The sequence below is a fragment of the Urocitellus parryii genome, chromosome 3 (genome assembly GCF_045843805.1).
Source record: "Urocitellus parryii isolate mUroPar1 chromosome 3, mUroPar1.hap1, whole genome shotgun sequence".
Classification (NCBI taxonomy): Eukaryota; Metazoa; Chordata; class Mammalia; order Rodentia; family Sciuridae; genus Urocitellus; species Urocitellus parryii.
In genome coordinates, this window is record NC_135533.1 from 120,031,638 (window position 1) to 120,103,726 (window position 72,089).

At 37.5% G+C, this 72,089-nt stretch overlaps 2 protein-coding genes across 2 annotated transcripts; both read right to left on the bottom strand.

Annotated features, from left to right (window-relative positions):
* Window positions 1-17,011: 17,011 nt before the first annotated feature.
* On the bottom strand, window positions 17,012-39,766 carry Znf280b (zinc finger protein 280B). The gene is made up of 6 exons (XM_077796040.1): window positions 39,620-39,766; window positions 38,792-38,849; window positions 37,579-37,648; window positions 33,213-33,245; window positions 31,114-31,192; window positions 17,012-21,807 (listed from the first exon to the last, which is right to left on the bottom strand). Exon 6 carries the CDS (start codon window positions 21,741-21,743, stop codon window positions 20,112-20,114), a length of 1,632 nt encoding a protein of 543 aa, XP_077652166.1. The 5' UTR covers window positions 21,744-21,807; window positions 31,114-31,192; window positions 33,213-33,245; window positions 37,579-37,648; window positions 38,792-38,849; window positions 39,620-39,766; the 3' UTR covers window positions 17,012-20,111.
* A 4,718-nt stretch (window positions 39,767-44,484) lies between these two features.
* LOC113177167 (zinc finger protein 280A-like) lies at window positions 44,485-46,153 on the bottom strand. Its single transcript, XM_026381698.2, is given in 2 exon segments — window positions 44,485-44,635; window positions 44,637-46,153. Coding segments are annotated over 2 exon segments (1,668 nt in total).
* Window positions 46,154-72,089: the final 25,936 nt, after the last annotated feature.

Consider the following 72,089-nt stretch of genomic DNA (forward strand, 5'->3'; position numbering starts at 1 on the left):
CACTACTTGTTATCAACTTTTGGACTAGTACTGAGGAGTGACACAGCACTAAGAGAGTTTGACTAGTTGACCCCAAAGGTGTGTCCCAACTCTAACAATCTATGAAATGACTTAAAAGCATCAGGGCTTCAAAATGCTTTCCACATGACTATGATAAAGTCTATGATACAGTATACTTGCCCTGGAGTATGTGACCTCTGACACTGCCTTATAATGTGGGGTCATGTAGAAGATTTCTACAGGTGAGGATAATTTCAGACACACAGATGACATATGTCCCTTGTATAGTGACTAGTGATCCCAAGACAGGTCTCAGGGTATCTAAGTGAATCCTGGGATTCTATGTGTTTGGGATTTATTTAATTTGAGAATTTATCAAGCACTAAATTAAAAAGTACATATTTTCCCGCATTTCAACTGCTAAATGGTATTGGTATTCATCTATACAATATTTAAAAAATTTTAAACTATGGGATTTGGTTTATATTTATTAATTATTAAATGTTACATCCAAAAGGATATTAAACTTCAGTGGTTACTACATTACATAATAGTATATTTGGGAATAGATACCAGAGGACAGTCTGGCTATGTTCCTGAGGACTCTTGGGATTATCAGCCCTGGGGTCAGTTGCCTAATGCTGCCTGGTATCCTGTACCTCAGGCTCACAGGTAACAAATATTATACTTATAATATAAACAAATTATAAGTCAATGAAGGCACCATCCTGACAAAAAGTACATGATACAAGTATGTGGAAATCTATAAGCTTAGGAATATAAAGTAGACTTCATAAAATAAAGATGTCTACAATACCATTATTCTTTTACAAATCATCTAATCAATATCAAAATTCTAAAAGTATTTTGAAATACTTCCTGAATTAATTTCTTTGGAACAGAATAACAAGCAAATTCCTGAAAATTTACTGTTCCATGAAATTCTTACAAACATCCCCTTTACACCCTTTGAACCTACTGAATTGTCTCCTTGTGACTGTGGACCTAATGGTATATGTGGGTCATTAGTTTTTTTTAGAATGTACTATGAAGGTTCTGACATGTTTGTACTGCCCATAGACCAGGATTCTTTGTGGCACTAAGAAGCTACATAATTAACATACACAACATCATAGAATCCCAGAATGTGAGAATTGGATCATTCATGCACTAATAGAGACAGTGACTTGGTCAGTGGCAGAAAACAGCTGGACTCTGAGGTCTCTGGACCATGGGAGCTGTGTACCATTCTTCCAAGAGGGGACCTGTAGGACTGCCTGGTGGTACCTGCACAAGATGCTCAGTAAGAAAAATTCAAAGAAGTTCAGGCCTGGAGGCTAGGCCCTTTGCTCACTGATGGGAACTAATTAGCTCTGTTCCTTCTGGCCTGAGCTGGGACCATTTTCTGGTCTTAGAAGGTGATTTTTTTCAGGGTTCCTTCAAGGAATAAAGCAAACCTTAATCTCAGTCTAGTGTGAGCTGAGCTCCAGCACCAAGACTCAGAGGGTAGGAAATAAAAGGGAAGTCAGAAGCAGCCCAGCCCCACTGTGTCCACCATAGCCTGGATGGACCCTTCTCCTCTTCCTTTCTCACTATACAGGTAAGAAAAAGCCTCAAAAAATGGAGTAGCCTGCTGCCCGATTCTGTCTTTTCTGGTTCAGAATCATAAGAAATTTCATTCTGGTTCATACTCACTTACCTCTGGTGTCTTTGTCTGCAGGTTCCTTCTCCCACTGAAGCCAGATTTAAGATAGGCAGTCAGCGTAGATAGATAAATTAGGACAAATTAAAGAAATCAGTTTGGGGTCTGGAAGGTTGAAGACTGAGCTATGGGAGACTGAAATGATAATGTTCCCAGAGCCAGCCTACACTGACCCTCCTAAAGAATTTTAATAAAACAACTCCTGAGCAGAGAGGGAACTGCTAATTAATTTGCCCTAGGCCCCCTTTCCTCCCCATCACTCCACTCTGGCCCCTCCAGCCCACCTGTTTCCCATTCCCCCACCCCCTGACGCCACTCCCAATCACATATACAAAATGAGGGTAAATTAACAAAGAAGAAAAATGCAAAAGAACAAAGAGAACCTAGATGTATAAAAGTGATGTGACTTTCTCATCCCACAGACTCCACCTTTTGGGTTCTACTTACTATTCTTTAAATAAAGCTTACTTTCTACTCCATGTTTGCCTCAGTGAGCTTCTGTGGTATTTTACTTCAACATTCAGGGAAACAGGACTCCATCAAGGTAACCATCAACCAGTGTTATCACCATCTGATCCTGACTCAGCTGCCTTTCCTCTTTCTATCTCCCAGAACATCTGGCAGACTCACTTGCACCCTGAGCAGTGAACTCATGGTTGGTTACTTCATGACAAGCTGGTGCCAGCAGAAGTGAAATAGCCCTCCTCATTATCTCCTGAACTGCAAACTCAAGTAAGCAACAGAGCTCCAGGATCCCAAGCTGTTCCTCTGGACTGAAGGATGCACTGGCCAATACAGGACTTTTGCTCATCTCTGGGTTCCAACATGGGGAAGAGGCTAATTATCACTGTGTAATCTGGTCCAATAGTGCTCCTCATAGTACCAGAGATTGGACAAAACCCTTATCCTGACTGTTCAGGATCCTAGAGTATGATTTTTCAAATTTTAAATTAACTTTCATATACACTACCTATATATAGTAGAAGTTTCTGGGTCACAAAGAATGCCCTCCCAATTTTCCAACGATTCCAATGTTCTTCAAGGTTTCTAAAGTCTCACACAAACTAAAAGCAAACAAAGAAAACTCATGCCAAAGAAACTGCCTGGGGATCCATATTAAGCAGTGAGATGCTTTTATAATCCGAGGCTAAAGAGCTGGTTGTCTTTCTGGAAGAAAACAACTTTTTTCTTTTGGTCACTTTCCACTTCCCCATCTGACCCATCTCTTCCTTGTTTTTGCCCATGACCAGCATGTGCTCAGGCTTTGGCTTCTGCTATCATTTGTGCTCCTACAAGTTCTGATTCTCTTAACTGGGTCAACCTTTATGGGGTTGGTGAAAATAAAACCATTTCAATGCAAACAGAACACTAGGCTGCAGAAACTGTAATAACAGCTAGAGACTGAGAGAAGACAGGAGAGGAGAGGTTCAACATGTGTGACACAGGAGACTCAGGTTCTCTCTGCCCAGCTGCCTCAATGTTCCCTACATCTGGCCCAGGCTTTGTGGATCATTCCTTGAGCTCTTAAACCTTAGGGAAACTGAGTTCTCTTAGAAAACACCCACCCAACACCAGTCAAACACTGATAATCCCCCAAATTCCACTCCTCTCTAAGGGTTTCAGCTGTGATCTTTCATTCCCTGCAAGGTAGAAGCAGGCGTAGTTCAAATTGCCCAGCTGGGATAGTGACACTGGGTTCAGTGACAAGCTGAGTCTCCATCCCCACCCAGTGTCAACAAGACTAAGCAAGCATAAACAATATGTGCCAGAGGAGAGAAACCAGTATTCCTAGTCCCCCTTTTCCAGGTTTTTGGCAGGAGCCAGGGGGAGTTTAACTTCAATCCCCACCCTTAACAATGGGGGTTGAATGATACAAGGCAGAAATAGTTAAATTAAAATAATTTACCCTGAGGAGGCATCAATACTGAGCCCTTATATGATGAAATACAACCCACCTTAGTGTAAAAATGACTAAAAGCTTAACTTCAGAGTACAGATACTCCTCACCTTATGATGGGTTTATGTCCCAGTAAACCCATCATAAGTAGAAAATACTTTTTAAGTCAAAAATGCATTTAATAGCCAGGTATGATGGTGGACACCTGTAATACCAGTGGCTTCAGAAGCAGAGACTGGAGGATCATGAGTTTAAAGCCAGCCTTAGCAACTTAGCAAGGCCCTAAGCAACTCAGTGAGACCCTCTCTCTAAATAAAATATAAAAAGGGGTGGGGGACATGGCTCAGGGGAGATCCTTGGACCTCTTTATTATCTCCTAAACTCACTGGTGACTGTAGGGCCTTGGTTCCCACTTGGTATTAACAGTACTAGATAGGGACTGAGAAGCAAGATAGTTGGTAGTTGTCCCTCCTCCCCACGATGATGTCAAGGCAGTCCAATTAAGTTCAGGGAGGAGCTGTGCTACTGTCATAAAGAAACAAAGTAGTTCCATTCAGCTCTAGAATGCCCTCTCCTTACTGTCAGTTGGATCCATCAGAAAGCTTATCTTATACCTAAGCCAACAAATCATGTGAAACACTATATACAGCTTTCCCCAAGATGTCAGTAGCACCAAAGCAGTGAGTCAGGACACCATTCTGCCGGAACCAATGGGAAGCTGAACCCCATGTCCTATGATACACCTAATAGTAGGGTCCCTTGATAAAAAGAAGATTAAATAGGAGCCATACTCTCATAATATATACAATATTAAGATATAATAAAAAAGGTAAATTATAGAATTGAAAAATACAATAAATAAATTTATCAAAGTCTCCAGAAGGACTCAAGAAATGGTAACACTGAAACTGAAACCCAGGCAATTAAGAGAAGATATTTAACACCTGAAACTGACTCCCATGGTTCATATTTAATGCCTTTCTCATTGGTCTGAGTTAGAAGTTACAGAAGGTACTTCTTCCCACGGGGCAAACTCAAAGATCCTAACACCCCAGCCCCCCTAATGATGGAGCTGTTCCTTGGGTTAAGGACCTATTTATTATATGATGGTGCTGGTGTTTAACATCTCATATTCATATAGTACCAAATAACCATATACCCTTTACCCAGAGAGATAAGGAAGACATAAAAGGACCAGCCCAGAATCCAGCAGCTATGCCTGGAAATTTCTGGAAAGTCCATACCATGGCCTCAATCTCTCTACTACTCTCCCTCCTCACTTTCTGCCCAGGTTCATGAAGATTTTAGTTATCAGCCTTGGGAACAACCCTTCTGCTAATCTTATTCATAACATGTGGTTTGGTTTGGTTTTAGGATTCAGTTCTCTAGCTTTGGTGACTCAGAATCCCTCAATGTCCATATCCTCAGGAAGAGCAGTCATTTTCACCTGTGATTCTAGAACTGAAATGGTCATCAATGATTCAATGAAAGTTTGGTCAAGCCACCAGGACAATAATTGATAATACAAACAACAATCTAATGTATGAAATATGATATGTCAAGAGCTTTGTAATGTTGTGAACAACCAATTAAAAAAAAAAACAAAAAAACATTTCTGAATGCCTGCCCAGTTCCCAGGCTACCTCCTTGCTGCAAAGCTGCCAAGACCCTCTTGAAGGCCCAGCCTTCATGATTACATGATATAGCATGTAATAATATTCAAGGTTGAATATTATTACATGCTATATCACAGAGGCACCGAGCACAGTGAGAGACAAAGATGAAGAATCAATGATATAAATATGCATCTGACTAAGCTTGACTACAAACATAATCTTGTGATATGGGGATCACATGACCAAGACACTGTGTTCTCAGGCAGCCACATGTCTATTATCCATAGAGAGAAAGGTGAAGGGAAGGATCTGAATTGGCTCTACTTTGAATCCTGAAGTGGAGGTCATCTGTGTATGACCTGGGAACAAATGGTAGACAAAAAGCAGAATTCAATTATTTTATGTTCCAAAAAGAATAGTAACAGTTGGGTCATATTTAAGAACTGATGTCAAACACATTTCGTTCAGAAAAAACAAAAACAAAAAAAGCATCTCCAATGATTGCTGTCACATAAAAGCAAGGGAAGAAACATTCCTTTTATTTTTTTTTAAAATAATACTAGAGCTTATTTTCTTAGGTCTTATTTTAAAGTAATGTAAACATATAACAGCATTTTAAAAATTATAGAATATTTGGGAATGAATCTTCTCTAATGCCTTGTGTTTAAAAGTGTCCCTGAAAGAAAGTATGTATATTGAAGTTTAATCTTCAGTACCTCAGAATGTGACCGTACTTAAAAACAGTGACATTGCAAATGTAATTAGTAGAGGTGAGGCCATACTGGGGTAGGCTGACTTCCTGATCCCATATGCCCTGTGTTCTTGTAAGAAGGTAGATGCTATGGTTTGAATCTGAAATGTCAACCCCTCCCCCAAAGCTCATGAAAGCATGGTACCCAGTGCAGCAAGGTTCAGAGATAGAGATTTTAGGAAATAAATAGATCATGGCAACTGTAATCCCATCAGTGGATTAATTCCTTTGTTGAATGGATGAATCCATTCATAATTTGAATGGACTACTGAGTGGTAACTATTGGCAGGTAGGGCACGGCTGGAGGAAGTAGATCACTGGGGATGTGCCCATGGGGACCTGCTTTTCTCTGGCTCCTTATCTGCTCAGGCACACACATTCTCCCGCACCCTACCTCCAAGATGCCATGCGATGACCAGCCACCATGCCCTTTCAATATAATGTTCTGCATCACCTCAGGCCCAGAGCAATGGAGCCCCAGTATCTCTAAAACAGCCCTAAATTATCTTTTCCTCCTTTAAAGTTGTTCTTGCAGGTACTTTGGTCAGAGCAACACAAAGCTAATTAACATGACAGCCATGAGAAGACAGACACAAAAGGAATGTCACATGAAAATGGAGACATTTGGGCTGGGGATGTGGCTCAAGCGGTAGCGCGCTCGCCTGGCATGCGTGCAGCCCGGGTTCGATCCTCAGCACCACATACCAACAAAGATGTTGTGTCTGCCGAAAACTAAAAGATAAATATTAAAAATTCTCTCTCTCTCTCTCTCTCCTCTCTCACTCTCTCTTTAAAAAAAAAAAAAGAAAATGGAGACATTTAAGAGATTGGACTTCTGCAGCTGCAGGCCAATTAGCACAAAAAATTGTCCACAACCAGAATTGTCAGGAAGAGAGGCAAGAAAGGATTTCCTGATAGGTTTCAGAGAAAACATAGCAGAAGAGGAGGAGGAGGAGGGTATGCCTCAAGTGACCCACCTCTTCCAACTAGGCTTCATCTTCAAAAGTTTCCATAACCTCCCAATTGTGCCACTAGCTGGGGACCAAGCATTAAACACATGAGCCTTAGAAGGACATCCCACATCTAAACTATAACATGCTACCTCTGGCTCTCAAAGGCTTATGTCCATCTCTCAATCCAAACTGTATTCAGTCCCCATAGTTCTTTTAACAGATCTGGCAATTTGCAAAAGTCTAATTCAAAAGTCTCCTCTGAGACTCAAGGCAAACTCTTAGCTGTGAGCCCTTGTAAAAATTAAAAAATGAATATAAACTTCCAACCTTCAGTAGAACAAGGAAAATATTCCTATTCTAAAGAAGAAGAATGGGGAAAATAACAAGGAAGAATCAGACCAAAGCAAGACCCAGCAGTGCAAACATAAATCCTATAGGTTCTATCTGATTTCCAGCAGTGTGATGTGAGCTCTAAAGGGCATAGACAGCCCTAACCACACAGCTCTGCTTGTTGTAGCCCACATGGCCACTCTTTTGAACTGGCTCTGCTCACTGCCAGTAGCTTCCTCAAAAGATGAGTTAAGCCACTGTCCTGGCTTCTCTAACTTCCCAGGGTCACCATTGCAGCTTCAGCTTCACTTTCACTACTTCAAGTATCTCCCTCAGGGTCTGATGGGATCTTGAACCTTTCACACATTGCCTGGCCTCCAATGCCTTCCTTTGAAACCTAGTTAGAAGCCTCAGTGACTCTATAACTCTTGCTTTTTTCCTGCCTGTAAAACCAGTACCATGTGTGACACCAAGGTCTGCTGCCAGAGGGAGCAATATCCAGGCCCACTGGGACCCAAAGCTGTACCAACCTCCAAGTGCTTGAATGAAGAAACATGATGAAACAAATCCTGGGGAAGCAACTTCCTAGGCTGCCCTGGGTAAACAGGGTAACCCAGCACTCTTCCCTATAAGTCTTTCAAATAAATTCATACTTTCACACCCTCGAGCCTGTGATGGGATGTCTGGCCAATTCCTGAGGCATCTTCAAAGCATCTTTCCTACTGTCCTGATACAAAATCCTTGGCTTCTTTTTTCACAATTATGATCATATTTGAGTTCATATTTCTACCTTTCATAAATGTTATTATCACTTAAGAGAAATATAAGGCATTTTAAGGGGCTAATCTTTTCAGCAACCACACCTCCGATGGCCCCAACTTTATACGGGCTTCTCTTCTGGCCAGACTGCAAATTTTTCCAATCTCTTCTTTCTGTTTACAGTTCTCATTGTAAATCTAGGTAAGAGCTGACAGTAATACCCATGCCACTGCCTGAATGCTGAACTGCCTTGATACTTCCTCCACCAGATTTATTAGTCCATCACTGTTAAATTCATCCTCACAAAGTCTCATGGCATAGACAAAATGTAGACAAGAATGTAACATAAATGGCTTCTAGTCTAATTCCCTAGAGTCCTCATTTCCCCCTGAAACTTCAGGAACATAGCTTTTACTCTTAGCATTCCTAATAGCATTATGGTATTCTAAGCTCCCACAAGAATTGACAATTGTGTTCTGTTAACAACATTCTAAGCTTTCTCTATCCTGATACTCCAATTTTTTCCAAACTCTTCCAATAAACCAATTCCAAAGATTTTTGAACCACAATGTCAGATATAGTCACAGTAACAATTCCACTCTTGGTACCAATTTTGTATTTAAGCTTTTCTTCACTGTGAGAAAATACCTGGGAAATTCAACTTAGAAGACAAAAAATTTATTTTGGTTTACCATTTCAGAGATTTTAGTCTATGGTCACTTGGCTCCATTGTTTCAGGATATCATTGGTGTGGCAGAATATGATTTTGCAAAGCTCAAAGTAGAGCAAAGAAGCTCACCTCATGGTAACCAAGAAGCATAAAGAAAAAGAAGGTTCAAGGACAAGATATGCCCTTAAAAGGTATGCCCCCAGTGACCCACCTCTTCCAACTAATCCCACCTTCTAAAGTTTCCATTACTTCCCAACTGTGCCACCAGTGGGGTACAAAACCTTCAAAACATGAGACTTTGGGGAACATATAGCAAAGCTCTAGGAAACTAATACACCAAAAAAATCAACACAATTATATTTCTGATTTTGTGTGCATTTTTTTCAGTTTGGCCCTCAATTCTCCACAATTATAATCATATTTGTGTCCATATTTCAGCCTTTTATAAACTGCTATTGTCACTTAAAATTAACAGAAGGTATTACTGATTCAAAACTATATAAATATAGATTCAAAACTATATAAATATATAAATATATAATCTTAACATATTGGCTAAGATTATAAGTAGTAATACAAAATTCTAGCTTTCAGCTAACTATGGTTGTTCACTGGTACTAAGCTATAAAGATGTGATCATATGAAGATCATCTTGTTATCAATAAAACACTTCTGGACACTTTTGTAGATTTTGTCAGTTTTGAAGGAGATACATGGAAATTTCAATGGAAAATGTGAGTACATTAGGCCTGGTAGTTAATTCACAAAATGAAGAATAGGAAGTAGTTTGCTAAACATGTTTGCAGAGAGCAGAATAAATTGAGGTATGAGAAATAATTCATAACCAAACCCACACCAGTGTATCAAGTCTGTGTTAGAAGAGCGTTTCTCCAAATTTTATGTGCACATGGATCTTCTGGGGATCTTGTAAAATGTAGATTCTGAATCAGAGTCTGGAGTGGGGCCTGAAATTCTCTGTTTCTAAAAGGTGTCCTCACATTTTAAAAAAAAAAATTCAATGTATATGCTTTATCATCATGAAATTCTTAAGAATGATGTAAAATATGAGGTAAGTCATTTGTACATAGTAACCAAAAAGAAATCACACTTAGAATTAAAAATTTTTGAGTATAGAATCTACCAGCCCATACAGGGACACTCTCAGAGATGACAGCTGAGTCTGATAGTGGGACAGATGATAATGGGAGAAAATCCACTTTAAGAAACAAAAGAAGGGGATCCAAGATGATGGCCACAGAGAGGCAGCATTCTGTGTTGCTCTGTGACCAGGGAGTCAAGTAGTAAGAATACTGCTTCTCTGAAAGTGATATTCCTGCTCCCGAACAGGAATCACGGTCACCAGGGCTCCAGGCCTTAGTGTTAGAATAGGTATCCCAACTACTCGCCCACAGGACTACCGAATACCCATGCAGGTCCAACGGGTATCTGTGCAGGACCAGCGGCATCAGCACCCATGTAAAGAACTCTCAGCCACCCATCCAAGCAGAAATCATGGACGCCACTCCCACACAAGACACCTAGCAGTCTCACATACAGGAACTCCAGCTGCCACTGCCATGTGGACCCCCATCTACCAATGTGGGACTCCCCCAGTGGCTGCCATCTTGGGACCTTGCAGTAGCGGATATAGTCCCCTATGCACAGCAGCATGTCTCCACCTGAGAACTTTATACAAGCCAATAGCCATACACTGCACGCCACAGAGCTCATCTCTGAAATCATCATCCTGCCATTGCCCAGGTACCCAACCTGACACCCCATTGCTGAAAGCAGGCATTTCCTTCTTGGGTCACATTCATCAACCATCTTCAGTGAGGGCAACTCCCAGGTCAGAACTCTGGCTGACCAGGTACCCAGTTTCTAACTACCCCTCTCCCCAGCAGCCGCTAGCCTGGCACAGTGACACCCTGATTACCTTCACCATCCTGAGGGCAGATACCAGCTAACAACAGATGACCTCACCTATTGGATGATAAGGGAAGCGGGAAAGATACTCATCTCTAACCAAAACAATCCCTTTTTCTTCCTTCAATATATATATTTTTCCTTTCGCTCTATATTCTCCTTCCTTACATTCCCAACATATGTGAAACCAAACATTTTGCATGAATTAGGTCTTTGAGGACTGGGACATCTGAAAAGTATACTACAGTTGTGTTGTATATTCTTTTTGTTTGTTTGTTTTCCCTTTCCCCCCAGTTTCTAGTTTTTAACCTTTATTTTTCTTAATATATATGTGTGTTTGTTTTATGTACTCTGTCTTCCTACTTACTTGTCTACCCAAAATTACTTCCTCTCTCTTCTCTTGCTACTAAATCTTCCTTCTTTAGATTTCTCTTTCACACTTTCTAAGATAAAATCACTCTATATACTCACCTCCTACCTCCTCAGCATATCATCCTACTTGTCATCCCAGTTCTTTGTCCACCATCACAAACTGTAAACACTTTTACAAACCTACTGAGTATATTGTAGATAATAATTGCATTCACCATTTCTGTACATTGTGACCAAACTGTCTTAATAGCAAACATTTGTTTTTAGGGAGTATATTATTTATATTGGGATCTGTTAACATTGTCCTTCACCTCAAAATAGAGGTATTGGATTCCTACTGGGACAATATAAGCCTATAGGTAAAAACAGTAAATGCCTCAGATCCACAGTGCTAGAAGGGAAGACACTCAAGCAACATAAAAAGACAAGAAAATAAAGTACCCCAAACAAATCAGGATTCCACATTATTAGACTCCATTGCCAGTACAACAGAAGAAATGACAGAGAAGGAGTTCAGGATGTTCGTAATTGAAATATTCTGCAAACTAAAGGATGATGTAAGAGAGCAAATACAGGCAGCAAAAGATCATTTTGACAAGGAGCTACATAAACGAATACAGGAAGCAATATATATACAGGAAGCAAAAGATTACTTCAATAGGGAGATAGAGGTTCTTAAAAAAAAAAAGAAATCCTTAAAATGAAAGAAATAATAAACCAAATTAAAAGTTCAATTGAAAGCATCACAAACAGATTAGGTCACTTGGAAGACAGGATCTCAGAAAATGAAGACAAAATATATAATCTTGAAAAGAAAGTAGACCACACAATGAAAATGATAAGAAACCATGAGCAGAACATTCAAGAAATATGGGATAGCATAAAAAGACCAAACTTAAGGATTATTGGAATACAACAGGAAGGCATAGAGTTCTAAACCAAAGGAATGAACAATCTATTCAATTAAATAATATCAGAAAATTTTCGAAATGTGAAGAATTGGAAAACCAAAGTCAAAAGGCTTACAGGATGCCAAATGTACAAAATCACAACAGAGCCACACCAAGGCACATTATAATGAAAATGCCTAATATACAAAATAAGGAGAGAATATTAAAAGTCATGAGAGAAAGAAGTCAGATTACATATAGGGGGAAACCAATTAGATTATGTGCAGATTTTTCAACCGAGACCTGGAAGAAAGCTAGAAGATTCTGGAGCAACATATACCAAGCTCTGAAAGAAAATGGGTGCCAACCAATAATCTTATATCCAGCAAAACTAACCTTTAGATTTGATGATGAAATAAAAACTTTCCATGATAAACAAAAGTTAAAAGAATTTACAACTCGAAAGCCTGCACTACAGAACATCCTTGGCAAAATATTCCATGAACGGGAATTGAAAAACAACAATGAGAATCAGCAAAGAGAGGTATTACACTAAAGAAAAGGCTAATCAAAGGAGAAACCAAGTCAAGTTAAATAACAAAAATAAACAAAAATGGCTGGGAATACAAATCATGTCTCAATAATAACCCTGAATGATAGTGGCCTAAACTCACCAATCAAAAGTCATAGACTAGCAGACTGGATTAAGAAAAGACCCAACAATATGCTGGCTCCAAGAGACTCATCTCAGGAAAAGACATGCACATACTGAAGATGAAAGATTGAGAAAAATCATACCACTCACATGGACTGCAGAAGCAAGGAGGGGTTCCCATCCTCATATCAAATAAAGTAGGCTTCAAGCCAAAGTTAATGAAAAGGGATAAAGATGGACATTATATACTGCTCAAGGGAACCATACAATAACAAGACATAACAATCATAAATATATATGCCCCAAACAATGGAGCATCTAGGTTCATAAAAAAATTCTTCTCAGATAGATCACAACATAATAATTCTGGGTGACTTTAACACACCTCTTTCACCACTGAATATATCTTCCAAACAAAATCTAAACGAAGACACTATAGAACTCAATAATACAATCAATAAATTAGACATAACTGACATATATAGAATATTTCATCCTTCAATGAAGGAATACACATTCTTCTCAGCAGCATATGGATCCTTTTCTAAAATAGATTATATATTATGCCACAAAGCATCTTTTAGCAAATATAAAAAAGTAGAGCTATTACCCTGCATTCTATGAGATCTTTTACCCTGCATAATCAGAAATTTCTGATAGAACAAAATTAGAAATCAATAATAAAATGAAAAATAAAAGCTGTTCCAACATCTGGAAACTAAAAAATATGCTACTGAATGAACAATGGGTTGTAAAAGACATCAAGGAAGAGATTAAAAAAAAGTTTAGAGGCAAATGAGAAAAGATCACTGAGCTGTTTTCTCCTCCAGGTACCAGGTACAAATGTATTAGTGTGATATCTACTTCTCTCCTTCAAGACCAAGCCTTTCCTCCTTCCACCTTCCAGGAGTGTTAGCTGCTGGTGGCTCATAGCAGACTGTCTCTTTCTCTCTTTCTCCAGGAATTCCCCCAGAATGAAATGAAATGAACTGCCCCAAAGTAGACCCTTTACATGAAAAATATGCTTACTGCAAGAGTACAAGACACCTTGCCACAACTTGCAATAAGTCTAAAGAACCCTTCCACCCCAGCTCCACATGGGGCCAGCTGAGATTGCCACCCTGATGCCATTGTCAATCACTTTCTCCCTCTTTGTAATCTTCTTCCTTCCTGTCCTTATAGAGCATTCCAAATAAAACTCCTTCAGGGAAATCTCCAACTCAGACACTATTTTCTGAGGAGTCCAACATAGGAGAGTTATACAGTACATAGCTATTGATCTGGTGAATTGATACTTCTCCTAGGTATAGCCACATCCTGAGACTAAAAACATCAAACAACCTCTGACTCAGACCTAGAGGGAAAATATTATGCACACATCATGATATACTCAACTAACTTAGCAGCTATCACAGTAGGGTTGTTTGAGGGGTTTTGCTGTTTTGTTTTTAGTTCTGAGGTTTGAACACAGTGGCTCACACATGCTAGGAAAAGCTCTACAACAGATCTACATCCTCAGCCCTATCCATGTATTTTAATTGCCTATTTTCCTATTAAGACATGACTATATATCCTGAGTATGGCATAGCATAATAACTGGTTCTCTAGATTGAATTATCAGCTCCAAACATAACTACCTGTATCCATATAACTTTGTAGTTCCTCCTATAGGAATACATTCACCATCCCACTTTACTTTGTGCTTGACCATGTTTGGATAATGGGATATTAAGAGGGCCTGAAGCTGAAGCCTGAAACATTCTGGCACCCTTTGGTTTGCCCTCTTTTTGAGGATCGATTGAAGTGCCTCACACATGCTAGGTGAGCCACAACCCCAGCTCTAGTGATTCACTTTTAATGAATAGAATACTCTAGAAGTGACAGAGTTGTTGCTGAAGCTAGGTCATAAAAAAACTTTGTAGCCTCTTTGCTCCCTCTCTTAAATGTGCAACTGTGTTCCTGCTACACTTGCTCTCTCTCACATGTCCCTAAGACATTTTGTCATTTTCTGGACATCAGTCTCTTTCCACTGCTTTGGACTACTTATCACTATATATATAATTGATATAATCAAAAAATTATAGCCCTATCACACTGATACCAAAAGCCCTTCTTATTTACTAGCCTGCTTGCAGGAATAAAGAATAAATTTTAACTCATAATCTAGAGCAGAGGTCAACAAACTTCTCCCTGTAAAACAGCAAGTAGTACTTATTTTAGGCTTTGCAGGGTACATATGGTTTCTCTGGCGATCTCATTTTCCACCCAGTGTCTCTAACAATGCTTTAAAAATCTATATTCTAAAGGTCATACTTTGCTAATACTTACCCTAAGAGTCTCTGTGTCTTGGTAGCAATCTTATCAATACTGGCAAATGTTCATTTCAATCCTATAACCAGAAAGAAAAGAGTCTAACAGGGCTACCCACCGAAATAAAATCCACTCTAATTAAATGTTTTTTGTTTTTTTTTTTAAAGCAAAAGAACTAAATTATATAACATCTGGAAGACCAAAGAAATAATCACTATCATATTAAATAACTCATAAATGTTATTTAATATGACAGTCATATTAAATAACTCAATTACATTTAGTATTTATCATCCTTTTTCAGAGATATTATACGAGTACAACAGACACTTTGCCATTCTAAAATATACACACATAAATTCTAAAATATACACATAAATTTAATTATAAAATATACACATAAATTTATAACGTTGCTTTCTCATTCTGCATTAGTAAAAATTTTGTGTTGCCACAACTCCTACTGCCATTACTTTTGATAACTGAGTAATACTATTTATGGTGAGTATATATTTAACTTACTTTGATCTTTGGCTTGGTTTTTAAGTTCTATAACTTGGATTTAGTCTCAAATGAATATTTTCATATTTTTACCTATTATACGCATTCATTTTGGGAAAAAGGCATTCCTTTTTCTTTTTCCACATTTTTAAAATTGGTGCATTATAGTTGTACATATTAATGGGATTTGTTGTTATATATTCATATATGTACACAATATAACAATAAAATTTAGCAATATCACTTGGGGGAAAAAGTTTCTATAATAAAACTAATTTTACCAAAGAAATAAAAAATATTTAATAATCTATGTAATTTGAAAACAATGGTAATAAGTATACATGCCAGTGTGTACACATAAACACACACATATCCCAACACTCCAAGAAAAATTGAATTATTGGTAAAAATAAAAATTAAACCACTTATGTAGCTCTGTGGTAGAGTGCTTATTCAGCAAGCACAGGCCCTACGTCATTCCTAGCACCACAAAAATTAAAATAAAAAATTTTTAATTAACTTACCCACCAAATATATTAAGAATGAAAATCTCTAAATATGCATCAAAATATTTGAGATTTAGGAAAAACTATAAACAGAGAAAGAAGTCTTAAATTCTTTCCTTATTTAAGTAAAAATAAAAGTTTTAAAATAATGTCATAGAAAACAACAATCCAGGGGCTAGAGATGTGTCTCAAGTGGTAGCGCACTCGCCTAGCATGCATGAGGCACTGGGTTCAATTCTCAGCACCACATAAAAATAAAATATTGTGTCCACCTAAAACTAAAAAATAAATATTAAAAAAAAGAACAATCCAAAAGTAAGCAGAAAGGATATAAATAATAAGGGCAAAACTGGAGAACAACAAAAATAAAACTAGTTGGGATAGTAAGGCAAATTGAAGGTTGCTTCTTGGGAAAAAGTAAATAAGAAACACTGATAAAACTACAAGCTGGGCATAGTGGTGGCACACCTGTAACCTCAGCTTCTTGGGAGTCTGAAAAATAAGGATCATAAATTTAAAGCCAGCCTTAGCAACTTAGCAAGGTTCTGAGCAACCTAGTGAGACCCTGTCTCAAAATAAAAATGGCTGGATATGGCTCAGAGGTTAAGAGCCCCTGCGTTCAATCACTAGTACCAGGAAAAAAACAAAAACAAAAAACTGTGACAATCTGAGAGGAAGAGGAAATGTACTTAATTTAATATAAATGAAAATAGAAATAGGGCTGTAAGTAATAGAAATAATATTCTACCAAGTAGGCTACTTCTGCTTTAAAAAAAAAAAAAGTTTTCTATAAGAGAAGTTGAGAAAGTAAATGACCATCTTGATAGATGTTGAAAACTACCCAATAAAACAAGTCTTTAAAGAGTCTAAAAATGAAAACAAGATTTTAAAATATACTCATTACTTTTAATAGTATAAAAGTAATGAGTATATTTTAAAATATTAAAATTTTTCATTAAAACCAAGATCAAGAAACCCATTAACTCCATCATACACATTATTTAGAAGTGCTGACTCAAGAAATATGACAACACCACAACTGGCAAGAGGTACCAAATAAAAATCAAACAAAGCTAAAAACATGTTATTGGTGAAAAGACAATATAGCAAAAACATTCTTTCACAAATCATTTTATTATTATAATTGCTATTTTACTTACAATTTTTGGCAACATTAATAAAATAATAAATTCCATCTGCAAGAACAAGCAAGCAAAATAGACAAGGAAATTCATACAAGAATAATAATAAAATAGTAATCTGGACACATATTAAATATATTTGTAAACAAAACAAAGTGACATTGCCTTAAAAAATACAAAGCTATCAATAGAAAACCAAAGAAAGCTCCCTTTGACTCAATTCACTATATTAACTTTCTTTTGGTTGCAGGCACAGAAATTGACTCAAGCTAGCTCAACTCTAAAAGAGAAGCAAAGCCCTTAATGATTCCTTCCCAGCTTTTTTTGTGAAAATCTAGGAAATTTAACTATATTAGAGAGGGAAGAAAGAAGTGGGGGGAGGGAGGTAAAGTGCCTTTAAGGAGAAAGAATAAGGTTATAAAAAATGTGGGGGAGATTTCTAGTTGTTCTAAGAACCAAAGGAAGTGTTGAACAGTTCAGTGAGGTAGCAAGCCATGCAGGCCTAGGGGAAAGCGTTCTAAGAGAATAGCATGTGCAGCCTGTAAATCAGGAAAAAATATGATTTGCTTAAGGAATAACAAGGCCATTATATCAAAACAGCATATCAATTAGGGAAATGGTAGAGCTGTATCACAGAATGAAAGAGGGAAGAGGTAGGCAGGGGCCACACCACTGGAACCTGTAGTTGGCAATAACTGACAATTTGTACTCCTTAGGAGCATGCTTTAGTGAAACAGCAAACAGTTCACAGTACCACTAACAGTAAGCAATCACTAAAATTTACAACTAGAACATTTCTTACTTTTACCATAGAAACACAATACACAAAAGTCTGCAGATTTTTAAACAGTAAGAATTTCCACCAGAACAAGTGGGACAGTCATACACATACACATACATTTTCTTATATCTAAAGAAAGGGTTCAGGGTAATATTTTCGTAACATGCCTTGGCCCAAGCAAACTAACTGAAAAGACCTAGCAAACCGTTCAAGGTGTGAATGAATTAATCAAATAAGCAAGCATGGAGCAATTAAACACAACAAAATCTACTAACAACCTCTTTTAATTATTTTTAGTCCTTCTTCCCCAAATTCTAATATTATGACCTGAAGATTACCTCTTCCCAGCTTTTTGTGAAAGTTAGAAAATTTAATTAGATTGAGGAGAGAATAAAGGAGCAGGGGAAGAATGAAAAAGACTTTTCCAGACCTATGTCTACAGCCAGGATGCTAGTAGATTCCTTGATTGATGAACAGAGGCTGCTGGGTACCTGCGATGAGGGTAATGAATAAGAGATGACTCTAGAACAAGCCCTGGGAGATAGACAACCCTGGGAACTCACAGCAGCTCAGGCTGCTGATGTTTAGGAACCAATGCTCAGAAAGTACTTCACAGTTCAATGAAACAGCCTTTGGGGAGGGCAAATGGAAAAAGTTCCTCCCTAGTATAGTTAGAGATTAAATAGGAGGATCTATCAGATAAGGACAGACAATACATTTGGGCCATTTTAACTAACTAGAACAAATTTTAAAATTATAAAAAAGAGATTCATTAGTGTAATCAGTTAGGAAATTATAAATACTATTAAAAAAAAAAACCCTACTAACCGTAATATACTCACTTCCAAGACACAAAACTGCAAGCTTCATATACTCAATTATGGTAAGTTACACATGTGCTGAAAAATATAAGGTCCCATATGGGTTTAATTTTAATCAGTCACCCTGGGCTATTTTGGTGCACTGTACCTAGTGTTCTTGGACAAGCCCCCATTCCAGCTTATCAGTGGAAGAACTAAATTTAGCTCAGCCCATTAACTGGACAGTCATCATTTGTATGGCCCCTTTCAGCAGACACTCTGGGTCCAGTACAGTTCAAACTTCAGATACCAGTGCTTCTTTTCCTCGGGAATTATAACATGCTTTATTGCTGTGGCTTATTAGGACAAGGAGAATTCATTCTTCACTAACCTCTAGCCAGAATAAAAAATTCTCCTTTGGATCACTCAACAGGAAATTAATTGGGGCCAGTTCCCATTCTAATTACTGTTGTGGCTTCATATGAAGCTAAAGATACTGAGCAGGGGCTGGGGATGTGGCTCAAGCAGTAGCGCACTCGCCTGGCATGCATGCGGCCCGGGTTCGATCCTCAGCACCACATACAAACAAAGATGTTGTGTCCGCCGAGAACTAAAAAATAAATATTAAAAAATTCTCTCTGTCTGTCTCTCACTCTCTCTTTAAAAAAAAAAAATAAAAATACAGATGCTGAGCAGCTGTTTAATATATGCAGGAGTCCTTCACCAAATGCAGACATTTTTCAAGAATGATTTTGCTTCCTTGGGATGTTCTTCTATTAGGCAAAGACATTCTTAGGCTGTGTTCCTTCTGCCTTGGCTCCACGACTAGAATGTGCCTATCCCTCAACTGGGATAAGGGGTCAAATACTTTTTGCCTAACTTATACATAAGTCTTCACCTCCATCCATGCCACAGCTTCTCCTTCAACATCACACTAAGGCTTTCAAAACCAGGTTATTTTACACTCACACTGCACAGGCACTTCTAAGAGTTCATGAATAAAGGGATCAAGCCATAACAAAGTCATTCCAGTCTGATTAGAGTTAACAGTGAAATGTGTAATATACAGAAAAAGTTTAAAAATAAAATTAAATACTTCAAAACCTCTACAAATTCTGTATATAGAAGAAAGATCTCTCCAGCTTAGGAGTAACATAAAATACTGACAAAATAAATAGGCTTCCACTTTTTTTTTTCCCCCCACTCAAACATCATATACAAGCACCTTTCATATGTTGAACCAGATAGTTAACATAAAAACCAGGTAATATATTATATAAAAGCTCAAAATTCAGGGAGTGGGAATGTGGTGCATGGCTCAATGGTAGAGCAATTGCTCAGCACATACTAGGTCCTGGTTCATCCCCATCACCACAAAAAAGAACGAAAGAAAAAAATTTAAAAACCCTATGCATGAACTTAAATCTCAATTCATTAGTTTCACTATTTTTGGTGCTACTGAATAATGTATGGTTTATATTTTTTGTTTTCATGGTTTTTTTTTCTTCTATTCAAACTGAAATATTTGCTATTGGTTTCCCAAAATAGAATTAATGAGATTTTTTGGAAATTCTATTTTTAGATTTGGGAGGAGATGGTTCAGAATCAGTTGTACTCAGAATAATAGACGCTACATTCACTGATTCTGGTTGACCAGGTTCCAGTGACACTTGAATAACAATTTTTGTTTCAGGAGGCAATCCTTCTAGTTGCTTAGGCTTCTTAAACATTTGATGACATTGGGTCTTGTGCTCCATTTTCTCCTTGAAAGTTAAAAACTGTAGCCGACATTTAGAACACTGGTGAACACCCCTTTCCCAGTGCCTCCTATAATGACACATATATGGTGTTGCAGTTTTGAAAATTTTGAGACAAAAAGGACAAAGTAGATTCTTAGTGTTTTCATGGTATGTTCTAAAATGTGTTTCCACATCAGCAAAGGCTGATGATCTGTAACTGCAAATCTGGCACACATAGGGCATTTCCCCAGGCTTATGATTGTCCTTCATGTGTTCTAAGAGAATCTGATCTGTTTTAAATGACAACTCACAAATTTTACAGACAGCAGAGGGCTCCTGTGGAGTGTGTACACTTTCGATGTGACGTTGTAGTTGGAAGGGAGTGGGAAACTGCCGGTGGCAATGCTGGCAGGTAGTGTGGGTTTCCCAGCTGTCACCCCTCTGCTTCTCAAGTTCCAAATGATGCTTCACATGATTCATAAACTTAACATTTTTTAGAACTTTCAAACAGCTGGGGCATTTAAAGGTTGTGTGAGTTTTCTGTTCTGGCTGCCCATCTCCTTGATGTTGTCCATAGTAAAAGTCACTAAGTAATAGAATCAAATTCCCTTTCTTGGGATCAAAGGTCTTATTTTGACTTGCTAGATCTGAAAATTCTGTTTTTGCCAACCCATTTTCCCTATCAGGATTTATAGTTATAGGCTTTAAATGGAGACTGTCCTTTGGAAAAGCTGTGGGAAAAGATAATACATTCTGAACATGGCTTACTGAGGTATGGACATCATTGGGTGTACTCTGCTGAGGATTATTATTATTAAAAACACCTGGAGGGGACAAAGTTAAAGAATATCCTCCTGTGATTCCATCACTGAGTTTAGGATTTTTGGGATTTATGCTAATTACTTCAGAATTGGAACACCGCTTTGATATACAAGTACTTTCATTCATACCTCCTGAAAGTGCTGGTTTCACTGGATAATGCAATGAACTTGTGAGGGTAACCTCAGGAGAACATGATTCTGAAGAGCTACTAGGCACAACTTTTGGTGAATTACTTTTATCATCAGGCTTAGACAAAGGCTCAATAATAATAGGACTATCTGTTGATCTTGATTCAGATTGAGATACTGGCAACATAGTCACTGTTTCTGATGAAGGGGTCACATGACTTGTAGGCTGCAATCTACGAACAGTATCTTTTCTTCGGCAACCATACTTTTTTCTCCGTGAACATGAACCTGGGGTTACTCTGTTCAAAATATTTGAAACAACTGGTTTTGAATTTGAAGACACCCCAACAAAGATCAGTTCAGCATCTTCATTTACATGTTCCACCCCAACAAAGATCAGCTCTGCATCTTCATCATCTATTTGTTTGGTTTCTTTTATGTTCTGTGGTTCTGGATCCTGTTCTTCCTCACATAACACACATGGTTGTTCCATTTTCTATTTTTTTATTCTTGAAGGTAGCCACAAGTCCCAGTGCTTCCTTTGTATAAACAGCCACCTAAGTACAAACACAGTAAGTTCAGAAAAATGCATTATTTAATTCTTCTCTAAAATTCTGAGGTAGTTATTAGCCATCCTCATTTTACAGACAAGAACACTGACACTCAAGGAAGAAAAATGGCAACTTAAAACTGATGTACAATAAAGTCTAGAATATCACAGTTTCATAGCTTTGCCCCACGCTAATAGTAACCTCTTCCAATCAAAATCATTAAAAATAATATAATAAAATAGGGGCGGGGGTTGTGGCTCAGTGGTAGAGCAACTGCCTTGCATGTGTGAGGCACTGGGTTTGATTCTCAGTACCACATTTAAACAAACAAATAAATAAAGGTCCATCAATAACAAATAAAAATAAAAATAAATCATATAATAAAATGTATTTTTACTTTCACAAGTGTTTTTTCAGTATCTTGAATACAAAAATTTTTATTCCTTAGACTTAAGATAATAGCTATTTTTAAAAGCACCAACTATTCCAAGATAGTTTGTTTCACAGTAGAATTAAAGGAAAAACATATTAAATATATATCAATTGATTCATCTAGACTAATTCCTAAATCATTATATAGACAAGAGTTAACAAATTTAGAGAGTAAGAGTATCTACACATAGCCAACAAATAACATAATGTAATGTCACTACTTAGCATGTGTCAGACAGGCAAATCAGGAATAAATTATCTTGATAATCTCATCTCAGTTAATGGCCTAATCCATTCACTGATATCTACTAAATTTCTCTCTCCAGTTCTGACTTCCCCACTGAACTTAAGTACAACACTGTTCCTTCAAATCCACCTCAGTTTGTTTTCCATATGGAAGGAAGAATGATTCTGTTAAACCACATGAAATTTTTTTCATCACTGCTCAGCTCAAAACCTTCCAAGGGCTTTCTGATCCACAAAGAGTTAAAAAGGTCAAGTACGTCCAATGTCTAGAAGATCATACTTCCAACCCCAGATATATTTTCATACTCCTTTTCCCTCACCCACTTCACTCTACCATACTAATTTCCTCACTACCTCATGAACACACAAAACCTTGCTTACAACATTTGTATTTCTAATATGGTGTTCATTCATCAAGATACTGGCATGGCTGGCTACTCATCAACTTCAGGGCTCTCTGTTCCAAGCACCATTCTCAGAGAGGTTTCAAATATTTCAAACTATAACCTCTTAACTCATACTCAAATTACTTCCCTCCTCCACTCCACTCTTTTACTGGGATTGAACTCAGGGACATTCTATCACTGAGCTACACCCCCAGTCCTTTTTTATTTGCCTTTTGAGATAGGTTCTCATTAAATCACTGAAGCTGGCCTCAGCTTCCCAAGTCACTGGGATTACAAGTGTGAGCCACAGCACCTGGCTCACTTCCCTTCTCTTTCACCATCAAGTCCTACCTTCACTTAACATAATACAAACTTAACTTCTTTATCTTGATTCCTTCTTTTTGCCCAGTAGCAAAACCACAAAGGATAGAGACTGGATCTTTTGTTGACTGTGGAATACCCAGCACAAATGCTTAGTTTGTTAAATGAACCAACAAATAGTAACTCTCATAAGATCTTCTATTTATAAGACCTTAAAATTGATATTAAAAAAGTCTCTTATAAAAAGACTGTGCTCCAATAATTCCACATTTTCTACGAATTTACTGAGAAACTTCAATTCAGAAATTCTGTAGGCTAATAAACAACTGAAAGCAGCTAGCCTTTTCAAATAGATATAGATTTTTTTAAAATCAAAACCAAGTTAAAAAAAAAATAAAGTAAAATTATATGGAGTTGGGGCTGGGGATGTGGCTCAAGCGATAGCGCACTCGCCTGGCATGCGTGCGGCCAGGGTTAGATCCTCAACACCACATACAAACAAAGATGTTGTGTCTGCCAAAAACTAAAATAAATAAATAAATAAATATTAAAAAGTTCTCTCTCTCTTAAAAAAAATTATATGGAGTTCCACTATATACTGACATATATAAATAATAATTGTCTCTATATTACATGAGATATACTTAAATATCTTCTATTTCATTTTTCTTTTATAGATCATGACTCAAAATCAATTAAGATTCATCAATGGGTCACAACTAAGTGGTCTGAAAAACATTGATCTAAAGCAAGCAAAACATAGGCATGGTTCGCAGCTCACTGGACTTTAAGACTCGGTGTTGTTGTTATTTTGCAGTACTGGAATTGAAGCCAGGCCTTGCATATTCTAGGCAAGTGATCTACTACTGCATAGCTCACTGATTCTGAAAACATGTCAAGATGCATTGTGGCCTCTTCAAATCAGCATAACCCAATCTATAAAAATTAAACTGGCATCTAAAATATGAGACACATGATACATTAATTTTAATGAGAATACCAGTACCTAACTTTGGAACATACAGATATTATCTATTCCTATAAACACATACATCACCTTGCAAGTCAACTAAAGAATACAATTAAGCATAACAAAAATTATTCATTTTTTTCCCCCTCACTTATTCCTCTTACTTTATTTGCCCAACACTGGTAAGATACTGTGGCAGACAGTGGTGAATGCATGAAGCTTATTATCTAGTGTGTCATGAATAGTATAATTAACAACCTGAAAAATTAAGTCTATATATAATGTCACATATATATATGGCAGATTTGAACATTGCTCTTTGGAATCAGCTAAAATAGGTTTGTCTGTACTACTTTCAATTACCTAACTCCAGGATGGTGCCACTTAGCCCAGAGTTTTTCAACCTATGCACTTAAGATTTTGGACCAGATAGTTCTTTATATAGAGGAATTCTGGGTGCATATCAGGATGTTGGCAGCATTTTTGGCCTCTACCCACTAGATATGGGTACTAATTCCCCAGTGTGGCAATCAAAACTGGCCCTAGACATTACTAAATATCCTGGGAGAGAACTCCTACCCAAATCCAGTCTTTTTCTCAGTGTCACGTCTACGTTTCTAGTACTGACTTCTACCATGAGATGGTATGCCTTACCATCCACAAACAAAACAACAACAAAAAAACCTTCAAATCAAAATTATTAATATTCTAATAATTTGACAACTAATATGTTTATCAGATTATTTGAAGATGGAATTTAAAGCCAAAAAAACTTCTGTTATATGGAGGATATGCAGAGAGCCCTAAATGCATGATTCCTGAATTCTAGTTCTGTGTTCTCTCCAAAAGAAATGATTTAAAGCATGCCTATTTCTGATGGTAATATCACTTACATCCTCAAAATTCGTTAAAAAGTGTTTCACTGGATTCACTTTTTCACTGAAAAAAATAATAATAAAAAAACATCTGTTCAAACCTTCCCCATCTCCATCAAATTAGTCATAGTATCTTATAAGTGATTAGATCATTGCTCACTGTAACCACATTATTTCCATACTTATTAATGTCTCCACCCATGCTCTAGCCTGACTTCTAAGTTTAGGATCCACAGATTACTACATATTTGTACACCTGTTTCAGACCTCACAAACTTCTACCATGAGATGGTATGCCTTACCATCTTCTCTTTGTACTTCAAATTATATGTACTTGTCACCACTGAATGGATCTTAAACATCAATGTAATTATACTGTTTCTCTCTTTCTAATTGTTAAAAGAGTCTTTCAATTCTAGAGATTATACTTTAGATTATGCTATAGATTAAACTGTGTCCCTCAGAATTTTTAGGTTGAAACCATAACCTCCAAGATGATGACTCTTGAAGATGTTGCCTTTTCAAGGTAATTAGGTTTAGATGAGGTCATGAGGGTGAGATCCCCATAATGGAATTAGTGCCTTTATAAGAAGTGACACCATAGTTTTGTTTCCCCTACTCCCCATCCCCACCTATATAAGAAGTCAGTTATCTACCAGCCAGGAAGAGCACTTGCTCTAAGATGCTTCAGCCTCCAAAACTGAAAAATAAATTCCTGTTGTTTATAAAGAAATTAAGGGCTGGGGATGTGGCTCAAGCGGTAGCATGCTCGCCTGGCCTGTGTATGGCCCGGGTTCAGTCCTCAGCACCACATACAAATAAAGATGTTGTGTCCGCTGAAAAACTAAAAAATAAATAGTTAAAATTCTCTCTCTCTCTCTAAAAAAAAAATAAAAATAAATTAAACTGGGGCTGGGGATGTGGCTCAAGCGGTAGCACGCTCGCCTGGCATGCTTGGGGCACTGGGTTCGATCCTCAGTACCACATAAAAATAAAATAAATATATCATGTCCACCGAAAACTAAAAAATAAATATTAAAAAAAAAGAAAGAAATGAAACTGGATTCCAATAATACTGACTTTCACTCAGCTGATCCCAGTTAGGTTTTTGGCTGTTGTCCACACTGTCAACCCAAAGATGAAAAATGAAAAGTGGAACAAAAATCAGGAATAAAGGTAGTTAAGTATATGACTGAGTGCACTACAAGAACAGTATCAGACAATGGTATTCTTAGAAAACTCATTATTTCTTCTCCTCTAGGTATCTAGAGCCCCTTCTTCACAAATACCCCAAAATGGATGAATGTATAAACCCTTATTTTCAAATTGACCAGAATCTTGACATAATAGGGTAGGAGGTTGGACATGCCAAGAACTACTAGACCTGAGGGTCTCTCTCAAAAATCAACTCCCATCTCCACCAACAAAGTCATTAAAGGCCATAAGAGGAATAAAGGAAAGTTTCTTTCCAAAGACAGCTAAGGGTCAGAGGATAACGATCCACCTTCAAGGTTATTTGTGTGCATCCAAACAATGGTCTTTTCTAGTGGGATTTTGGCCTAACAGTTCTTCTTGAGTAATTTCTGAGATTAGATCTTAGGCCATTAGGACTCCTCTAGCACCTGCCCTACTATCTTTCCTTGCCTATCACTCTCTTCAACCATCACTGTTCCTCTAAACTCCTACTCAAATTCTCCCTACATACATCCACAACACTCTTGTCCCTAACACCCAATAACTTCTCATATTTGATGCCTTAGAATATAATACCCATCAAACAAAAACCCATGAAGGAAACTGGGTGCTTCATCGGATTCTTAAAGACTGCATGAAATATTTACATTTCATCCTAGGGGAACGAAGTAAAAAAAAAAAAAAAATTTCAGGTTGGGGATGTAGCCTGCCCAGTGGTAGAGCTAAAAAGGCCCTAGTTTTGATTCCCAACAGCCCCAAAAATAATAAAAATAAGTTTTCATAAATATTTATAATAAATACTTTACATAAATAAGCTAAAGTTGTATAAAACAGGGTCAATACTAGCCTGGGAAACTATGAAGTGTGTAACTATTAAACCAAGGTTGCTTCTTGTTAAAGGATAAGACATTTTTATACATTGGACTAGAGAGAAAAATTAAAAATTCATAGATCCATGCCACTATTACTATTCTTGCTACCTCTTCCATTCTTCTGCCTTTAATCCACTCTAATCCAATCACAGCAGTAACCTTACTGCTCCTTCAGACACTCTTGCCCCATGCCTTGAATGGATAGACATTCTATCTCCTTCAAGTCCATGTTCAAATTTTCCTTCTCCATAAGACTTACCTGACCACCCTATCTAAAATTACAATACAATTAACTTCCCTCCTTCTACTTCCAGTCCTGTAATCCTACTCAACTATTTTTCTCCTAATCCCATAATATCTCCTTCTCACCATAGAATTTATGCATTTTACTATCTTTCATTCACCACTGAATTATCAGTTTTCTGTTGCAGTAGTTTCTGGTTTTGGCCTGTTTTTGTTTACAAATCTCTCTCCAATACCTAGAGTAGAATCTGGCACGTAATAAGTATTCAAACATTCATTAAAGAAAAGATTATCTAGAAGTTAGAAAAAAAAAACTCAGCCAAGAAAGATGGACTGAGGGAAAGAATAAGAAATATTCAAAATTGGAAGGCAGTTAATTTTCTTCAAGTCAGGGCACCACAGACATGCACTGTGACAAGAAATATGAGCTCTGTAATCTGGGGATTTAGAAGAATGCCTATAGCCACATCTCGTCATGAAATTAATAGTTTTGGGAAGCCTTCTCCCAGAATAGTATGCTTAGAGTCCTTCATGGGATCTTCTCTGAAGCAGTGGAGCGAATTAGACTTTATCCTTGCGAGAACAGAACCCTGGTCAGAAGAAACTACAAAAGAAGATAATGAGCAGGTTGGCAATTGAACCTAAAAAGTGACCTTGTTAGTTCAAAGGTAAGGTTTTTTTTTTTTTTTTTTTTTTATTAAACTGAGTATTTGGAAAGGGTCTGGAATTATCAGGTGAGAATACTTACATAAATGTTGATGAACAACAACAACAACAACAAAGTGAACTAAAAAAAAAAAAGACAAGGTCTATTTGCTCAATGCACAGCAATAGGATGAGGTCAGTAGAAATGGCAGAGTAAGGATCTACAAGTAGTTGTTCCTTTATCAAAATCAAGTTTTTCAGATCCTGGACAGTTCCTGGAAACAAAGAAAAGGCTTGCAAAGGGGCTGCATTGTGGCTCAGCAGTAGAGTGCTCACCTAGCACGTGCGAGGTTCTGGGTTCGATCTTCAGCACCACATATAAAATAAAGGCACTGTGTCCAATTACAACTAAAAACTAAATATTAAAAAAGAAAAGAAAAGAAAAAGCTTGCAAAAATCAGAGGACTCCGGAAATGTGGAAAATGTTTCCTCAAAAAGTTGGTGTTTCATTTCTTCAGAAAGCTGAAGAATTAAAAAAAAAAAAAATGGGGGGGCGGGGCGAGAAAGAACAAAGGAAGAAGAGGAAAAGAAAGAAAAAATTTTAAAAATGTTACAAACATACAATTATCATATGACCATGTAAGCAAGCTACATATACAAAAGAACAGAAAACATGTATTCAGATAAGTGTATGTAAACTCATATGTAAAGCAGCTATTCATAAGAACCAATAGGTGAAAACAATGCAAATGTCTATTAATGGATGAATGCATAAGCAAATTATGACATATAGCACACTACAGAAAATTATTTGGCCATAAATGAAACAAAATACTAATACATGTTATTAAACTGAATAAACCATAAAAACATTCGAAATGAAAAAAGTTAGACACCAAGATTACATCTGATCTCATTTATAGGAAATGTCCAGACTAGATAAATCCATGAAGACTAAACAGAAATTGGTGACTACCAGGGAATAGAGGGGAAATGAGAAGAAACTGCTTAATGAATGAGTGATTTTAGTATGTAATGAAAGAACTGTGCTAGAAATAGAGACAGCAGATGTTCCACATCTCTAAATGCCACTAAATTTTTTCACTGTAAAATTATTCTGTGGCTATCAATTCAATGAATTATTTTTAAAAATACTATTTTTAAAAATAGTATACTATTACCAACCATACTAAAATAATCATAAATGAATACTTTGAATAATTCTATGCCAACAAATTAAATAAATTCTACACAATATAACCTATATAATGGACTCCAAAAAAACAGAAAATATAATATACCTAAAACAAGAGATCAAGTTAGCAATTAAAAAAAAATCTCAAATAAAAGCCCAAGATGAAATAGCAAAGGTGAATTCTACCAAATATTTTGTTTCCAGTGCAGGGGACTGAGCTCAGCTGGGCAGGCACTCCACCTCTGAGCTACAACCCCATTCTCTATCAAATGTTTTAAAAAGATTAACATCAATTACTCATAAACTTTTCCAGAATTAAAAAGCTTTCCATTTCATTCAATGAAGCAATACTACTCTGATACCTAAATGAGAAAAAGAAATCACACCACAAAAAAATTCTATAGACTATATACCCTTTTATAAATACAGAAGCAAAAATACTTAACAAAATCCTACCAAAGTCCAACACTATATAATAAGCATTATACATCAATTAAATATAAGTTAAAGAAGGCAAGTATGGTCCATACTATAAAAATAGAACATAATATCATTTTAATAATAATAAAAAGAAAATGTCCAGGCACGATGGTATATGTCTATAATTCCAGTGATTCTGGAGGCTGAGGTACGAGGATCAAAAGTTCAAGGACAGCCTAAACAACTTAACAAGGCCCTAAGCAATTTAGTAAAACCTTGCCTGAAAATAAAATAAAAAATAAAAAGGGCTGGAGATTTAGCTTAGCGGCAAAGCCATTCTGGGTTCAACCCCCAGTACCAAAAAAAAGAAAAGGAAAAGAATAAAATGCCAGGCACAGTGGCATTAATCTTAGCAACTTGGAAAGCTAAGGCCTCCCAATCAAAAGTCTGGAGTCAGCTGGGGCAACTTAGCAAGACGGTTCAAAATCTTAAAAAAAAAAAAAAAAAAAAAAGGTTTGGGTATGTAGCTCTATTGGGGAGCACTCATGAGTTCAATCCCCAGTAACAATAACAGAAAAATAAAAATAAACTACTAATAAAGAACAAAAAAATCACACCTATCTGCAGAAAGGAAAAAAAAAAAACTTTGAGAAAATCTAACACTTTTTCATGATTTTTCACAAGAAAAACATTTAATTATGACAGAAAAGAACTTTCTCAACCAGACTAAGGTGAATTTTTTTTTTTTCCCTGGGGGAAAAAAAATTCCTACAGCTGGCATTATATTTAATGGCAAAAAGACTGAAGCCTCCCAAGAAGACAAGAGTATTCACTTTCACAACTTCAATTCAACATTGTACTGGAGGTTTTACATTCAATGGCAATCAAGAAAAAAAAACCTGACATAACAATAAGATTGGTTAGGAAGACCGTAAATCCACAAAACAAGTTTTCAAACTAATAAAGAGGTTAATCAAGGTTGTACAACACAAGATCAATATAAAAAATAAATTTCTAGATTCCAGTAACAAACACTGAGAATGAAATTAAGTAATTCCATTTGAACTAGCATCAAAAAGAACAAAATAGGGATAAATTTAGCAAAAAAAAAAAAAAAAAAAAATGCAAGATTTTTATATAAAAAAAGCACTGAAATCTTCTGAGTACATTGTTGAAGAAATAAAGAATACCTAAATAAATGGAAAGACATTCTGTGTTCATGAATAAGATTTAATATTAAGATGGCAATACTCTCAAAATTGATGAAAATCCCAGCTCACTTTTTCTCAGAAACTGAAAATCATTTGGAAATGCAAGGGATCCAGAATATACAAAACAATCTTGTAAAACAATGAAGATGGAAGACTCACACTTCATAAATTTAAACACAACAAATATCTGCAATCAACAGCATGGAAATGGCATAAGGGCAGAAACCTAAATAAATGTTATAGAATTCAGAGTTCAGCATAAAACTTAAAAAGTCCCTGAAGACAGGTGTGGTGGTACATACCTATAATCCCAGGTACTCGAGAAGAGGCTGAGGAAGGAGGTAATAAATTCAAGACTAGCCTTGACAACTTGGCAAGACTCTGTTTCAAAAATAAAATAAAATAAAAAGAGGTGGGGAGGTGCTCAATGGTAGAGGACCTCTGGGTTCACCACACACACACACACACACACACACACACACACACACACGCAAAAAAAAAAAAATCACCGATTTTGAATTAGAATTCCAAAACAATTCGATTGGGGGAACAGAATAGTTTTTTCAAAAAACTGGTGAAAGAGCCACATGCAAAAAAATGAAGCCAGACCCCTGCTTCGCACTATTTAAAAAAAAAAAAAGAATCACAGACCTAAATGGAAGAGCTATAACTACATAATCTTTTAAATAAATAAATAAGATCAAACAGATTCTTAGAAATGACATTAAAAATATAATTGACAGGGGCTGGGGATGTGGCTCAAGCGGTAGCGCACTCGCCTGGCATGCATGCGGCCCGGGTTCGATCCTCAGCACCACAAACAAACAAAGATGTGTCCGCCGAAAACTAGAAAATAAATATTGAAAAATTCTCTCTCTCTCTCTCTCTCTCTTTAAAAAAAAAAAAAAAAAATATATATATATATATATATTTGACAAAAGACAGACTTCACCAAATTTTGAAACTTTAAACTTCTGTGTTTCAAAAGATAACATCATGAAAGTAAAAAGACAATCTATAGAAAATACATTTGTGACTCACATATGTGATAAGAGACTTGTATTTACATATATAAAGTCCTCTAATAATGGAAGACTAAAAAGAAACCCCAGTTGGGCACTGTGGCACACACCTGTAATCCCAGAGACTGGGGATACTGAAGCATAAGGATAGCAAGCAAGTTCAAAGCCTGACTCAACAACTTAGCACGCAAATCTGAAAATAAAAACAAAGAAAGGTCTGGGGATATAGCTCAGTGGTAAAGTATCCCTGCATTCAATCCCTAGTACCAAAAAGAAAAAGGAAACCCAAAATAAAAATGGGCAAAGAAATTAAAAGATATTTCTCCAAAGATGATATAAAAATGCCCAAAGCATATATGAAAAAGTGTTAAACATCACTAATCAGAGAAATACAAATTATCACCTCACATCTATTAGGATGGCTACTAACAATAAAAATTTTAAAATCAGAAAGTAACAAGGAAGTGGAGAATCTGGTTCCTCAGGCAGGATCGTTGGATGATAAAATGGTACAACTTTATGGAAAACATACAACCTCCTAAAAAATTTAAAAAAAGAACTACCACATTATCTGGCAATTCAACTTCTAGGCAAATATCCAAAAGAACTGAAAGAAGGGTCTAAAAGAGATATTAACACATACATATACATAGCAGGACTATGCACAATAGCCAAGAGGCAAAAGCAAGCCCAATGCCCATCAACAAACAAATGAACAAAATGTGTTATACAGGTACAATGGAATATTACTCAACCATAAAAAAGGAAGGAAATCTGGTTGCATACTACAACATGGATGAATCCTGAAGATGTTACGCTAAATAAAATAAGCAAGTCAAAAAACACAAATACTGTATGATTCTACTTATATGAGACAATTAAAATAGTCAAATTCATATAAACAAAAAGTAGGATGGTGGTTAGCAAGGGCTGGAGAAGACAGGAAAAAGAGAAGTCTGTTTGTTACTGGGTATGGTTTTCAGTCTTACAAGATGAAAAAGTCCTAAAGATCTATTACACACCAATGTAAATACAATGAATTGTACACTTAAAAATGGTTAGGAGGATAAATTTCTATGCGTTTTTTACCATGTTAAAAAAAAAAAAAACAGGCAAAGGTATGAATAGATATGTTAACAAAGACAAATAAACAGCCAATTAAAACATCATGAACTATTTCTTAACATTATTAATCATTATGAAAATGAAAATGAAAATCACAATGAGATTACTTCACTAGGTTGGCTATAATCAAGAAGAGGAACTAAGAAGTATTGCAAAGAACATCAAACTGGAAGAATCATATGTTGTTGGTAGCAATATAAAATGGTTAACTACTTTGCAAAACAATTTAGCAGTTGTTCAAAAAATATAGTTACCACATGAGTCACCAATTTCATTCCTAGGTATACCTAGAAGAACAAAAACATTCAGTTCACACTAAAACTCTGTACACGAATGTTCAGAGCAGCTTTATTCATAATAGCCACAAAGTGCAAACAATTCAAATGTACACTCATCAGTTGATAAACAAATTGTGATATAACCATACAATGAATATTATTCAGCCATAAAAACAAATGGGATACAGGTATAACATGGATATAAGCTGAAAATATGCTAAATGAATATTTCCAAAGATGACAAGACACAAATACATAATACTATATGATTCCACTCACATAAAATGTCTAGAGCAGGCAAACCCACAGAGAGAAATAAACTCGTGCTTACTCTATACTGAGCAAAAAAAGAATGAAGATTACAGTAGGTTGAAAATAGTCCCCAAAATATCAAATTCTAATCCCAGAAAACTATATTACTTTATTTGCAAAAAGAGTCTTTCAAGATAAGACCAATGATCTTCAGATGAAGGAATTCATCTGGATTGTACAAGTGGCCCCTAAATGTCATGTGTCTTTGTAAGAGAAGCAGAGGGAGATTTCACAGGTATATTAGGAGAAGGCGATATGAGGATGGAGGCAGAAACTGAAGTAACATGGTTTCAAGCAAAAGAACGTCATGTTCACAAACTAGAAGAAGCAGAGAATGACTTCTCTGGCACAGTGTCCAAGGTGAGGACAGCCATACCAATATCCATCTTTGAGTGGGTGGTGTGGCGGGGGAAGAGGTTATTGAAGATTGAAACCAGGGGCATTTTACCACTGAACTGTATCTCCAGTCTTTTTTATTTTTTGAGACAGGGTCTCACTATGTTGTTGAGGCTGGTCTAAGCTCACAGCCCTCCTGCCTTGGCCTCCCAAACTGCTGGGATTATAGGAATGAGCCACCACACCTGACCCATCTTGACTAAGGTGCAGTGAAACTGGTTTTGGACTTCTTGTCTCCAGAACTAAAGAAGAATAAATTTTTGTTAGTAATTTTCTTATAACATCCAAAAGAAAGTAATAAAAGAAGTGACTACTTAATAATGGTCTTTTAGATTGAAAAAATGTTTTAGAATTAGATACTGTTGATGGCTGACCTCTATACAGTGAATCTTACAGGACATTATCTCTTGATTAAAGGAAAACATGTCTAGCAATAAACTGGTGTGACCCCACGACCCAACAACTGATAGTAAATTTTCAAAGCTCCCTCGAAGACCCCATTCATAACATAGGTAATTAAGATTATAGTAATGATGCAAGCCAATCTAGCCAACAAATATACTTAAGCTAGTATCAAGTAGCGTCAATTCATAAATCTGCATTCCACCTGGAATAGTTATATTTCGCAGAGTAAACAACCTATTATAAAGGACTTGGAGGACCAAATTAGTTATGAGTAGGGTTACCATATATCTTGGTTTGACTATATGAGTCCCAGTTTAACCTGTTTTGTATATATTTTAATAATCCCATTTTTCTTTTTTTTTAATATTTTATTTTACTTTTTCTTTAATTTTTTAATATTTATTTTTTAGTTTTCGGCGGACACAACATCTTTGTATGTGGTGCTGAGGATCGAACCCGGGCCTCACACATGCCAGGCGAGCGCACTACCGCTTAAGCCACATCCCCAACCCCATAATCCCTTTTTCATTCATTTTTTAAAAGTATATCTGTTTAGATAATAAATTCAACTTAGTTATAGAGATTCTGGAGATTGTAAAATTCATGAAAGCACATTCCACACAGATTCCAGATGGGCCCTGTCATGAATCCCTATGTATCTTTTAGCTCTCTACTACTGGGAAGCCCCCACGCAGAAAAATACTAGTAAGACTTCTTGGGAGTATCCACATTTTTTTCCCCCAAACTTACATAATACCATTAGGAAGTCAAAAGTTGAAAGTTATTATTTTTTGACATACTGAACTGATCTTAAGGCAATACTCCTGCTTTAGAATTCCCGATCAAAACACAGAAAGGAGGGAGAGATGGGGAATTTTTTTATTTTTTTCTTAAAGAATTTAGGAAGAAATTGTTACTCTATGGAAGGAGATCATAATGGATTCTGTGTGTGGTTAAGCATATAAAGTCAGGGACTGGAGACGCAGCTCTGTGGTAGATGGCTTGCCTATCATGTGTGAAGCTCTGGGTTCAATCTTTAGTACTGAGAAAAAAAAAAACTGACATAAGTTTGGTAATGTTTGATGTTCACTGCTTTATGGTGAACCATCATTATAAAATGTATTGAATCAGTAGAATTAAAACATATTCCTGTCTAAAAGACCGAGAAACAGAAATAATACAAACAATGATACAAAGCATTTAGTTTTGATAAGTCTCTTGACCAAAGAGAAAAGGTGGAGGGAAGAATCAAGGTGGTGTTTAAGAGAATCGAAGTACATCATTCATTCAACTAAAATTTGGTGAGCTGATTAACAGTCAAGAGCTAGTATAAAAATGTATCAGTAATCCAAACAAAAACCCTCTCTTCAGGGAGCTAATTTTCTGTTAGAATTAATCAGTAAATAATAATTTTTTTAAAAAGATGGTTATCGGGCTGGGGATGTGGCTCAAGCGGTAGTGCGCTCGCCTGGCATGTGTGCGGCCCGGGTTCGATCCTCAGCACCACATACCAACAAAGATGTTGTGTCCGCCAAGAACTAAAAAATAAATATTAAAAATTCTCTCTCTCTCTCTCTCTTCTCTCACTCTCTCTTTAAAAAAAAAAAAAAAAAGATGGTTATCTATATGCTAGTGAGAAAAAGTAGGAAATGAAGGCAGGTTGATATTTATAGGACATGGTTAGGAGTATTTGGGAAACAGTATTCTAGAAAAGGAAAACAACACAAAGGCTAAGAAGGAGTACTTAACACATGTTAAGAACTGGTCAAGAAGATAACAGGCAAGCCAATTATAAGGGAGACAAGGTAAGAGATGAGGCTTTTTAAATGTGCATTTGTGGTCAATGACAATTATAGGAAGTCAGATCATATGGGCCATTCTAAGTTCTCTGGCTTTTACTGAGTGTGATGAGAGACTGCTGAGATTTTTAATGGTGTGACTTTCATTTCAACAGGATTGTTCTGGCTGGTGTATGGAGAAAAGACTTTAGAGAATAACAGTGGAAACAGAACACAAGAAGCGGCTGAAATAAAACAGACAAAAGATAATAATAGTAACAGGATGGAGAAATAAAGATACTAAGGAGTCAAGATTCTAGATTAAATCTTGAAGGGTCACAGATTTGTCTGATAGACTGCACATGAGACATGAAAGACAGGACATATAAGTGATGATGTTGTGCCAGCAAATCTATTAGCAGAATTCAGAGAGATATGGAGAAGACATCCAAATTTTGGAATCTTCAATCTGTAGCATTATCTAAAACACAAGTCTGATGACATAACCCAGGGGAAGAGTCTAAAATCCAAATCCTGAAGTATTCCACTTTTAGAGGTCATAAAGAAAGAACAGCAAAGGAGATCAAGAAGCAGTTAATAACCAACTGGGTAGGAGATGAATCAAAAATGTGAAGCATCCAGAATTCAAATAAAAAAATTTTTTTAGGAAGGAGGAAATGAATCTGATAAATGCTGCAGGTAGATCAAATAAATCAACTAAAACTAACCACTGGATTAAGCAATGTGGAATTCATTGATGACCTACACAAGAGTGGGTTAAAGAGAGAATTGGAGGGCCAGATTCTGTGACACGCCTGTAATCCCAGTTCAAAGCTAGTCTCTGCAAAATCGAGTCACTAAGCAACTCAGTGAGACCCTGTCTCTAAAATATAAAATAACATTGGGGATATGGCTGGTGTCGAGCACCCCTTAATTCAATCCCCTCGAGGTACCACCGCCCCCCTGCCAAAAAAGATTGGGAGAATAGAAAATACAGACAACCTGAAATTTTCCTAAAAAGGAAAATTTACTTTCTTATGGACAAGCAAATATGAAATAAAATAAAGGGGAACATAGCATCAAACAACAGATTCCCAAGGAGAAGTGACAGTAAAATCAGTATGTTTGCTATTAAAATTATCGAAAGCAACAGAAAACTTAACCCAAGAAAAAGAGGAGACTTGTTGGAACAATATGCTGAATAAATAAGTACACAAGTCTTTGTTTCATCCATTGTAACAAAATGCCAGAAATCATATGGAGAACAACTGGAATGGTGGATAAACAGGTACAAGAGCCAGCCTCTCTCATGGCCCCAGGTGAACCCCACCTCCTGGTATTCACACTGTTCTGCAGCCCTTTCACACAATGTAAAAGGTTGGCCTGTGCAGAAAACACACAAAGAAGAAATGATGGGGCTGGGGATGTGGCTCAAGCGGTAGAACACTCACCTGGCAAGCGTGAGGCCCAGGTTCGATCCTCAGTACCACATACAAACAAAGAAGTTGTGTCTGCTGAAAACTAAAAAATAAATATTAAAAAATTCTCTAAAAAAAAAAAGTTAAAAAAAAGAAGAAATTATATGTCTCTTCAGATATTAAGTTATAAAAAAGACACTGCTTCATCTTAGGTACAAGCTCTCCCAAATTAACTCACTCTAAGGGAAGCCAACTGGTATGACATAAGCAGCCCCATGGACAGGTCCAATCAGTAACTGAGGCCTCTTGCCAAGTAAGAGATTAGAAGCAGTTCATCTAATTCTAGTCAAGCCTTCAGAGACTGCCAATCTAGTCAAAAGTTTAACTGTAGCCTCATGAGAGCCTAAGCCAGAATTGCCAGCTAAGCCACTTTTGGATTCCAAACATTCAGAAATTATTATGTAATAAAAATGTGTTATTTTAAGCAACTAGGTTTTGAGATGGTTTGTTAAAATAGATAACTAGCTAATACGAGTTGAATTCACAAATCTGTGGGCACAGAATTTACCTATTATCTTGCCTACTGACCTGGAAAAAAGTCTGTTAACCTCCCCTGTCAAGTCACATACAATTTACCTAATGAAATACAGTCTTTAAGAAAAAGAGTATAAGTGAGTTTGGTGGCACATGCCTATAATTCCAGCTAGTTGGGAAGTTGAGGTAGGAGAATCACAAGTTCCTGGCCAGAGTTAAATCCTAACTCAATACAAAAATAAAAAGAATGGGCAATGTAGCTCAGGGATAGAACAACCCTATTCAATCCCCAGTACAATTAAAAAAAAAAAATTAAAAAGTATAGTAATGAACAAGTTAACTCCACTTTAACAAATAAAAAATTTTCCCTAAATGACCCATTTTAATGCATTAGCTGAAATCTTAGGGTATGTGTACCAACCCATGTTAGCCTCACAACATAAGTCAGCCTTACATAGCTCTAACTCTCTATGGTGCTTACTTTTTCAAGAAATGAAGTGAAAGAATGCTGCAGCCACCACATTCTCCTTTAAGAAAGCAATTTAGAGGGCTCCAGAATATTTAAATCAACAATCGCCTCAATTTATCATATACATTCAGATTCCCTCAAGAAATTTTAAACAGTAAGTTTTAGCACAGGAGAGAATGAAAAGGAAAATTTAATTGAGAAAAGAAACAACCTTGGTCCTTATGATACATACTTCTCTCTTACCTCAAATGTACACTGAAACTTTTTAAGAACTTGAATCGTCCAAGGAGAAGGTCACATCCTTAAGGCAACCAAAGAGAAGGATTAAGGTTACTTCCATGTTTCAAGGATATTTAATATCCTGTTGCCGACTTAAGATTGCCATTTAGATGTTTATTAACCATCTCATATCTAATCAGAAAAGAGAATTCAATTACTTTCCCCAAAATCTATTCCTCCTGTCTACCTTAACACCCCATCTGTAAACTGCCCAAATTAATAATGGCTCACTGGGATCCAGTGGGCTGCATTAGCCGTCCAGAAGGCCCACAGTAAACAAACAAGAAAAATAAAGAGGCACTGCGATATAGCAAGGAGTCCAATAAATGGAATTTTAAAAAGGTTGAGACACTCTAAGGGTTCAGGGCCTGCAGATATACAGAATGGGGGGTGGGGCTGGAATTACAAACTGGTTTATGATTTTTAAACACCAAAATTAGGCTCCACAAGAGACCACTGCGGGGCAGGGGAGAAAACACAAGGCAGGAGGAGGGTGTACAGGCCCCTTCCTCAGGAGGCCTCGCTGGGCCCGGCACCAGTGTGGGGGAGTTCCGCGGGGTAAGGGGAGACCGACTGAAAGAGGCGCCTAGTCAAGTTAAGGAATGGAATGTGTGAGGCGGCGTGGGGCCCACTGGGTCCCCAGCCCCTCACGCCTTTTGGCGTGAAAAGGCCTCTTGGGCGGCGCAAGGCCACCGGACGCGGTGTCCGAACCTGGGGGGGGCTGCAGCGGTGGATTCTTCCTCCCGTTTCCCCTCAGGGAACGCTCGAGCCGCGCTACTCCACCAGCCTTACCGGCGCTGATCAGTGGCGTCCCCGTGAAGCCGGCCAAGAAACAGCCCCGAACACGCTCCCTGGGCAAAACCCGCAGCCACACCACCTCCTCGGGCCCCAGGGGCCACCACCGCCGCCAACGCCACAGACGTCTCCACACGCGCGCCCAGGGCGACCTGTGATTGGCTGCCAGGTGCGGCGAGCTCGGCTCGGCTCCAGGCGCTACAATTTGATTGGTCACGAAGTGCGGGTTCTGCGCATGCGCGCACTCTGGTGCCCCTGGTGGCTAATGGGCACGTAAGGTCGGGCTGAGGAGTATCAGGCCAAGGTTATGGCTGTAACCCCTGAAGTTCTGGGATCTTGGACCATCCAGGTTCTAAAGCCAGCCAAAGCTCGGCGCTGGGGTTGGGCTCACGGTGCACTCAGAGATAGTTTGCCTTCATTGTCATTATTCCAGGTGTGGTGCCCTTTCTATAAAAGCACTAGCTAACTGTCCCAGGCATAAGAAACTTGACCAAGCAACTGAATCTTGAACCTCATGTTGCATCCGGAGCTAACCTGCCAACTGTGTTAATATAGCTTACAGTGACCTAAAAAGAGATTTTACTATTTTTTTCTAACTGAATGAAAAACAACAAACAATATCATTTTGTGGCATGAGAAAATTATATAAAATCCAATTCATACCTTATACCTCCAGGTATTGTCTGTTTCCTAATAAGACAGAAAAATTTATTAATTGTCAGAGACTATATCAAATATTTACTATCTGGTCCTTTACCAAAACAAGTTTGATGCTGGATACCGTGCTGGTGCACACCTTGTAATCCCAGCAACCCAGGGGTCTGAGGCAGGAGGATGGAAAGTTCAAGGCCAGCCTAGGCAACTTAATGAGACACCTCCTTCCCCTGTTTCAAAAAAATAAAAAGGGCTGGAGATGTAGTACAGTGGAAGCTGTACTTTTGGATTCAATCCCCAGTATTAAGTGGGGGTGGAGTAGTTTGCCCATTCTTTGATCTATTTGCAGGGTTTTATCAGTTCTGCTACAAGTTTATCTATTTCAGTATTTTTTTTTGTGTGTGTGTATATTTTTGATTTTTTTTTTGAGAGAGAATATTTTATTTTTTGTAGATGAACACAACACAATGCCTTTATTTTTATGTGGTGCTGAGAATCGAACTGGGTCCCGCCCATGCTAGGCAAGCGCTCTTTCCCTGAGCCACAATCCCAGCCTTGTTTTTGATTTGTTGTTGTTGTTGTTGTTGTTTAATTGGGGAGTGAACCCAGGGATACTCTACCACTGAGCTACATCCTCAGCCCTTCTTAGTTTTAATTTTGAGACAGGATCTAAGTTGCTGAGGCTAGCCTCTCAGTAATCTTTTTTTAAAGGTTTTGGTTTTATTTATATGTTACCTTCTCCATTTATTTCTTTCACTCTTATTATTTCCTTCCATCCTCACTCTACAAGGATGTGTTGCTCCTCTTTATAATTTTTTTAGGTAAATGCCTAACTCATTTGTTTGCAAAATCTTTTATTTTCCTAGCATGTAGTGCTGTAAATTTACCTTTACTAATCTAACTGTGTCCCACAATTTTGGTATCATAATATATTAATTTTCCTTCAATTCCAAGGAAGTCCTAATTTCCTTAGTGATTCTCACTTTTTTAACCTAGGAGGTTATAGAGTAATGTTTTAAATTATTTTAAAAATCTACAGGATTTTAAAATACTATCCCTTTAACTGTTCAGTAGAGTATACCATAGTCAAAATGAAGAGATCATAGATGTAGAAGAGATATTTACAATGTTTAAGATGTATGTATGTGAAATTATCTTTTGACTGCACAATAATGCCAGTATTGATCAATAAAGGCTATTATCTAAACTCTGGGCTTCAAATTTCACTAGTTTTTTTTTTGTTGTTGTTGTTTTGTTTTGTTTTTTTACTAATACCCTTTTTCTCTTTCTGATTCCCATCCAGGACAATGAATTGCACTAAGTCATCCTGTTTCTTTATCTTTTCCAGGTCTGAGACAGTTTCTCAAACTTTCCTTATTTTTGAAGATCTTGACAACTTTAAGGAGTAAAGGTGAGATACTTTTCAGAATGTATCTCAGTTTGGGTTTGATGCTTTTCTTGTGGTTACACTGGGTTTTTAGAAGAATATGAAAGACATGATGTGCCCTTCTCACCAAATCTTAGGGATACATGCCATCAATGGGACTTGTTGGTTTCTCCTTGGTAAAGTTGCTTTCTTTCCCCTTCATACACTATTCTTTGGAAATTCTGGCTAACTGTCCCAGGCATAAGAAACTTGACCAAGCAACTGAACCTTGTACCTCATGTTTTTGAAGTTGCATCCAGAGCTAGCCTGCCAACTGTGTTGACATAGCTTACAGTGAACTAAGCCATTAAATCCTGCCTATGCCCAGGACAGGGCATGAGGCCTCCTTGAGGGAAGAGTACATACATTACTTGAAGTTCTATTGTAAAAATGATTATTTTAATTTTAAATTAATCAAAAATAAATATTTTTAAATTCAATGCCTCAGTCATAGTAGCCACATTTCTATAGCTCAATATGCCACATGTAGCATATTGGCAAGAGCAGATGCAGAACATTTCCATCATTACAGAAAGTTCTACAGACAGCAGACTTAAATCATTAATTTCTCAACCTTTCTTCTTTCTAAATATAACCATTCTTCAGTGTTCATGGGAAATTGTTTCCAGAACTCCATGCAGATGCCAAAATCTGTGGATGCTCAAGTCACTTATATAAAATGATGTAATATGTGCTTATAACCTAAAAAAAAAAGCTCCTGAATTCTTCATATTATCTCTAAATTTTTTATAATACATATTGCTATGTAAATACTATATTGTCTAGGGAATGATGGTGAAGAAGAAAGTCTCTATGTGTTAAATACAGATGCAATTTTTTAAATATTTATTTTAGTTGTACACAATACCTTTGTTTTTATTTATTTATTTTTATGTGGTGCTAAGGATCGAACTCAGGGCCTCGCATGCTCTAGGCAAGTGCTCTCTACCACTGAACCACAACCCCAGCCCCATACAGATGCAATTTTTTTCCAATATTTTCAATCCAAGGTTGATTGGATCCATGGGTACAGAATCCACATGTACAGAGGGCCAACTGTACATGTATTTAGAGATAAATGTCTATGAATTGCTTTAGTTCCATCGCATAAATTTTGTGATTGTATGCAACATTATTGAGTTCATCATTTTCCCTTTTCCACTGAGATTTCTTAAAGGAGCTCTGGGCTATTTATATTGAGGACCAGGACTAAGGTAAAATAAGCAAGGATCCCAGAGCACAACATTAAGGAGGCACTCACTCACAGGTTCCTAGAACCTGTCACTTTTGCCCATTAGGCTCCTGTTTGCTTCAACCTAGTCCTAGTTCAATTTAGCTGTATTGTCAAATTTCCAGATTTTAGGAGTTTTATAATGATCTTTCTGTCATTAATTTTTAGCTCAATCTCTCTGCAGTCCATGGTAGCTACAAAAAGCCGTACAACTAATATCATAATTAATGGGAAAGTATTGTATCTGAATTTGAGAACAGGGCAAAGATGTTCATGATAACCACTTCAGTACACAAAGACCCTGGAACAGTAAGACAATTTAGAACTCTAAAGCTGAAGAAGTAAACACAGATACACAGACTTACGCAAAGTTACAATAATTAAGACAGGGTAGCATTAGCACAAAAAGAGAGAACTGAACAAATGGAATAGAACAGTCCAGAAACATACATGCAGTCACCTGATTTATACAAAATATTCCATTGCAACAAAGTGGGGAAGAAGTGGTCTTGAGTAAATGCTTTTGTTGATTTAGATATGCTTCTGAAAAATATTAACCTTGATCCTATGTTTTATCATATCATAATAATTCATTTGAGATTGCTCATAACTACATGTTAAAGGCTAAAGAGATACATTTCTAAAAGAAAACATAGGAGGAATATCTTTATGTCCTTGATAGTAATTTCCTTAATATACAGGAAGGGCAAATCCTGATATACATATTATATCTTTGAAACCAACATACAGATCAAGATATGGAATATATGTAGTGTTCTAGCAGTTTACTTATACCTTACCAAGTGAAAAACAGAACAGTTTTTAAAAGGTAAGAGAGAATAAGACTTGAAGAATATCTAAGTTATAAACCACATGAAAAATATATTTTCAAGATCATTACTCATCAAGATGCAAATTGAAGCTACAATGTGATACTACAACTTCAAGAAATGGGCAATAGTTAAAAAGACTGAAAGGATCAAATGTTGGATCTGTGGAATTATCAGTATTGATGATGGTAATATAAATTGTTTCATTCACTTTTTAAAGTATTTGACCATATTTACACTAAAAAAAGCTGAATATGTGCAATTCCAGCACTATATCGAAAACAAATAACTACCCATGTCTTCCAGAAAATATACACAAGCTCATAGCAGCTTTATTCAAAATAGTTGAAGAATCAACCACAAAGTCCATCGACTATAAAGTGGATATATAAGACTGTGTCAATTTTATTTAATGGAATTCTACCCAGAAATGAAAAACAGCATGCTACTATTATATATAGCAAGCATGCATTTCACTTTTCAAAAATAAGCCAAAGGCAAGAATTTATTGTATGAATCCATTTATTTAAAATTCGTAAGTAGAAAAAACTATAATGGTAGAGGTCAGAGTAGTGGTTACTTTTGTAGAGAGGTTTGAGTGGGAAAGGGCATGAAGATTTCTGAGATACTTCTTGACAGTAAGAAGGTAAAGATGTCACGGTAAAACCTGACAGTTGATCACATTACTGGTTAGCATCAGCCACAATGTACAGCTTCAGTTCTACCTTTCACAATTCCTGAAAGTGGGTAGAATGTTTTTAGCCAGAATCCTGGCTGTAGGTACAGAATATCTAGTGTTTACTGACTTCCTCTTTTTAGTTTTCAAAGATGACAGGCAAGGATCAGTGTTGCTCACAATAATGAATGTTTGTACTTCTTCATGGGTGAGTTGAAGTCTGAATAATAACCTTTGTTCCAGGAGGCAATCCCTCCAGTGGTACTGGCTTTTTAAATGTTTGATGATTCTTGGTTTTGTGCTCTATTTCCTCCTTCGAAGTCAAAAACTGTAGCCGGCACTTGGAACATGAAAAGAGGTTCTTCTTGTTCCAGTGCTTCCAACAATGATTCATGTATGGATTTGCCATTTTAAAAACTTTGAGACAAAACAGACAAAGCAAATTCTTAGTGTTTTCATGGTGTGTTATAAAATGTGTTTCCACATCAGCAAAGGCTGATGATCTGTAACTGCAAATCTGGCACACATAGGGCATTTCCCCAGGCTTATGATTGTCCTTCATGTGTTCTAAGAGAATCTGATCTGTTTCAAATGACAACTCACAAATTTTACAGACAGCAGAGGGCTCCTGAAAAGTGTGTACACTGTTAATATGATGTTGTAGTTGGAAGGGAGTGGGAAATTGCCGATGGCAGTGCTGGCAGGTAGTGTGGATTTCCCAGCTGTCACCCCTCTGCTTCTCAAGTTCCAAATGATGCTTCATGTGATTCATAAACTTAACATTTTTTAGAACTTTCAAGCAGCTAGAGCATTGAAAGGTTGTGTGAGTTTTCTGTTCTGGCTGCCCATCCCCTTGATGTTGTCCATAGTAAAAGTCACTAAGTGACATGATTAAATTTCCTTTCTTGGGATCAAAGGTCTTGTTTTGACTTGCAAGGCTGGAAAAGCCTGTTTTTATCAGTCCTTCAGAGTTATTTCCTGGGCCTGGATCTCTAAGAACAAAAGGTACCTTTTCATTAGCAGGAGGCCAAGGAGAGGATGTTCCATTCTGAACGTGACTTGATAAGAAGTGAGTACTTTTTGAGGGTGTACTTATGTCTTTTGTAGGAGAGATATCAGAAGAGGCCATAGTTGATGAATGTGTACTTGGGATTTTATTCCTGAGTTTAGACCTTTTTGGATTTCTGCTGTCTATATCTGAAGTAGAAGTTCTCTTTGAATCACAAGAACTTTCAACCTTGCCTACTACAGAAAGTGCAACTTTCTCTAGACACTGAGTCCTTGAAGGGAACAAATCTGATGAATGGGGAGGAACAACTTGTGGTGAGCTCATTCTATAATCAGGTTTAGAGGAAGACTCAACAGTAATAGGAATATCTATTGAACTCTGTTCAGACTGAGCAACTGGTGTGATTGCTGTGGCCATAGGGGTCACATGCATTGCAGATTGAAACATTTGTGCAGGATCTTGACTGAGATGGCCTTTCTTTCTTCTTGAATATGAGCCTGGGGTGACTCTGTTCAAAATGTTTGAAATAACTGGTTTTGAGTTTGAAATCATCCTGACAAAGAGAATTTCAGCATCTTCATTTGCATGTTCCATCCCAATAAAAATCAACTCAGCATCATTATCTTTGTCTATCTGATTGGATTCTCTCTGATGTTTCTTCAGTGGTTTTGGTTCTTGTTCCTCACGAAAGAAGTGATCCGACATTTTGTAATTGCTTTTTGATTGAAGCAAGTGGTGCATTCAGTTTTCAGAGCTGTCTTTTTATAAATTGCTACCTAAGTGCAATCATGTAAAAACATTATTTTAAAAGACATCATTTTACCTTATTTAATTCTCCTTTAAACACTGAAGTAACTATTAATATCACTACAATATTTTGCATATAATAAAACAAGTTTGAACTATTTGGGGAGTTGAAGGTAACTGGGGTCGAACTCACGGCCTCCTGCATGCTAGGCAAGCACTCTACTACTGAACTACATCCCCAGCCTTTTGTGAAAAAGAGTCTCACTGAATTGCCCAGGTTGACTTCAGACTTGCCATTCTCTTGCCTTAGACTCCTGAGTAGCTGGGATTGCAGAGTGCATCATCACACCCAATGTGATATAAAGCTTATAATTAACCTTAACAAAATTGACTCTCAAACATCTGCTACTCCTGTAATATTCCATTCTTCCCAGTGGTCATCCCTAGATATACTGAGGAGAGTGGTTCTAGGACCACCATCACATACTCCCATCCGGTATACCAAAATCCTCAAATTCCTTACATAAAAAAAACTAGCATTTTCATATAACCTATCACATTTTCCTGTATAATTTAAATCATCTCTATATCACATATAAAACCCAATACAATGCAAATGCTATGTAAAAAAATTGCTGTACTGCATTGATTAGAGAGTAACAACAAGAAAAAGGTCTGTACATGTTCAGTGTAGATGAATTTTTTTCAAATATTTTCAATTGTTGGTTGGTTGAATCCAAAGATGCAGAAGCAGTGGATACAGAAGTCCGAGGTTAAGCCAGTTTCTCAGACCACAAACTTTTGGAGTCATCCTTTGCCAGGCTTTTCCTCATACCCAACCACCAATCAATTAGCAAACTCTGCTCTGTCTCCTAAAAGTATCTAGAGTCTGACCATTCCCTTCCATCTCCATGTCACCTTCCCTATAGAAAACATCATGTTTTCTCCCTTGATTATTACAGAATTTTCTGTCTTAACCCTTTTGTCAGACTGAGGATATAGCTCAGTGGTAAAGCACTTGTCTAGTATGCCTAAAGGGTTAAGACAGAAAATTCCTAGCACAAATAAACAAAACCTTTATCATAACTCTTCATGGTCATCCCAGTACTCCTATTAAAAATACAGGAAATGAGCCAGGCAGTGGCTCACTTCTATAATTCCAGTGACTGCTAAGGCTGAGCGGAAGAATGGCAAATTTGAGGACAGCCTCAGCAAATTAGCATGACCCTGTCTCAAAAAAAAAAAAATTCTGTCATATATAACTAAAAAGAACAAATAAAAAATAAAAAGGGTTGATGACAGGAAAAAAAAGAGATGATAGACATAATTACTAATTACTGATTACTTCCTTAATTGTGAACATGTTATCAAAACTTTTTTTCTCTTTTCCTCTTTTTTCTCTCTCTTTTTTTAGAGGTACTGGGATCAAATCCAGGGGTACTTTGTCACTGGGCACCATCACCAGGTTTTTACAGTTTATTTTGAAATAGGGTCTCACTAAGTTTTGCAGGCTGATCTCAAACTTGCAATCCTCCTGCCTCAGCTTCTTGAGTTGCTGAAATTACAAGTATGTGTTCTACCATGTATTGAAATATTACTTTGTTCCCCATAAACATTAAAATCACAGGTTGAACATCGTCAATCTAAAAATCCAGAATGTTCCAAAATCAGAATCTTTTCACCAAACTGATGCCACAAGTGGAAATTTTCACACCTTACCTTATGTGACAAGTCAGTATACAGGTACACCAAAAGTATTATATAAAACTGTCTGCCAGCTATATGTTACAATGAAACAAATGAATAAATGAAAATGTATAAATGAAACAAATGTTTTTTTATACTTGCATCCCATCTCTAAGATGTCTCATTATGTATATGCAAATATTCCAAAATTTAAAAAAAAATTAGAAATCCAAAATGCTTCTGGTTCTAACCATCTATTTTTTTTTCTGGTCCTAAGAATTTTATAAGAGATCCTCAATCTGTATTATCGGTCAATTAAAAACTTCTTGAATTGGGCTAAGCTGTATGTAGCTCAGTGGCAAAGCGCTTGCCTAGCATGTGTGAGGCACTCGGTTTGATCCTTAGCGCCACATAAAAATAAACAAAGGCATTTTTTTCCATTTACAACTACAAAAAAGATTTTTTTAAAACATCTTAGATTAAAATAAAGATGCTAAGTATATTATATGTAGAAAAAATATCTTAAACGATGTACATATATATAACATATTGCATGCATACATAATACACACACACACACACACACACACACACACACACACACGCAGTTGGAATTGATTCTTTTCTTTGTCAGTCTCCAGAGACTTTTCATTTCACACATAGGAAACACCTATCATCTGAAAATATCCAGTAGAACGCAGGACCATCTACCTTTGCTTACTCTGGTTCTCATCTTTTCTACCCCTCACTTACTCCACTACAGCCACATGAGTATGAAATATGCCAAGGCCTTTACTTTCTCAGAATTTTTGTTGTTCTCCCTGCCTTGGGTGTTTTCACTCCAGATTACCCTTATCTATTGAAAAACCAGCCTCTCTCAGAGCAAAGCCTGTCCAAGAAAGGGACATGACCTTTGTCCTTGGAAAAACCCACAGAGCACTCCTAGGCACATTCCCACCCTGGTAAGTTGTTTATCTACAAATAACAGGAGAGATCTGCTGCCCCAGGTGTCCCTGACTCAGTCAAGCTAGGTGGAGATCCATAGCAAACCCCTAGCAACCACCAATCAGCATGAGACAGGGAAATACCTGGGATGCCAGATGACCCTCCCAGTAGCTTATGGTGGTTGATAGCATATTGGGAAACCATGTAGTTCAGCACGTACACCCCTCTTGGCTCAAACCAATCAGTTCAAACCAATACCCCTTTTGTTCTGACCAATCACCCCTACCCAACTTGTTCCCACCAGTGAATGTGCTAATCATGTTTTAGAGCTGTTATTTGATTTCCCCGCGGTGTGTGATGATTTGCTATGATGTATGTGAAGTCCCTGCCCTCTCCAAAAAATGTATAAAAATGCTGCAAACCCTGGGCTCGGGGCCTCTCAGCGTCACCAGTTGCTGTGTGTGCGTGCGGAGGACCGAGCTAGCCTCGCAATAAACACCTCTTTGCTGCTTACATCGATCTTGGGTCTCTGGTGGTCTTTGGGGGTCCTGAATTCGAGCATAACACTGTTTCTAGCCTGCCTCAGGTCCAGGACGCCTCAGCAAGGATTCCCTAACATCAGTATCAAAAATCACAAATTCCCTAAACTCATGTGTCCTGTTCTCCCCCCAGTGCTTTTTTCTTTTCTTTTTTTTTTTTAATATTTATTTAGTTTTCGGCAGACACAACATCTTTGTTTGTATGCGGTGCTGAGGATCAAACCCAGGCAGCACGCCTGCCAGGCGAGCACGCTACGGCTTGAGCCACATCCCCAGCCCCCCAGTGCTTTTTTCAACTTAACATTTATTACTGCCTACCTTGCAACATATAAGGATTGAACCCAAGGATGCTTAATCATTGAGCCACATCTCCTTCCCTTTTTATTTTTATTTTCAGACAGGATTTTGCTAAATTGATAAGGCTGGCTTTGAACGCAAGACCCTCCTGTATAAACTTCCTGAGCCACTGGAAATACAGGCGCATGCCACTATGCTGGCTTTATTTATTTTGTTGAAATGCAGTCATGGTTATTTGCTTAATACTTCTATTATTGCTTTTCCCCGGGCCCAAGTCCAGTGGTTACGACAGAGACTATGTAATTTACAGTGCCTAAATCCATCTTAGTTTTAGAGAAACAAAATGAAGGATACCAAATTTTGTAGCTTACCAGTTCCTAAGGTTGTACGTCCAGATGTTTCAGTACGGCTCAATATTTCCTGCTCTGGGCCACAAGGAATATTGAAGCTGGAGTGTCGGTGTTTCTACCTCCTGGAAAAAACTGTCCAGAGATCCCTGTGTATCTGCAACTCACTGCTTGCTCTTCAAAGTCCTTTCTGAGGGCTGGCAGGAAGGAAAACTTCACCTCTTTAAAGTCTTTTATAATCCAACTCTAACACCTCAACTGAGCTCCAATCACGTGACTGGACCGGTTTATCCTGATTGGATGTTTAGCTGTGGTTCAGTGATTGCCAAAACCTTTCCTCCAGATTGCTAATCGAAAGTATGGCTGCCTCTCAGTTTGTCTCCAGTAGTAGTGGGAGCCTTCCCTCCTCTCTGTTGTTTAAAGAACCACCACCTTCTCTCAAGTTTACCCAGGCCCTGAGCTATTAGGGGTTCCCAGGGGTGGGTAGTCCACATAATTGTCCCAACAGAATTGAAGCCAAGGTAGAGGAGTTAAAAGAACCAAAGTCTTCCCAGGGGCAGGATGTGCTCACAAATAAATCCCTCTAGCTGCTGAAATCTACAACCTGTCCTTGTCCAAGGAACAACAGGGGCAAGTTTCACTTTACATCCTCTGGGTGGGCTACCCTTGGAAGACTGGATCCAGTGGGATTTCTGAGTGCTCAAGCAAGATCCTCACTGTGCTTCAACAGCTTTCTGCAGGTAACAACTCACTCCCTTTTTGAATCTATTAACAGGATTAGAAGATCATCCCTCCCCCCACCTGCCCCTCCCTTAAAACTTTATTGATTAAATCTCAGACCTTCCCTTCCAGTTGACTTACAACTGCCCTTGCTATACAGATCCTGGGGGAAGGGAGGACAAGAGTCCCTTGACAGGCAAGAAATATTTGTAAATTTCCACCCATTCTGATGCTAACAAGTGATCAAATTTAATCAGAAAAGCAGTTTGCAAATTAAGATGTTCTAAAATGCCATCACCTGAAATAACTTTAAAAGTACATTACTGAGCTAGGCAAGGTAGTGTGCATTTGTATTCCTAGCTACTAGGGAAGCTGAGACCAGAGGATCTGTTGAGCCTAGGAGTTAGAGACCAACTTGGGGAAAAGGCAAGATCTCAACTCAAAAACAGAAAACAGAACAACAACAGCATTAATACCCCTCAAACCTGCAGCATGGACTAGGACTCAGTGTGATGGTTAGTACAGTGTCCATCCTTTCCATCTTGGCCTCCCTCTGAGCTAACCTGAGTGTCAGCCCTTCTTGATGGCTAGGAGCTGGGGAGGGGCTACAGGCACAGATGGCCCTGGGCGGCCAGGTCCTCTACTCTGAAAGAGCACATTACTACAGCAGGATGTGCCCTGATATGGGGCAGAAGTCTCTGTGCCTCATTCTCTGGGGCTCAGCCACATTCTGTACCTCCTGCTCTGGGAGGTCTGGGCCAAAGTGGCAAGGAGAGATAGTACTGATGTTCTTGCTCTGGACAGCTGTCAGTTTTGCACATGCTGTTCTTGTTAACTCTTAGAGACCTTAAAAAATGTTTACTGCAATGTGAATAATTTAATATCTGGTTATAAAAAACAAAAAGCAAAACACAAACTTTATTGGCAAAATTGACAAATGAAGCCCAAATTGGTATTAAACTGTGAAATACCAAATGCCCTTCTTACCCCTTTTCAAGGACTGTTACACAAGTTCCTTATTTCTGGAATGTTCTTCAACCAAACATACTCTTGGCTTTTCTCTTAAATCCTCAAGTACTGTGGCAAAGCTATTTTTCAATGAAGGCCACCCTGACCACTGTTGGATATGGAAAATGACAAACCCCCAAGTAGTATGGATTGGGAAGAGAAAAGCATACATTAATGGCATTGATCCTTTCCCAGTGCTTTCTCTTCCAGTGACAAAACAATCCCTAGAAAGGGAGCCAAATCACTGATCCTTCCCCAAATAAATCCTTTCTCAGTGACAGTTCAATGGGACCTTGAAGAGATAATCACTGAACGCTGACCCTAGACCCTCCATTCTTCTCCAAATAAAAATATTGCTCAGTAAAAAAAACTCTAAAACATAATTAGTACATTCACTGGTGGGAACAAGTTGGGTAAGGGTGATTGGTTAGTACAAGAGGGGAATTCGTTTGAACTGATTGGTTTAAGCCACAAGGGGTGCATGTGCTGAACTATATGGTTCCCCAATATGTTATCAACCACCATAAACTTCTGGGAGGGTCATCTGGCATCCCAGGTATTTTCCCTGTCTCATGCTGATTGGTGGTTGCTAGGGGATTGCTATAGGTCCCCACCTAGCCTGACTGAGTCAAGGACACCTGGGGCAGCAGATCTCTCCTGTTATTTGTAGATAAACAACTCAGCAGGGTGGGTCGGTTGGAAGCCAGGAAGAAGGTCCTTGTAAAGAGAAACAGAAGAGAGGGGAGGGGGGGAGAGAATGGGAGAGAGAGGGGGAGGGAGGGAGAGGGGAGGGAGAGGGGAGGGAGGGGAGGGGGAGGGAGGGGGAGAGGGAGGGAGAGGGGAGGGAGGGGAGGGAGAGGGAAGGAGAGGGAAGGGAGGGGGAGGGGAGGGGGAGGGGAGGGGGAGGGAGGGGGAGGGGAGGGAGGGGGAGGGAGGGGGAGGGAGGGAGAGTAAGAGACCGAAGAGGGTATTGATATTTATGGGCTTAACACAGGATGAGGAGGAGCAAGGCAAGTGGGCTGTTACTTCTTCATTGACTGAGAGTTTTCGCCACTTCAGGGATTGGAGGTGCGCCATTCAAAGTTCCTGCCATTCACAGGGATTGGAGGTGAGGGTTTCCACTCCATTCAGTGCTTCAAGGACCTGAGCTCCCAGAAGAGAAGCACTCCGGGCGCCATCTTTACCAACAGTCCTCACCAGAAAGTAAATCATCTAAAACCTTAATTTTGGACTTCCAGACATCAGAATCGTGAGAAATAAATTTCTATTGCTTAAGCCACCCAGTCTAGCCAGTGGTGATGCAAAAGTGCAATCCCAGGAATTTAGGAGACTGAAAGCAGGAGGATTGCAGGTTGAGGCCAGCCTCAGTAATTTAGCAAGGCCCTAAGTAATTTAGTGAGACCCTATCTCAAAATAGAAACTAAAAAGGGCTGGGCTATGACTCAGTGGTTAAGCATCCCTGTATTCAATCCCCAATACAAAAAAAAAAAAAAAGCCACCCAGTCTATGGTGTTTTGTTATAGAATCTGAGAGGGCTCATCTGCCTGCACTTCTCCCTCTAATCTCACACGGTATTGAGCTTCTTGGAATTATATAACAGTTCCCAATGCTCTTTTTTCAGTTTTTTTTTTTTTTTTTAAATAAATACTTGGATTGGATCCAAAAGATGGAAGCTGATTTGGGTCTGGGAAAATGTAGACAGACTCTGGGGGATTAAAATGCTAATGCCTTCAGAGCCCTTGCCCCTCCTCCTCCACCCTTACAAAGGTTACCTGCCTATAGGAAACTGTTTCTCCCAAAAGGTTGTTAATGAATCCATGATTTAATGACAAAAACAGTTAACCTAACTAACCAGGGGAAAGTACTTGGGAGCCAGGCAGATGGCAACAAGGATATCTAGACAATACACAGCTACTCTTCACCATTTAAAGCAGTGATTTATTTAAGTGCTTTAGTTGGCAAAATCATGACTAATAAGTTCAAAATCTAGTGGAAAATGGGGATTCAGAGAAAAACAGTGAACATAGCACTTGTTTAAAATTGTAAAGCATTTTATCACTTTCCTTGAGCACAAGAGCACACACACAGTAAATGTGAAACCTGAAGGAAGGGCAGCAAGTCCCACAATAAGCCACCTTGTCACTTTTACCTGCTGTGGTATTGCCCCATCATTGTTTAAAAACAAGCCACCAAGGAAGATTTTCAGATAAAATCAATTACATTAGTTTATGTAAGGCAGATTATCTTTCTCCTTAAAATCAATCCACCTGAATTAAAATTTAATGTTTTAATTTTTTGTGATATTTTTCACAAGTCCTTATATCTCCTTTAGCAACTGTATTGCCAAAAATTATTAGATATTACAGAAATAGATTATAGGGCTACATCAGTGAAAACATTCATAATCCCTATCTTCTGGAGTTTATGAACTAGCAGGACAGAAATAACCTATTCTTAAAAAAAAAAAAAAAATAGTTGGTCAAAGATGCAAAGACTTCAGTGAAAACTTTAAAAAGCCACTCTCAGCAAAAGGAGATGGGTCACCAACGAATAAGAGATTTTAGCACATTTGTAGTTTTAGCATATATAAAAGAGGTGAAGCAAATGAAATAAAGTAAATATCATGCTAAATGCAAAACGAAATAAGCCAATCCCAAAGACTCAAGGTGAATGTTTTCTTTGATATGGGGATGCTAATTCACAGTTGGGGAAGATCTGGGGAAGAATAGAGGTACTTTGGATCAGACAGAGGGGAGTGAAGGTGAGGGGTGTACAAGTAGGAGAGATAGTAGAATGAATCCGACATTATTGCCCTATGTGCATATCTGATTATACTACAGGTGTAAATATATCATGTACAACCAGAAGAATGTGAAGTTATACTTCATTTATGTATAATGTTTCAAAATGCATTCTACTGTCATGTATAACTAATTTGAACAAATAAAAACAAAGAGGTGAAAAAAAAGAAATAATTTTGAAGAGTCCCCTCCACCCCCCAAAAAACCACATGATTTATTAAAGATAATGTTCTGGTTGAGGTGTCACTTACTCAGTGGCAGAACACTTGCCTAGTATGCCTGAGGCACTGGGCTCGATCCCCAGCAACACAGACACACACACACACACACACACACACACACACACACAGTTCATCCAGAGACATAGAACTGAGTTCAGTTACAGAGCTGGGGCTTTCAAGGAAACTGAGGCAGCCTGAAGACACCCCCACCCCTTCAAGTCTTCTGATCAAGACAAAGATTTCAGACATGTTTTTCAGAGTAACAGGCATGTGTTTATTGAAGGGAGGACACCCTTGAAAGAGAGAGTGGGTCTTCTCAGAAAGGAGAGATATAGTGTGCCTCTCCTGCATTCCAGTTTTATTGGGGACCCTAGAGAAGTTTTCAGAGAGTCCCTCCCAGGTCCACCTCTTGACTTTTGATGGACAGCAGGATGACATCAGACTATCAAGTTCCCACTGCCATGGCAACCTAGGTCAGTTTGACTCATTCTGACTGGTTCTAATCGGATTCTTCACCATAAATTCTTAGAGATTTTCTGGGATCTGGTCTGTGAAAAAGACAAAAAGTCTTCTTCTTTAGGTAACTTGGGTTTCTCTTATTGACATTATTTCAGGTTGGCTTTTCTTTTGCAGATAACAGGTAGTTTGCTGAGGAATATGACATATCCTGTCCACTCGAGCCAGGCAGTGTTGCAGGTAAATTTCTTCTTGGAAAAGAAGGCATTCAAGGGTCAGCCCAGTGGGCCCATTTTATAGAATTATTCCCTTAATCTTGTGTTCCTATCATCTACATCTGCCTGTACCCTATCAGCAATAGCAGATGCCCGTAATCTTAACCACTCAGGAAACTGAAAGAATCCAAAATTGAGACCTGTCTGGGTCATTAGCAAGACCCTATCTCAAAATAAAATAAAAGGTCTGGGGATGTAGCACAATGCTAGAGCAACCCTGGACTCAATCAATCCCCAATACCACAAAGAAAAGGGGAGTGGGTAGGGGGAACATGAACATAGGAGTAGAGGGAAAAGTTCACCACAAAATACTAAGCATATATAGTCACAACAATTTGCAAAGGTGTTCCTAAAGAAATGTGAACTCCAGGAGCTGTGGGTGTACTCAGAGACAGAGCTCGACCTAGCACTGCTTAAAGTTCCTAGGTTAGATACAATGACAAAACAAATAAGCAAACAAAACCAAAAAAACTGCAGCTACAAGGAGATGGAATGAATTGCATAATTACCTATACCTTGAGAGAGCTGACAGGTTGCCAGCTCATCTGTTTCAGTCCTCTTTCAGGCTTTGCCACTGGATGAATAGACAGCAGCCTGTAATGGTTCCTTTGGAGACCTTGCTCAGAATCACTAGGCCATTTTCAGATGCAAATCTCCATCTGTGGCTAAGCCTCTTGCTATTCTCTACATTTCTATAGTCCCCTTTGGTGACCCAGTGGTAACTGGTAATGGAATACTCATGGAAACCAGAGAACATCTAAGGTTTGCAAGAAACCTGGAATTCCCTTTATAGCTTAGGGACTAGAATTAGAGAGCAGGGGGTGGAATGTGAGGGCATCATTATCCAAAGTACATGTATGAAGACATGGGTTGGTGTGAACTTACTTTATATACAACCAGAAGTATGAAAAATTGTGCTTTATATGTGTAATAAGAATTGTAATGCATTCAGTTGTCATGTATTTAAAAAATAAAATCAATAAAAAAATAAATTTAGACTATTCTAAAAGAAATAAATTTCCTAAATTGGGACATTAATGTCCAAGCAGTAGACATTAGGAATTAAGAATATTAGAGAATAAGACAAGGAATTCATATTATTGTTATCATAGCAGGGTACCCAGTATAATCCCCTCTAAGGTAAACAGGATTTCCTTTCTACCTCACCCAGTTTCTTCTGCTTTGTTTAGGGTGAGCAGTATAGACAAGGATTTTGTACATGCCACCCCTTTCCCCATCCTTTATAAAATATATGCTAATCTTACTTTTGAATTTATTAAAAATTGGCTTCTTGTGGGGGCAGGGAGCTTGGGATTTTTGAAGGACTGTACAGCATGATAGAGATCAAGGAAATCCAGTTAAGAACTGATGTTGCAGAGACCAGAGACAAATAGGCTCTCAGGATATCATCCTCAAACAGTGAATTTTGGAGTATTTCTATTGCTGTTCAGTAATGTTTTCTTCTGTAATATCTAATTTTCTGTTAATCCTATCCAGTGTGTTCTTCCACTCAAACATTGTAGTTTTCATCTGTAGAAAATTTGATTTGAGACTTTTTTTTTACATTTTTCATGTCTCTACTTCACATTCTCAACTTTTTATTAACATATGAAGTAGAGTTATAATAATTATTTGGATGTCCTTGTATATTAATCCTATCATGTGGGCATGTTTCAATTTATTGATTTTTTTTTTTTTAGTTGTTGATAAACCTTTATTTTATTTATTTATATGCAGTGCTGAGAATCAAACAGAGTGCTGAACACATGCCAGGCAAGTGTACCACCGCTTAGCCACAGCCCCAACCCCTCAATTTATTGATTTTTCTCCTTATTATAGATTATATTTCTGTTTCTTTGCCTGCCTGAGATATATATATATATATATATATATATATAAAATTTTTTTTGGGGGGGGGTGTCGTGGCTAGGGTACCAGGGATTGAACCCAGAGATGCTTAGCCACAACCATGCCCAGCTGCCTTATAATTTTTTTTTTTTAAAAAGAGAGAGACAGAGAGACAGAGAGAGAGACAGAGAGAGGGAATTTTAATATTTATTTTTTAGTTTTCGGCGGACACAACATCTTTGTTTGTATGTGGTGCTGAGGATCGAACCCAGGCTGCACACATGCCAGGCAAGCGCACTACCGCTTGAGCCACATCCCCAGCCCCTATAATTTTTTTTTTTAGTTACCAGGTAATATAAATTTTATATTATTGGGTTTATATGTTTTTATATTTATTTAAATATAATTGAGCTTTGCCAGACATGACAGCTCATGCCTGTAATCCCAATGACTCAGAAGACTGAGGCAGGAGGATCACAAGTTTGAGGTCAGGCTTAACAATTTAGTGAGACTTTTGAAGCCAGATTTAAAGTTAGGTAGTCAGTGTAGTTAAGTAAATCAGGTCTAATATATCCAGTGAAATCTAAAATGGAGGCCATGCTGATAATGATTCTGGGAAATGCAGGACAACTCATGGAATGTTAATGAAGTCCTGGAAAGGCCCTAGGCCAAAGTCCACCCCAAAGAAATGTTAATGGAACCCAGGAAACAGCCCCCAACAGATTTAGAGATAGCCCATCCTAAAGAAGTGATAATGAAGTCCTTCCTGCCCAGATTACTTGTTTGGCCCACCTGTGTCCCAACCCTTCCCCCTTATATTTCATCACCAAAACTATAAAAAGGGGAGACAACCACACTTCCATGGATTCCACCTCTTGGGTCCTCTTCTTCCTCCGGGAGAAGTCTTTTCTGCTGTCCTTTAATAAACTTCTAATTTCTGCTCTGACCTTGCCTCGTTGTGCTCTCTGGTGTTATTCTTCAACATTGGGGAAGCAAGGACTTGTCACCAGTCAACAGCGGTAACACTTTCAGCAATTTATCAAGACCCTGTCACAAAACAAAAAATAAGAAGAACTGGGAATTTAGTTCAGTGGTAAAGCTACAATCCCTGGATTCAATTCCTAATTAATACATATGAAATATATATATCTCAGGTATTTTGCTGCTGTGACTAAAGGATCTGACCAACACAATTAAGGGGAAAACTTTATTTTGTAAAGGTCCGGCGAAACGTCGGAGGGAGAGACCACCCAAGAGACTGACTCCATGCAATTGGCAAAAGGGGATTTATTAGGGATCCATTCCAGCGCGCTGGGACTCTGTGCTTACTCAAGAAGGGAGAGCAGCCCAGAGCCCCGAGCAGAGGTTCAAACAGAGCTTAAGTACACTTTTTGGGGAGGGCGGGAGGCTTTGCATACATCAGAACAAATCATCATGAGGCGCGGGGAAATTGAACAAGAACTCTGAGACGTGATTGGCACATTCATTGGTGGGAACAGATCGGGCGGGGGTGATTGGTCATTAGTAAGCGGGGTACACATTCAAACTGATTGGTCCAGGCCCTGTGACGAACTGCACAGGGCCCTAGGCTAAATGGCCAATAGGGTGTTGTCTTAACTATCTCAGGAATCTGGGTGTAACAGAGGAACTTAATAATACCTAATCTTTTACATTCAAGCTTTCCAGCTTAGAAACTTTACCCTTTCAATTTTAGGGCTCAAGGTTTCAGAGGTCTTAGTTCATAGATTGCTGGCTTCATTCCTTGGGCTCTAGGTAAGGCTGAATATAATGGCAGAGTGTGTGGCAGAGGCAAGCAGCTCACATCATGTTGATCAAGAAGGTGAAAGCGAGTTCTTCACTTTCCAGATACATAATATCATAGTATGAATTTGGTACAGTGGTTTATGCCTGTAATCCCAGTGACTCTGGAGACTGAAGAAGGAAGATTGCAAGTTCAAGGTCATCCACCTCAACTTCCTGAGACCCTGTCTCAAAAAAAATGTTGTGGGGGCTGGGAGGTAGGGATGTAACTCAGTGGTTGAGCACCCTTGTGTTCAGTCCCAGTATCATTAAAAACAAACAAAAAAAGCCTACCAATTAACCAAACAATAAAACCCCCATTATAACCTAGGACATCTTATATTTTTCTTGTTATAGACCTGGAATTGGCCATTTCACCAAGGAGTCATGGTTTCTTTTAGTGAGTGATATGGCATTTCACATCCCAAAATTGTCCTGTTAAAATTCCAATGACATTTTTTTTTTTACACAAAGAAAAACACATCCTAAAACTTAATGGAACTACAAAAATCCCTGAAGCAATCTTGATTGAAAAGGACTATATTTGAAAGGGTAAAGTTTCTAAGCTGGAAAGCTTGAATGTAAAAGATTAGGTATTATTAAGTTCCTCTGTTACACCCAGATTCCTGAGAGAGTTAAAACAACGCCCTACTGGCCTTTTAGCCTAGGGCCCTGTGCAGTTCCTCACAGGGCCCGAACCAATCAGTTTGAATGTGTAACCCGCTTACAAATGACCAATCACCGCCACCCGGCCAGTTCCCGCCAATGATTGTGCCAATCACATCTCAGAGTTGTTGTTCAATTTCCCCGCGCCTCATGATGATTTGTTCTGATGTACGCAAAGCCTCCCGCCCTCCCCAAAAAGTGTACTTAAGCTCTGCTTGACCTTTGCTCTGGGCTCTGAGCTGCGCTCCCTTCTTGAGTGGGCACAGAGTCCCAGCGCGCTGGAATGGATCCCCAATAAATGCCCTTTTGCCAATTGCATGGAGTAAGTCTCTTGTGTATGGTCTCTCCCTCCGACGTTCCGCCGGACCCCCCTTACATATTGAGGATTGAGGAAGTAGTTCAGTGGTAGGGTGCTTGCCTAAAATGTGCAAGGCTCTGGGTTTTATAACCAGCACTGGAAACAAAAAGAAAAAAACATTAAAATATATATATATATATATATATATATATATATATATATATATAGTACCAAGGATTGAACCCACGGATGTTTAACCACTGAGCCACATCCCCATCCCTTTATTACATTTTATTTAGACACAGGGTCTCACTGAGGTACTTAGGGCTTAAAATTCTGAAGCTGGCTTTGAACTCATGATCCTTCTAACTCAGCCTCATGAGCCACTGGGATTACAGACATGTACCCCCATGATCAGCCTTGCAACTTGATTTTAAAATACACTACAAAGCTATAGTAATCAAAAACAGCATGGGCCTGAAGTTTTCTTTTCTTGATATGTCTTTTTTCTATTTTGGGTATCAGGGTGATACTGGTTCCATAGAATGGATTTGGCAGTGATCCTTCCTTATTCATTTCATGGAATAATCTGAGAAGGATTGATATTAGTTCTTCTTTAAAGGTCTGGTAGTGTAAGGGTCCGGCGCAAAAAGTCAGAGAAAGAGACCACCAAGAGACTGACTTATGCAAATGCAGAAGGGGGTTTATTGAGGATCCAATTCAGCGAGCTGAGGCTCTAGGCTCACTCAAGAAGCGAGAGCAGCCCAGAGCCCAGAGCAGAGGCTAAGCAGTGCTTAAGTACACTTTTTGGGGAGGACAGGGGCTTTGAATACATCAGAACAAATCAGCATGAGGTGCGGGAAAATTGAACAACAACTTTCATACATGATTAGCACATTCATTGGCGGGAACAGGTCAGGCGGGGGTAATTGGTCACTACTAAGCGGGGTACACCTTCAAACTGATTGGTTCGGGCCCTGTATGCTTGCCTGACAAACTGCACAGGGCCCTAGGCTAAATGGCCAGTAGGGCGTTGTCTTAACTATCTCAGGAATTTCAGGTTCTGGGGGTAGCTGGGTGTAGCAGAGGAACTTTAGGATGCCTGGTCTTTTACATTTTAATTCAGGCTTTGCAGCTTAGAAACTTTACCCTTTCAGTAGTACTTGGCTAAGAATCCCTTCAGTCCTGGACTTTTCTTTGCAAAGGGCTTTTTTTTTTTTTTTTTTTTTAGAGAGAGAGAATTTTTTTTAATATTTATTTTTTTAGGGTTTTTTCGGTGGACACAACATCTTTGTTTGTATGTGGTGCTGAGGATGGAACCCAGGCCACATGCATGCCAGGCGAGCGTGCTACCACTTGAGCCACATCCCCAGCCCCTGCAAAGGGGGTTTTGATGTCTTCTTCAATTTCATTACTTGATATTGATTGTTTATGTGTTCTGTATCTGTATGATCGAATTAGGTCACAGGAGAAGAATCACATGATTATTGCAATAGATGCAGAAAAAGCAGCTGACAAATTCAACACCCATTCATGTCTAAAATACTAGAGAAACTAGGATTAGAAGGAACTTAGCTCAACATTATAAAGACTATATATGACAAATTGAAGACTAACATCATGCTGAAAAGAGAAAAACTGAAAACATTTCCTCTAAAAACAAGAATAAGGCAATTATATCCACTCTCACTACCTCTATACAACATAGTCCTTGAAACTCTAGCCAAAGAAACCAAGCAAGAGAAGGAAATTAAAGGGATACAAATAGGAAAAGAAGAGCTCAAATTATCTCTATTTGCTGATGACAGGATCCTATATTTAGAAGTCCCAAAAAATTCTACCAGAAGACTTCTAGGGCTAATAAACAATTCTATTAAAGTAGCAGGATACAAGATCAACACACATAAATCAGTTGCTTTCTTATACTCCAATAACAAACTTCCTGAAAAAAAAAATAGGAAAACTATTTCATTCACAAAAACCTCAGAGGGAAATAAAACCTTGGGAATTAATATAACAAAACATGTCAACGACCTCTATAGTGAAAGATTGTAGAACACTGGAGAAAAAAAATTGAAAACATTAGAAGATAGAATGAGGCTGGGGATGTGGTTCAAGCAGTAACACGCTCGCCTGGCTTGCGCGGGGTGCTGGGTTTGATCCTCAGCACCAAATAAAAATAAAATAAAGATGTTGTGTCCACTGAAAACTGAAAAATAAATGTTAAAAAATTCTCTCTCTTTCTCTCTCTTTCTTCTATCTTAAAAAAGATAGAATGACTTCCCATGTTTTCAGAGAGGCAGAATCAATATTATTAAAATGGTATACTACCAAAAGCATTATACAGATTCAATGCAACTCCCATCAAATTACAAATGATATTCTTCACAAAACTAGAAAAAGCAATTCTTAAATTCATTTGAAAAAATAAGATAACTAGAATAGCCAAAGCAATCCTTAGGAAAAAGAGTGATGTTAAAGAAATAATAATATCAGATTTCAAAATAGAATACAGAGCTATAGTAACAAAAGCAGCTTGATACAGGCATGAAGACAATGGAATAGAAGACACAGAAAAAAATCCACTTAAGTGCAGTTATCTGATACTAGAAAAAAGTGCCAAAACATTTGTTGGAGAAAAGATAGCTTTTTAAACAAAGGGTGGTGGAAAACTGGAAATTTATATGTAGAAGAAGAAAACTATTTCTCACCCTACACAAAAGTCAACTTAAAGTGGACCAAACACTTAGGAATTAGACCAAACTTCTGCAACTGTTAGAAGAAAATGTAGGCCCAACATGCCAATATGTTGGCACATGAAAAAACCTAAAACTCCTAAAGCACAAGAAATAAAATAAAAAATCCATAAGTCTGATGATATCTCATTAAAAAGTTTCTGCACAGCAAAGGAAATTATTAAGGGTATAAAGAGAGAGGCTACAGAAAGGGAGATAGGGCATTAATATCCAAAATATATATATTTAAAAAAAAACTCAAAAAACTTGGTACCAAAATAAGAGAAGGAGGAGGAGGAGGAGGAGGAGGAGGAGGCAGCCAATTAATAAATGGGCAAAAGAACTAAATAGAGGGGCTGGGGTTGTGGCTCAGTGGTAGAGCACTCCCCTCACATGTGCAAGGCCTTGGGTTTGATCCTCAGCACCACATAAAATAAACAAATAAATAAAATAAAGTTATTGTGTCCAACTTCAACTACAAATATATAAAAGAACTAAACACAAACTTCTCAAAAGAAGAAATACAATTGGCCAACAAATATATGAAAAAATGTTAACATCTCTAGCAATAAGGAAAATGCAAATAATAAACACATTGAGATATCATTGCATTCTAGTCAGAATGGCAATTATCAAGAATACAGAAAATAATAAGTGTTGACAAGGATGTGGGGGAAAAGGTACACTCAGACATTTTGGTGGGATTGCAAATTAGTGCAATCATTCTGGAAAGCAGGATGGAGATTTTTCAAAAAACTAAAAATAGAATCATCTTATGACCCAGATATCCCACTCCTTGGTATGTACCCAAAAGTCTAAAATCAGAATACTGTAGTGATATAGCCACATCAATGTTTATAGCAGCACAATTCACAATAACAAGCTATGGAACCGACCAAGGTGCCCTTCAACAGATGAATGGATCAAGAAAATGTGATATATATATATATATATATATATATATATATATATATACACACACACACACACACATTGTATATATACACACACATATTGTATATATATACACACACACACACACATACACACACACATACATACACACATACATACAGTGGAGTATTACTAAATCATAAAGAAGAATAAAATTATGGCATTTGTTGGTAAATAGATGGAACTGGAGAACATCATGTTCAGTGAAATAAGCCAGGCTCAGAAAGCCAGAGGTCCAATGTTTTCTCTGATATGCAGAAGCTAGTCTAAAATAAGTGGGAGAGGAGAGAAAGAGAGAGGGAGAGAAAGGAAAAGGGAAAAAAGATTTCATCAAAATAGAAGAAAAATCAGTGGACTAGATGAAGAGGACTGATGAGGAGGGAGAAGGGATGGGATAAATGAAGAACAGAGGGATGAATCTGACCTATCTTCCATATGTACATATATGAATAAACCACAGTGAATCTCAACATCATGTACATTTACTATATACTATCTAAAATAAATAAGCAAATGAAAGCAAATAGCAGAAAGATCAGTAAAAGATTAGTAAAGTAGAAGGAAAAAACAGAGAGAGGGAGGAGGAGAGGGAAAGAGGGAAGTGGTAAGAACTGAATTAGAGAAAGTTATATTCCCTATTTTTAAAATTATGTCAAAATGAATCTTCATGTTATATATATATAAAAAAGAAACAATAGAAAAAATAAAATTGAGATTTTTTAAAAGAAAAACAGCATGGATAAAAATCAGTAGATGGGGTAGAGAGAGAAGATGTGAGGGAAGGGGAGGGAGGATAATAGGGGATAGGAAAGGTAGCAGAATACAACAGTTACTAATAGGGCATTATGTAAAATTGTGGATGTGTAACCAACGTGATTCTGCAATCTGCATTTGGGGTAAAAATTGGGAGTTCATAACCCACTTCAATCTAATGTATGAAATATGATATGTCAAGAGCTTTATAATGTTGTGAACAACCAATAAAAAAATAAAATAAAAAAAAAGAAAAACAGCATGGTTCTGGCTCAAAACAGATACCTATACCTATGGAACAGAATAGGTATATGGAGGACATTATATTTAGTGAAATAAGCCAGACACTTTAAGACAATTACTGTCTTTTAGATTCACATGTGGAATCTCAAAAAGTTGAACTCATGGAAACAGAGAGTAGAATAGTGGTTACTAGGGACTAGAAATGTAGGGAACAAATAGGTGCTGTTTAAAGGATACAAAGTTTCAATTAGATAAGTAGAATAGATTCTTGAGATTTATTGCACAGCATGGTATTTAGGATCAATAATATGATATAGTATACTTAAAATTACTGAGTAATTTTTTATTTGTTCTATTTAGTCATACATGACAGTAGAATGCATTTTGATGTATCATACCTAGGGTAATAATGTTTGATTTATACTAATACCTTTCCTACCTCCACATCCTCTCTCCTCCCCTCCCTTCATTCCCCTCTACCTAAAGTAACCCTATTTTTCCCTAGCTCACCCCCTTATTGTGAATTAGCATCCACACATCAGAGAAAACATTTGGCCTTTGGTGTTTTGAGATTGGCTTATTTCACTTAACATGTTATTCTCTGGCCCCATCTATTTTCTGGCAAATGCCATAATTTGAGAGAGTAGTTTTTAAATGTTATCACAAAGATGTTAAGTATGCAAGGTGATGGACTTGATAATTACCTTTATTGATTTGCTAATTAGCTTGATTTACTCTTTCCACAAGGTACACATTTACCAAAACATGTTGCACACCATAAATATGTACAATTTGACATTTGTCGATTTAAAAAATTTTTCAAAAAATTATTATTATTTTTTTTATGTACCAGGAATTGAACCCAGAGGTGCTTAGCCATTCAGCTATATCCTTTTCCCTTTTTTGCTAAGTTGATTGGGCCTTGCTAAGTTAATGATGCTTGTCTCAAACTTCTGATTCTCCTACCATAGGCTTCCCAAGTTGCTGAGATTACAAGCATGTGCCACCATGCCCAGCTTCAGTTAAATTTAAAGTGAATAAAAAAAAATACTAGATCTAGGCCCTAAGTGGGCTCAATTGTTATTGCTTCAGTGAAAAAGAGCTAGAAAACATATTTCCTATTCAAAGATAGTGTCATGGGTCATTGATGGGACATTCTTTATCTTCCTTTATTTTATATTTATGTTTAAATCCCATCATTCTTCTTGTAAGAAAGTGCTAAAATCTGTCCTAAGTCTAACTTTCTTGTAAGTTAGTGATAAGATTGGGACAGGATTCTTAAACTCAAAATCCTGTTAAGTCCAAACAGCAGACATATTCGCAATGAGTGGATTAGTCAAAGGAGAAAGGAGCTTTGGCAAATGGAAGTGCTCAGGGGCCATTTAAAATGGTATCAGATACTTTTTAGTTTGATTTGACTTCTACCTTCTGGCAATGCTGGTGTTGCCAATCTGTTTTCCAGGCAACAATGAACATTTGAATCTCCATGTTGTTTCCTAATTTTAAAGTGCTAAAAAGTAAACATTTTCTCTTTTAAAATACAGTGAAGCCAAATAAAGTGCATTTCTGATTATTTGGCTTATAAGTTGCCAGTTAGCCACCTTTGGTTTAATCAGAGATGAATTTTATAATGAACTAGTTTCCAAAGTTCTAATTAGTGGCCCATGCAGAATGAAGTGGTCCGTTGTTATAGTTAGAGCTTCATCCCGGGGTTTCATAAATTGACTTCCAGGCCACTCACATATAATCAAATCAAGCCTTTATTGAAGCACATTGGTGGTGACTGACCAGAACATAAAGCTGTTCCCCTGATCAGCCCTGAACAATTGCAAGGGTACTCCTTATAAGCCTGAAAACCGCAAAAGGGATGTTTGGGGGTCTAGCCAATGCAAGCAAGCCAGGTTACAGAAGCAGGAGAGAGCAGTCAGGTAGCAGGTAGCTTAGCCAATCATAATTAGCCCAGTTACCCCCAGTTACAGAAATGCAGCCCCATTACCTTCATTACAGAAACAATGCCCCATTAGGTAGTTTCGTGTTCTTAAAGGTTTCTATAGCAAAGGAAAAAGAACATCTTGCCCTGGTCATGGCCCTTCTACTTGGCATGGTTGTTTTACAAAATGGAGTCACAAAACAAAATAAAGGGCTGGGGATGTGGCTCAAGAGGTAGTGTGCTCACCTGGCATGCGAGCAGCCTGGGTTTGATCCTCAGCACCACATACAAAGACGTTGTTTCCACTGAAAACTAAAAAATAAATATTAAAATTCTCTCTCTCTCTCTCTCTCTCTCTCTCTCTCTCTCTCTCTCTCTGCCTCTCTCTTTAAAAAAAATGGAGTCACTTTTGCTTTTACTATTACACTCTGACCATATTTATTATTTTTTTTTTTTCTTTTTTTTTTAGTTCTCGGCGGACACAACATCTTTGTTGGTATGTGGTGCTGAGGATCGAACCCGGGCTGCACGCATGCCAGGCATGGCGCGCTACCGCTTGAGCCACATCCCCAGCCCCACACTCTGACCATATACAGAAGTATCTCTGGTGATTGTAGCAGCTCTAAGAGTTAGTATAAATACCATCCCTCCCCACCATGCTCATAACTGCTTTAATGTAGTTATCCCCTAGATCTGAAGGTTCTGCATCCACAGATTCCACCAACTGTGGATTGAAAATATTTAAAAAATGCCTTTGTGTCTGTATTTTAAAAATGCCTATGTCTTTTCTTGTCATTTCCCCCCCAAATACTGCAGTATATGGTTGAGAATGTAGAGTGCTTGTCTAGAATTCAGTGGGCCCCAAATTTAATCCCTAGCACTTCAAAAATAAGCATGCAAACAAACAACAGCAACAATAATAAAAACCCAGCATAATGACTACTTATAGTATTTACATTATATTAGGTATTATAAGTAATATAGAGAGATGATTTAATGTATATAGGATGATTTATGTGGGTTATATGCAAATATTAGGTTTTATATAAGGAACTTGAGCATTTTTGGATTTTGGTATCCTTGTGGAGTGGGTGTGCTTGTAGAACTAATACCCTAAGGTTCCAGGAGAGGCAACTGTGTATTGTTTTTGCACCATATCTAAGCTAAGAGGTTTAACATGGCTTTTATCCTGTTATATTATAATTACTCAAGGAGCTTTTAGAAACATCAGTGTTCAGCTCACTCTATTATAGGCCAAGTAGATGATAATTTAGAGTAATCCCTTTCCAGATCCCGAATGACCATTGTACCCTAAGAAGAGTCCACAGAGATCTGCCTGTCAACATGAGGATTCTCCCAGGTAACATGCCAGGCTCAGGAAATTAGGGTTCCCTCCCTTGCTACCCTGGAAGTTTTATGGCCAAAAGAGCCACATGAAGTGGTCAAGTAGACTGTCTCTTTGTTGTTGTTGTTAAAATTTTAAATTTATTTTAATTAGCTATACATGACAGTAGAATGAATGCATTTATGTACTTTGATATATTATACATAGATAGGGTATAATTTCTCATTTTTCTGATTGTACATGTTGAAGAATCACATTGGTCAAGTAGTTGTATATGTACACAAGGTAATAATGTCTGTTTTACTATACTTCCTATCCCCATATCCCCTCCCTCCCCTCTCTTCACTCTTCTCTAACTAATCTAAGATAACTCCATTCTTCCCTAGTGATCCCCCCGTACCACCCCTTGATGTGAATTAGCATCCACATATCAGAGAAAACATTCAGCCTTTGGTTTTTTGGAATTGGCTTATTTCACTTAGCATGATATTCTCCAACTCCATCCATTTAACTGCAAATGCCATAATTTTATTTTCTCTCTCTCTCTCTCTCTCTCTCTCTCTCTCTCTCTCTCTATCTCTATCTGTCTCTGTCTCTCTCTCTTTTTATGGTTCTCGGGATCAAACTCAGGGCCTTGTGCATGTGAGGCAAGCAGGCAAGCACAACTGAACTATATCCCCAGCCACTTATTCTCTTTTAATGCTGAGTAATATTTTATTGTGTATATATACCACAGTTTCTTTATCCATTCATCTACTGAAGAGCCTCTAGGTTTGTTCTACAGTTTAGCTATTGTGAATTGTGCTGCAATAAACATTGATGTGGCTGTGTCCTTGTAGTATGCTGTTTTAAGTCTTTTGGGTATAGACTGAGGAGTGGCATAGCTCGGTCAAAAGGTGGTTCTATTCCCAGTTTTTCAAGGAATCTCCATACTGCTTTCCATATTGGCTGTATCATTTTGCAGTCCCACCAGCAATGTGTGAGTGTGCCTCCCCCCCCCCATCCTTGTCAACACTTACTGTTATTTCTGTTCTTAATAGCTGGATTCTGACTGGAGTGAGATGAAATCTTAGAGTCATTTTGATTTATATTTCTCTATTAGCTAGAGATATTGAACATTTTTTCATATATTTGTTGATCAATTGTATTTCTTCTTCTGTGAAGTGTCTGTTCAGTGCCTTAGCCTATTTATTAATTGGGTTATTTATTTATTTTTGGTGTTAAGTTTTTTGAGTACTTTGTATCTCCTAGAGATTAATGCTTTATTGGAGATTCATGTGATAAAGATTTTCTCCCCATCTGTAGGCTCTCTATTCATACTATTGATTGTTTCTTTTGCTGAGAAGAAGCTTTTTTTTTTTTTATAATATTTTTTAGTTGTTGATGGACCTTTAGTTTATTTACTTATTTATGTGTGGTGCTGAGAATTGAACCCAGTGCCTCACACATGCAAGCCAAGGGCTACAACTCCAACCCTGAGAAGAAGCTTATTAATTTGAATCCATCTCATTTATTGATTCTTGATTTTACTTCTTGTGCTTTAGAGGTATTGTTGAGGAAGTCATGTCCTAGGCCAACTTTTTTTTTTTTTTAAATAGGCACAAAGTCTCTGTTCTAGTGCCTAAGTCTGTGATCCACATTAAGTTGAGTTTCATTTTGTTGCATGTGATTTTCCATTTTTTCCCCAGCACCATTTGTTGAATAGGCTATCTTTTCTCCTGGGAATGTTTTTGGCACCTTTGTCTGGTATGAGATAAATGTATTTATGTAGGTTAATCTCTGTGTCTTCTATTCTGTACCATTGGTATATGTGTCTGTTTTGGTGCTAATACCATGTCATTTTTGTTATTATAGCTCTGTAGTATAGTTTAAGGTCTGGTATTGTGATGCCTCCTGCTTTACTTTTCTTGCTAAGGATTGCTTTGGCTATTCTTGGTCTCTTATTTTTCCAAATGAATTTCAAGATTGCTTTTTCTATTTTGATGAGGTATGATGTCAGAATTTTAATAGTAAGTTCATTCAAATTGAATAATGTCTTTGGCAGTATGGACATTTTGACAATATTCATTCTGCCTATCCAGGAGCATGGGAAATTCTTTTATGTTCTAAGGTCTTCTTCAACTTCTTTCTCTAATGTTCTGTATTTTTTTTTTTTTTTGTAGAGGTGTTTCACCTTTTTTGTTAGATTGATTTTCAAGTATTTTATTTTATTTTTTTTGACCACTTAGAAGACAGAACCTCAGGCAATGAATACAAAATATATAATCTTGGAAAATAGATTTGACTATGCAGATAAGATGATAATAAACCATGGATGGAACATCCAAGAGTTATGGGATAACATGAAAAGCCCAAATGTAAGAGTTATTGAAATAGATGAAAGAAAAAAGATACAAACCAAAGAAATGCACAATCTTTTTAATGATATAATATCAGAAAATTTCCTAACCTAAAGAATGAAATGGAAAATCAAATACAAGAGGATTACAGGACCCCCAAATGTACAAAATTACATCAGGCCCACACCAAGACACAGTATAATGAGAATGACTAACACAGAGAATAAAGATAAAATCTTAAAGGCTGTGAGAGAAAAAAAAAATTAAATTACATATAGGGGGAAACCAATTCAGATCTCAACTGATTTCTCAACCCAGACCCTCAAAGATAGGAGGTCCTGGAATAATACATTTCAAGCTCTGAAAGAAAATGGATGTCAAACAAGAATTTTATACCCAGCAAAATTAAGTTTCAATTTGAAGATGAAATAAGAGCATTCCATGATAAAAAAAATTAAAATAATTCACATCTAGAAAGCCTGTACTACAGAACATTCTCAACAAAATATTCCATGAAGATGAAGTAAAACAAACAAACAAAAAAGTGAAAACCAGCAAAGGGAAGAAATACACTAAAAGAATAGTCAACCAAAGGAGAAAATAAGTCAAATTAAAAACCAGAAATAAATCAAAATGACAGGGAATATAAATATTTCAATAATAACCTTGAATGTTAATGACCTAAATTCATCTATCAAAAACATAGACTGGCAAATTGGATTAAAAAACAAGACCCAACACTATGTTGTCTCCAAGAGACTCACCTCATAGGCAAAGACATCCACAGACGAAGGTGAAAGGATGAGAAAAAAACATATCACTCATATGAATTGCATAAACAAGCAGGAATTTCCATCTTCATTTCAGATAAAATGGACTTCAAGCCAAAGTTAATCAGAAGGGACAAAGAAGGACATTTAATACCACTTAAGAAAATTATATATCAGCAAGACATAACAATTGTAAATATGTATGACCCAAATAATGGAGCATATATGTACATCAATCAAACCCTTCTCAATTTCAAGAATCAAATAGATCACAACACAATAATTATGGGTGACTTTAACATACCTCTCTCACTACTGGACAGATCTTCCAAACAAAAACTAAATAAATAAATTATAGAACTAAATAATACAATCAATAATTTATTTATTTTTAATTAGTTTTTAAATTTATATATGACAGTGGAATGCATTACAATTCATATTACACATATAGATCACAAATTTTTCATATCTCTGGTTGTATACAAAGTATATTCACACCAATTTGTGTCTTCATAAGTGTACTTTGGATAGTGATGTCCATCACATTCCACCATCATTTACAATCAATAATTGAGTCTTAACAGGTATATATAAAATTTTTCACCCATATATGATCAAATATACTTTCTTCTTGGCAGCACAGGACTCCTTCTCTAATACAGACCTTATCTTATGCCACAAAGCAACTCTTAGTAAATACAAAAATAAAAAGAGATAATACCCTGCATTCTATCAGATCACAATGAAATAAAATTAGAAATCAGTGATAAAATAAAAACTAGAAACTAATCTAACAAATGGAGACTAAATAATATACGATTAAATGATGAATGGATAGTAGAAGAAATCAAGGATGAAATAAAAAAAATTCTTAGACGTAATAAGAATACCGATACAACATATCAAAATCTCTGG

Coding starts and splice junctions, on each gene's coding strand:
- Znf280b (XM_077796040.1), bottom strand. CDS start 21,743: ATGGAACAACCATGTGTGTTATGTGAGGAAGAACAGGATCCAGAACCA.